At 35.5% G+C, this 72,089-nt stretch overlaps 3 protein-coding genes and 1 long non-coding RNA gene across 4 annotated transcripts; 2 read left to right on the top strand and 2 right to left on the bottom strand.

The window, feature by feature from the left end:
- The first annotated feature begins 3,279 nt into the window (after nucleotides 1-3,279).
- Nucleotides 3,280-3,624, top strand: LOC138881226 (uncharacterized mitochondrial protein AtMg00240-like). The gene has a single exon (XM_070161435.1). It carries the CDS (start codon nucleotides 3,280-3,282, stop codon nucleotides 3,622-3,624), a length of 345 nt encoding a protein of 114 aa, XP_070017536.1.
- Nucleotides 3,625-5,401: 1,777 nt separating this feature from the next.
- Nucleotides 5,402-7,657, bottom strand: LOC104233542 (uncharacterized). The gene is made up of 3 exons (XR_011403993.1): nucleotides 7,590-7,657; nucleotides 7,186-7,459; nucleotides 5,402-5,738 (listed from the first exon to the last, which is right to left on the bottom strand). It is a non-coding gene; the product is annotated as an uncharacterized lncRNA (long non-coding RNA).
- Nucleotides 7,658-49,702: 42,045 nt separating this feature from the next.
- Nucleotides 49,703-52,637, top strand: LOC104233453 (uncharacterized). Its single transcript, XM_009786848.1, has 3 exons — nucleotides 49,703-49,784; nucleotides 51,690-52,298; nucleotides 52,423-52,637. The coding sequence occupies exons 1-3, from the start codon at nucleotides 49,733-49,735 to the stop codon at nucleotides 52,470-52,472; spliced, it is 711 nt and encodes a 236-aa protein (XP_009785150.1). The 5' UTR covers nucleotides 49,703-49,732; the 3' UTR covers nucleotides 52,473-52,637.
- A 1,460-nt stretch (nucleotides 52,638-54,097) lies between these two features.
- On the bottom strand, nucleotides 54,098-57,095 carry LOC138881225 (uncharacterized). The gene is made up of 3 exons (XM_070161434.1): nucleotides 56,810-57,095; nucleotides 56,505-56,652; nucleotides 54,098-54,494 (listed from the first exon to the last, which is right to left on the bottom strand). The coding sequence occupies exons 1-3, from the start codon at nucleotides 57,093-57,095 to the stop codon at nucleotides 54,098-54,100; spliced, it is 831 nt and encodes a 276-aa protein (XP_070017535.1).
- Nucleotides 57,096-72,089: the final 14,994 nt, after the last annotated feature.

Here is a 72,089-nt window from a genome sequence, read left to right as displayed (position 1 = left end):
AGCGGACATAATTGAAGTTTAATAAGGTAAGAAACAAATCAGAGACCATTTACAGGTTGGTCAGAACAAATCAAACCCAGAAATCAGGCTAGTAGCATAATTAAGGAAGGCAGTACTAATTATAAGTCACATATATGAAAGAATAAATAAAAATCTCGGAAAGATATCAATTTCAAAAGAAAAATATAATTTCAAACCTTAATTAAACAAGTAAACCAATTAATCCGTTCATTTAACAGAGCCAAAATAAACGGGCAAGATCAATGAGGTAAATAACTGAATAGCATAAAACCTTAAGCATGCAGAAGCACAGAGATGAAACATCAAGAAAAGACTAGTCGAGCAGTAAAGAAGAAAGGCCATGGTTGAACCTTTAAATGTTTTAAAACATTCGCAGAAACTTAAAAAATAAAACCCTTGTTCTTAGGAAAAAAGTGAAATCGGTAGATAATAGCGGTAAAACGAAAGAACCTTAAGGGAAAATGGTTAAACAAACTCCAAACACTTCAGATATAAAGAGATTTGAACCTATTCGACCAAAAATAATTAGGTTTGTACAAAAAATAAACGAAGGTGTAAAAATCAAGTTTTAGACCGGAGATTTGAAGCCACGAAAACATAAAAGTGATAGTGCTCACAAACAAATGGTGAATACAGATGGATTCATCAGAAGATTGAGGGATTTGAACCAAGTCTGTTCGAATCCCCTTGAGATTCCATCAAACAACAAAGAAGTTGAACAACCAATAGAAGAGAAACCCCATAGATCGAAAGGGTTCAGGTGACGGCAGGCAAGGGTTTGAGAGTAAAGAGAGGGGAGATTGAGAGAGAAGAGAGAAGAGAGAAGGAGGGATTCAAAGGGCATCGGATTTTGTAAAATGAAGTAGGGTTTGGGGGTTTGGTATATTAAAAAAAGGAAAGAATGTCCTGGACCGTTGATCTCTTGAGATCAACGGTCAAGATTAAATCTGGGGTTGCGGCGAGTTAAAATTGGGTTATGGGCATTGGGTTAGTTTAATTGGGCTGGGGTGATAATTTGGGTCAAGGTCCGAAATTAAACAAAATTAAAGAGGTTATTTGTTAAATACTTAATTAATTGATAAAATAATTTGTAAAAATAGTTAATTAAATGATAAAAATAATTTTTATGCATGAAAATAATTTAAAATTATTACTTAATATTATAAAAATACAAAAGGTTATTTTCTTGTGCAATAAGGTAATTATGCACACATGGGGCAGTATTGCAAAGTTATTGCAATTATAACCCTAACATGTGAATGTGGATATTCATGAAATAATTAAAGCTTAGTATAAATATAAAATAATAAAATTAAGTAATAAAATTATCATAAAACCGTTGGTGATGCAATTAGTAATTATTTGGATAATAAAATTAATTAAAATCTTTTAAAAAATACAGAAAAATTATGAAAAAATATTGGTTGATGCTCATGCACTATTTTGAAAGTATATATATATTTTGAAATATATGAGAGAAAAATTGGGTATCAACATGCATCATACATCAAAGATCATGTCTATACACACCACAGCAGAATGGCACAGTAGAAAAAAGGAAAAACATTTATTGGAAATGGCTAGAGCAGTAAGATTTCAAGGACATATACCTCTTAAGTTTTGGGGTAAGTGTATATTGATGTCAGCCTACTTAATTAAAAGGATGTCATCCCCAGTCCTTGCAGGAAAGTCACCTTTTGAGGTTTTTCACAAAAGAAGTCCCTCAATGGATCACATAAGAGTCCTAGGGTGTCTATGTTATGCCATTCCATCAGTTGTAAGAGACAAATTCCAGCCCAGGACAATGCATGTGCCATGATGGGTTATTCAATAGTTCAAAAGGGGTACATGTTATTTGATGTGACTAACAAAACTTTCTTTATTAGCATGAATGTCACCTTTAGAGAAAATGTATTTCCCTTCAAGTCCACAGGCATTGACAGAATTCCCTTTATTTGCTCCTAGTCAATGGCCACTTGATGAAGATGTTAGTCGGCCAATTACTTCTTAGAATGGTGAATCAGCTGCTGCTGAAGGGAATGTTGAACTAGATGCTACTGGAGGTCTAGATAATACCTAGGAAGCTACACACTATGACAATGACAGTAATGGAGAATCAGCACCTCTCTACCAAGAAGATGACATGGTAGACATGCCATACATAGAATCTGCTATTGGAGAAGTAGCTGAACATGTTGATTCTGCAGCAGAGATTGTAAATGGAGACATAAGTCATGAACATAGAGTTGAAGTTGCACATCCTTGCCTAGATCACACTACTCAGATTTAGACAATTCTCTAAGAATGTCTTCTACGGACAATGCTCCACCACTTTGGCTAAAAGATTATGTAGCTACACAAGCCTCTAGTTCATGTGTTTACTCACTAGAAAAATACCTGAGCTATGAAGATTGTCATCCAAATACCAAGCACATATAGCAGCCTACTCAATAAGTGTTGAGCCTACTTCTTTGAATGAGGCGTCACAGGGTCCTAAATGGATTAATGCAATAAAAGCAGAGTTGTCTGCTCTGGAAGAGAACAAGACTTGGATTACTATGCCTCCGCCACCAGGTAAGAAAGCAATAGGATGCAAATGGGTTTACAAAATAAAGTACAAAGCAGATGGAACAGTTGAAAGATACAAGGCAAGGCTGGTAGCTAAAGAGAATAATCAGAAGGAATGTCTTGACAACCAGGAGTCTTTTTCTCCCATTGTCAAGATGGTTACAGTAAGGGTGGTTCTATCTATTGTAGCAGTTCAAGGCTGGCTCATCCACCAGATGGATGTGCACAATGCCTTCCTATATGGAGACATTTATGATGAAGTATACATGCAGATTCCTCAAGGTTTTGCCAGCAAGGGGAGTCAGGCATGGCATGCAAGCTTGTTAAGTCCCTTTAAGGACTAAAACAAGCATCATCAAGGCAGTGGAATGTGAAACTTGTGGAGGCACTAATACAGTCAGGATTTGTACAAAGTCAACTAGATCAGTCTCCGCTAACAAGGAAGATTGGAAAAAAGATAGCAGTAGTTCTTGTCTATGTTGATGATTTATTGATCACATGCAATGATAAAGACTTAGTCTTAGAGACAAAAGGCATTCTGTAGCAAGCATTCAAGATAAAAGATCTATGAGAATTAAAGTTCTTCCTAGGAATAGAGTTTGCAAGATCCAACCAGGGAATTCTTATGAATCAAAGAAAGTATGCTTTGCAGCTTATATCAGAATCAGGTTTAGGGAAAGCTAGACCAACATGAACTCCTCTGAAGTGAAATCTAAAGTTAACTACAAAGAATTTGACAATCATATCGGAGAAAAGGAAGATGAACTCTTGAAAGATGTTGCCTCATATCAGAGATTGATAGGAAAACTATTATACCTCACCATGACAAGGCCAGACATAAGCTTTGTTGTACAAACCTTGAGTCAGTTCTTACAACAGCCTAAGAAGTCTCACATGGAGGCAGCACTGAGAATAGTGAGGTACATTAAGAGAGAACCAGGAATCTATGTCTTATTGTCAAGCAAACTAACAACTCAACTAAATGCCTACTGTGATGCTGATTGGGCATCAAGCCCAAACACCAAAAGACAGTGACAGGGTATTTGGTAAAGTTTGGAGAGTCATTGATATCCTGGAAGTCAAAGAATCAAACAACAGTATGCAAAAGTTCAGCAAAAGCTGAGTATAGAAGCTTGGCTTTTGTAGTATCAAAGGTTGTTTGGCTAATTAGACTATACTTAGAACTTGGTGTCTACTTGACTTTGCTTGTGACACTACTATGTGATAGCAAGGGAGCAATTAAGATTGCTGAGAATCCAGTTTACTACGAGATAACAAAGTATATAGAAATCGAGTGCTACTTCATAAGGGAGAAGGTTTAGGATGAAAGTGTAGCACCAAGACATGTGCAATCAAGAGAGCAACATGCAAGTATTCTAACAAAAGAACATGGCAGACCAAAACACGAGTACTTGGTTTCCAAGCTAGAGATGCTTAACAAATTTGCACTCTCCAGCTTGAGGGAGAGTAATGAGACTAGTGATGTGAGGCAAGGATAGTTGAGTGTAATTACTTAAGTTAGTGGGTGTATATGTAGTATTAGAAGTTAGTAACTACCTACACGTGGGTTAGCTATTATATATATATATATATATATATATGGATCAAGGCGCAGGGAGAATTTGAGGGGTCATGAGAAATCATAAAGATAAATGCATAATTGGTTTTCTTAATTTTTTTTAAACCAAAATTAACATTATAATATTTGAACTAATCGCGATGTTGCAAGTAAGCATGTCATGTGGTACGGGTCGACCCATGTCCCTAATAAAATTTCCGATTGGCATGGGTGGGGGATTGGGCCAAACAAGGCATCGGGCGTGGTAGACCGACCCATGTTGCTGAACTTATTAATGTGTTAAATTAAGGAAATTGTACATGGTATAGCTAAATAATGCACCATATTTATTATAAATTAAAATACTTTAAAAATATTATTATTTATAGTCATTTTTTTATATTTTATAGCAAAGTATATATATATACAACTTATCCCTCAACCCTCTCTCTTTTCCCTATATTTCCTTCTTCTCCCTCATTTCTCTGATCCGGACGTTTAACACTATTTCTCACATTTGTCGAGAATTTTTTCAAGGGAGATGGGTCCAACCATCAAGCATCAGGTATTTGTCCAATTTGTCCTCTTCCCTCAAGCTCTCTTCCTTGTCATGGCACACCATGCATGTTTGATGCTTCTACTCTTTCCCCATATATATATATATATATATAAGGGAAATATATATTCAATTTATAACAATGTTTTCTAGGTGGAATCCATTCTATATATATTTATACTAGTTGTTTTACATGTAGTGTAAAGAGATTCATTTTGTGTAATTAAGTAGAATGTGTTCTTTTAGCGATCAAAACTAGTTTTTGGATGGTGAATACTAGTATTTAGTAACTAGTTTACATCATTTGTATTGATCAGGCCGATAATTATTAAAGAAGGAAGGATTGATGGAGCTGGCATTGCAAGTTGGCTCTGGTGTGTTACTAGATTCTAGGAAGCAGGGAGGAGATATCCTTAGTATTTTAATCACATTATCATGAAAAGGACGTCAAATATTTTTTGCTTTTCTTTAAGGTATGTAATACTAGTATTTGCTAAGCTTCTTCTCACAAATCTCAATTAAGTTCCACGGATACACAACGGGAAAGAAAGACAAATTTTGATACAAATTTTGATCTTGAAGCAACATAATGTTTCTAAACTTTTGTGTTATGGTACTAATTTAGGGGTTGCAAAGAGACAATAATAAATCGATAAAAAAGAATTATTTAGATTCAAAATTCCAAGGCCTATCATATTTATTTTTCATGACGATTGATAAATTAAAGCAAACTCAAAATTGACATTAATGCATCTCTCAGAATGTATATAACAAGGTATTAACTGAATAGCTACATGCATTGTATATTAACCACATCAGAATAATTTCTCGAATCGAGATTCAAATTGTCTATCAATGACGAGACATTTACAAAAAGGAAAGCTAGATTTTCCGATGATCGATCCAGCATGCACAACCCTATACATGGGCATCACCTTCTGTTGCAGATCACTTGCACAAATTAAATTACTTTCTCTACTGACTCTTCATTCAAGGCATGCATCTAAGAGGCAGCAACAACACATAGCAGCCAAACTACACAAATAAATTAATAATTATTAGCACTCTTTTGTTCATGAAAAACATCAAAATACAAGCTAATAAGAGAATGGTATTCGGGAAGGACGGTAAATTAATTAAGAATATTAATTTGTCGTGCTTCAATATTTATATTTTTATTAATGAAATTATACCATTGTACTTTAAAAACTAATTATACGTATGGTCGGCTCAAGAATAAAGCCACTAAAGCTTTTGCTTTAGGCAACCAAGAGTTAAGGGCCTCCTGAAATATTGCTATATTATTATTTATATTTGGTACACACAGGTAGCATAAGATAGAAATTACAGTATATGACAAGTAAATAATTCGCAAAACCAAGATAGCCTTTTTTTGTCAATACACTACCTTGATTTTTGTTGTTGAAGTAACATATAGGAAGATTTGAGTAATTTAATTTGAATTCTAAAATATTAGAAAACGTTTTACCGTTGAAGACATGAAAAATAGAAATAATAACTTAAAATATTAGAAATGAGATTTACATTCCTAATATCATATCAATGCAAGGAAATAATACAAAGAAAAGAAATTTATTAACTGAAAAAGTTACATAATCAAACAAGGAAATATGAAAGTTTTAAAATTAATTGTAATATTTTACAAAGATTGTAGTCTTTTTGTGGTAAATAATTATGCATTAAATAGAAAGGTTAAATAATGAATACAAGAAATCCAACATGCAATACTTCATAAGGATAAAAGAAGCCGATCTACATTTAATTCTGTATTAAATAGAAAGGTTATAATGAATATAATAATTATGAAGGATAGAAAACTCGATAGACATTTTGTGTTGGATTTTCGTACTTTAGATAATAATATAAATAATATCTAATTTTTATGTGAAAGGTTTTGATTTTTAAAAAAACATAGTTGGTTGAGCTTGTTTAAATGAATGAATAAATTAAGTTAAGTTTCTATCTCTCATTAATTAGTAGATATACCTACCATATTAGTTATGATTTTTCCTTCTTTGCGTATATTCTATCTTTTTTCTTTTATGTGTTTATCTTGATTTTATTTTTCAATTTTAACTTGATTTCTCTGAATCAACTGCTCTGTTTCTCACCAAAAAAATACTTGAAAGAATTAATTTTATAGTTTTGCATCTCAAAAATATTAGAAAAGTGAACATTAAATAAAAATATGCATTAGTTTTATTAAAAAGTTGATGATATATATCTTATTAGACTTTGACTTTAAGCTATTGAGTTGCCTCTGATTATACATTTAGAATGTGATAATTATTGAAATTATAGATTAAGAATGTGATATTTCACGTTTATATCTAAGTATCAATGTATCATGTCAATAATGTGTGCTCAACTGAATTCATAGAAACATATTGTTACATACGCCTCTATTTAGGAAAGGGTGGAGAAAAGAGAATGCGGTGTCATGCATGCATGCAATACGTACCATCCGCCCATGACACCAGTAGCTGCTTGGTTTTGTTTTTGTTTTTTAGGATGTCCGTGTCCATGTCCATGTAGGGGTGGGGGTGCACCGTACTGAGGGGGGTGGCAGCTCTGAGGAGGGTAACCTTGTGGGTATCCCATGGGAGGGTAACCTTGGGGTTGGGGAGGGTAATATCCTTGTGTAGGATAACCTGGTGCATACCCCTGGCCTTGAGGAGGATATACTGGAGGTGGTGGAGGATATATTCCATTTGGGTAACCTTGTGGAGGATAACCTAATCAATATCACATGCAGAATCCAAAATGATGGAACCCCAACTTCCATAATTAGATCAAATCCAAAGAAAATTATTGCAAATATGCCCAAGATAATGAATTTGAAAAAAAAAAGATTCAAATTCTTACCTTGAGGGGGAGGGAGAGGGAGACCTACAGGAGGTTGTTGCATATCATTGTTCATGATCTAATTTTTTTGCAAATGCAGATATGAGTGGATATTCACCCAAAAGAAGGGGGGGGGGGGAGGGGGGTAATAATGGGGTTAAAAGTGGGAGAGAAGGGATTTTAAGATTTTTATAAGGTTTGTCAAAGAAAAAAGAAAGATGAAACCAAGGAGTCAAGGACCAAATTAAACTACATTATTGTTGTTTATGGTGTATTTTATACATATTGTGAGAGCACTTGATAAGGAAATTGTGCGTGTAGAAGACGAGTGCAAGTACCTTCAGTCCCAAGTAAAAGGAACCCTTGCTTTGGAAAATACAACTGATCGGTTCTGAGTTTTCCTTGCTCGAAATTATAGGACGAGAATTAATGGTCCTCAGAAGTTTTCACTTAGCAATCATGTAATTTCAATTTATTTCTCCCACTGTTTTATTGGCGTCAAAATCAAATATTATGTCATGTAAATTGGAACAGAAAAACTATATTATATTGTAAAAATCCAACATCATAAATTAGCACTACTCCATTGCGTCATTGTTAGCTCTATACCCGCTTCTCTAACCACATGTTATTTTGCACAGATCATTCTACTCTTTTCTTTCTTTCTACTTTCTTTTTTTCCAAAGGTAAGAACTATTAATGAAAAATTCATCTTCTTTTTTCATTATTTAGCTTTCTATTAGGTTATAATCTTATCAATAACATAATGACAATGACACCTTATTCTAATGCTTAAGAGCAGCGGCGGATCCACGTTTAGTGGTATGGGTGCTTCAGCACCCATTGTCTTTGGGATAGGGTCTGTATATTTTATGAAAAATTAATGGGAAAATCAAATGTAAGAGAGATGAGCACCCACGAAATAAATACTGAACTGTGTGCTTTGGTTTAGAGATTCAATTGTAGGCCTTTATTTTGTTTGTTTCGGGGATCGAAACTGTCACGACCCGGATTTCACACCCTCGAGAATCGTGATGGCGCCTACTGGTGAAAGCTAGGCAAGCCAAATTATCCTAATTACTTAACCTTTTCCAGTTTTAAACTATTATAAGTGATGAGTAGATATCACGCAAATAGCGAAAATAATTAAGCAGAAGACAAAATCTGACAACTTATCTTAATACAAAACTGCGGAAGTCTAAATACAACTCTACCCAGAATTTGGTGTCACAGCTTCACAGACGGTCTAAGAATACTACATACAAAGTCTGAAAGATAAAATGAACACTGTTTCTGAAATGAGTAAAGGAAACAGGATAAAGGAAAAGATAGGAGGTGACGCCAAGGCCCGCGGACGTCTGCAGGACTACCTCGTGTCGCCTGTGTGGGCTGAAGACAGCACCATCACTGCGGTCCAAGCACTCCGGTATCAGTATCTGCACACAGTGCATAGTGTAGTATCAGCACAACCGACCCCATGTGCTGGTAAGTGCCTAGCCTAACCTCGGCGAGGTAGTGACGAGGCTAGGACCAGACTACCAAATAAACTTGTGCAATATAGCATACAAAATAATAGGAAGCAGATAATAATGATGGCAACAATGATCAACCAGTGATATAAATAGCAGACAACAAGAACACCATAAATGTTTCTCAACAAATAATAAATACAAGTGCAATCAATTAATCAAGTCCTTCAAATATAAATCTTTCGCCTATAAATCCTTCAATTAATAATCTCTAAAATAATATGCTTTTCAATAAATATATTTCGAATATGTTTCCTTCAAATAAATATCTTTCAGATAAGCATCTTTCGAATATAATTCTTTCGAGTAAAGGTCACCTTGTGACACCTCATTTCATAATCATAAATAATATAGGTCTCAGCCCAATTTCATATTTTCACGGCACCACGTGCCCATATTTATGTCACAGCCGCACGGACAACTCACGTGCCATTAAATAAAACCATAATATTTTCCCCTTACATATTTTTGTCTCACATTGCACAACGATATTCTCATGTTACTCAGCTCATAGGTTCCATAACCCAATACAATTAAGAGTGTTCAAGGAGCCTCATTCACTTAACATAAAGTAGAGTACAACTCCCAACCCAATTAGGAAATCAACAAGAAAAGATGAAGTTATTTTTAGAAATCATTTGATAAAGAAAATATCATTTTCAATTAAAGTACAATATCGAAGGAATCATTACCTTTAATACGAGAAATTAATAAATCAAAACATAGTAGAAATTCCTTTTTAAGTAAAGGACAACCTCAAACGGTTTAAGGAAACTTTAGTTGAGAAATCAATTGAGTTAAAAATGTAACAATTCTTGAAATTTGAAGTATTGAACATATTAAAAAAAATAAGGCAAGGTATTGTAAACACTATGGATTCTAACACAAAGACAATAGTAAAGGGATCTAAACAGTTAATATACTTTAATTATTAATAACAAGTAAACACAGCAAACAGAAAGTGCACGGCATCACCCTTCGTGCTTTAACACTCTCTCACCAAAACAATACACGGCATCACCCTTCGTGCTTTAACACTCTCTCACCAAAACAATACACGGCATCACCCTTCGTGCTTTACACTCTTCCTCACCCAAGCAACAAACACAAGGCAAATAGGGTAAAGGAATCTATAACATCGAAATAAAATCAAGTAATAACGGAAAATCAGTAAATAAACGTACAGGACAACATAACTCAATTGGAATCAGGAAAAATCAAGGACAAGTATACGGCATCACCCTTCGTGCTTTTACTCTCGTCCTCACCATAAGAATCAATATAAACTGCACGGCATCACCCTTCGTGCTTTACACTCTTCCTCACCATTAAATCAATATAATCGGCACGGAATTGTACATCATGCGACACGACATCACCCTTCGTGCTTTACACTCTTCCTCACAAAATCATACACGGCATCACCCTTCGTGCTTTAACACTCTTCCTCACCCAAACAACAATCACAAGAAATAAGGGCAAGGAAATAAATGAATTCACAATAAAATTCCGCTAAGGGAACAATAGTACAACAATCAAATCCCGGCAAGGGAAACAATAACATCCCGGCAAGGGAATAATAATATCAAACAAACATCCCGGCAAGGGAACAATACTATCAGAACAAACATCCCGGCAAGGGAACAATAATATCAAACAAATATCCCGGCAAGGGAACAATAATATCAAACAAACTTCCCGGCAAGGGAACAACGGTGACAATAACATATGAAGCGCAATAAACCACAACGGAGTCATAACAATTATAATACAAGATTCACGGGCAAGCTTGACACCAACGTATAGATACTCGTCACCATGCATATACGTCGTACTCCACAATTAACATGTAACAAATAAGACACAACTCTTAATCCCTTAAACTAAGGTTAGACCAAACACTTACCTCGCTTTGCAACCAATTCAAAATTCCAACAAGCCTTTGCCTTGCGAATTCGTGCCCAAAATTCTCAAATCTAATCATAAACAATTCGATTCAGTCAATAAAAATTATAGGAATTAATTCCATATGAAATTCTACATTTTCCATTAAAATCCAAAATTGCACTAAAAATTCGCCCGTGGGGCCCACATCTCGGAACCCGACAAAAATTACGGAATATGAAACTTCATCCAACCACGAGTCTAACCATACCAAAATTACTAAATTTCGATAACATTTCGACCCTCAAATCCTCAAATCTATCTGAGAGAGTTTTCAAACTCTTCCAACTAAATTCATAGATTTAATACCAAAACTAGTAATAGATTCGGGTAATCTACCCAAAATTAAGTTAAGAACACTTCCGTTGTTTTCTCTGAAAATCTCCCGAAAATCGCCTCTTCCCGAGCTCTAATTTGAAAAAAATGGAAAATCCCAATTTCAGAACTTAATATTCTGTCCAGAAAAATTCTGGGTACTGTTCATGGGTACTGTACACGATACTGTTCACGGGGTACTGTTCACGGTAGTGTTCACGGGGTACTGTACATGATGTTGTAAGAAAAAAGACAACATCTTGTCACACCTCCTTTTTCCGCCCCCGCGAGGGTACAAGGAGTTTTTTCCAATTAAAGGACAATCGAAACGAGATTTATTTATTTATTTCAGAGTCGCCACTTGGGAGATTTAGGGTGTCCCAAGTCACCAATTTAATCCCGAATCGAGGAAAAGAATGACTCCATATTACAGTCAGCGTACCAGAAATCCGGATAAGGAATTCTGTTAACCCGGGAGAAGGTGTTAGGCATTCCCGAGTTCCGTGGTTCTAGCACGGTCGCTCAACTGTCATATTTGGCTTATTTATCTGATTTTAATACAATTATGAACCGATGTGCCAATTTTAACTCTTTACCACTTTATTATTATTATTATTATTTTAAAAAAAATTGTGAACATCGTTTAAAACATGTCTTTGGATTACGTCACATGAAATGCACCCGCAATCCGGAACACATTTTTATTCAATGTTTTAGGATTTAGATTTGGGTCGCATGAAATGCGCATCCGAGTTTAAAAAGGTAAAATTAATTAAATCGCGCCTAAAGAGTCTAGCGTATCATTATTTTGGGTAGGGCCGTGAAATTTGCTAAAACGGCTCCTCCCTAATTCTAAGCGATTAAATGTACATTTATTGAGGGCCCCGCAATCTATACATTTCATTAAGCGAGGCTCATCTCATTTATTTGGACAAATCTTAAAACGACTACATTTTTCTATAAAAATGAGTCTCTAAAATAAAGAAAGAAAATCCTAATTTATTACTAGCTTTTATTATTTAAGAAGACATGACATGCTAATTGCTTGATTAATACAAATATTGATGAAAAAGGAATTTCACTCTTAATTTCGAAATTATAAATAAAATAAAAATTCAACAACTAATATTCAAAATAAACAAATATAGCTAGATTAAAACTCAGCATTGTTATTTTTTTAAAAAAAATTATTGAGATTAATTATTCACAATCATTTGAAACTAGATTTAACCATAATTACTAAAGCTTATTAGAAAGTTTATTAGACTTAAACGTTCTCTTAATCTTGCTTAAGCTCAAGTCATGCCTTAATGCCTAATTTACGATGTTTAATTTAAATTCGTGTCTTAGCTAAATTTAGCTACTTGTTCATGATCAACCTATAATCTTGAAGCCTTCATAACTAGTGAATTAACCTGTTTTGCCGAACTGATTCATTAAAGACTAACTTATGTTATTTTTTCTTATTCCAATTATTATTTAGTAATACATGAAATAGCTTAAATACAATCAACAAAATGAATAAAGAAAAACGAAATTAAAACTTCAAAATTTCATTCTTCATATGTATTCATGCTTCATATTTCGGATTACAATAACCAGCGTGTCAATTGTGTACCTGATATTGGAAGCAAAAGAAAATGAAGATGAGAATCAGCAACAGTAATAACAATACAGCAACAACAACTGCCCAGCAACAGTAACAACCCAGTAACAGACCGGTGGAGTAGTAATCCCAAAAACAAAAGCTTCAAGCTTTGATGAAACAACAATTAATTCTGATTTCAAACAATGAAAGAAAGCAGAATATTTTTTTAGTTTTTATTTTTGAAAGTTTAAATATTTTTCGGAATTTTCTCCCTCTTAAATGTTCAGCCTTTTTTCTCTCTCTTATTTTTTCTTTCAGATTCGTTTCTCTTATCTGTGTTTTTTTTCTCTCGTATCTGTCTCTGTGTGTTTTTCTCTATCTGTATTCTTGTTCTTTTTTCTTCAAGACTTCATATATATAACACATCTCATAAACCTTTTAATCAATTAAATCAATACTTTTTCTCTACCCAACCCATTATCTTTCCACTCATCCCCATTACATTAAATAAACATATCACACCACCCCATTATATTTTGTCCCCCATGCTTTATTTAAAATAATGCAAGATTCCCCTTTAATTTAAATCTTGTCCCCCTTTATATTAAATAATCATATCACAACCCACCCCATTTCATTTTGTCCCCCATGCTTCAAATAAACAATTTCAAAATGTACAATTCCTAAACTACCCCTTCCGACCTTACTGAAATTACCAAACTACCCCTAAACGTACTACAAATTTACCAAACTACCCATCAGCTATAACACATCAATTAATCAAACTTAACCAAAATATAGACAATATGATCAATTTCTAACAATGTTCAAACAACAATATGAACATGGATGAACATCATAACAACAATATCACATGAACACGATTTTAACAACATTTCAACAACAAATCACATGAACACGAATTGAACAACAAAGAACAACTAAAATTTGATTGAACAATATTTTAGCAACAAACAATCCTATTTTCGGATTCAACAACAACAACAATCAAAGTATGAAGATTTCTAAATTCAATCATATTGAACTTAAAATCAACTCTAACAACATTACAACAAACAATTCTTATATTAAACTTAAAACAAGATTATGAGAACAATTCAAGCAATAATCATAAATGGTAAACAAGAAATCAAACTATATAAAATTCGGATTCAAGATCATCCAAACAAAGTATGAACATGAATGAATCTATTTTAAGACAACAAACATGACGGATTAAACGATTAAAACAATATATTCCTTTAATACAACTAAATTCTTTAAACAAATAACAAGATCGACGAAGAAACAATTATGAACTTAAACTTGAACTTAACAATATTAACAATTTCTAACAATACATAAACACATGAAACAAATTGAAGAAATAGTTGATTAAATTTCAATTTGAATCTAACAAACATCAAACTAACAAATACTTACTTAAACAATAATACAAACATGAAATAAACATGAAAACAACTAATTAAACTTCTATTTTGAAATCTGAAAATTAATTTAACAAACAACATGAACACAATAGAAAATTATTTCAAAGATGAACAACGAACAAAACAAGGATTAAATCATTTAACGATTTTGGATCCGGAAAATATCAAACAAAATATGAACAAAAATAAAACTCAAAAACAACTAACCGGAGATGAATCAACGACGAACTTTGATTGTAAACAAATCTGTCCAAGCCTCGACCAAAGCTCGAACGAAGGACGACGAAGACGAAGAAGAAGTAGAAGCAGCGGCGGAGGAAGGAGGAGCAGCGGCAGCGTCGCGGACAGCCATGGCTGCTCGTCGCAGCTGGACACGGGCAGCAGCTGGTCGTCTACTGCTGCTGCGTTCAGCAGCTTATGGAGAAAATGGAGCAGCAGTTCGGGAAGCCATGGACGACGCAGAGGCAGCAAGAAAAAGCAACAAACATGGCGATGGGTTGACGACGAAGACGCAGCCATGGACGAGCCTTTTGAGCTTGACATGGAGAAGATGGGCTTCTTGGTGGTGTGTGCGCTTGTGTCGAAGGAGATTAAGCTGCTGGAGCTTAGCCATGGCAGCCATGGATGTGTGTTTTAGAGTTTGGAGAAGAAAGAAGAAAAGAAGAAGAAGAATGATAGGGGGGGCGGATGACTTAGGTCATTTTTAGGATTTTTGTTTTTTTTTTTTTGTTTTGTTTTGTGTCTTTGAAATGCAAGATAGGGGTATTGGGTCTTTTGGGTTATGGACTGGGTCGACCCAGTTCGAAATGGACTGGGTCGTAGGGAAGATTGGGCCATTTTTGGGCCTATGGCTTGAAATTGAAGAAGAGGCCCAATTCCGACTTTCTTTATATTTTCGCTCTTTTTTCTTCTTTTATTTCTCTAAAACTAAATTATAAAAATACTTAAACTATTATTAAGAATTAAATTAAGTTATAAAAGCGCAAATTAACTCCCAATAACAATTAACGCACAATTAAGTAATAATTAAGCATAAAATTGTATATTTGGACATTAAATGCTAAAAATGCAAACGATGCCTATTTTTGTAATTTTTTAATTTTTTTGTAAAACAAATTTAATTACGAACAACTATAGAATTAAATCCTACATGCAAAATGCGACATATTTTTGTATTTTTTATTAATTTATCAAATAAACACGCACAGACAAATACAAATAATTATTCAAAATATCACAAAATATCACAAAATTGCACACCAAAGAAAAATCATTTTATTTTTGAATTTTTTGGGAGTAATTCTCATATAGGGCAAAAATCACGTGCTTACAGCTGCCCCTCTTTGCCCGAAGACACGAAGGGTTTTCGTGCAAAGATAAAGCGAGCGATTTTTTGCCCATTCGAGTACTCCGTTGAAGCATTTTTTGAAAAAGATTTGACCGAACCTTTGCTTCAAAGGTTTCCTACATATCCTGGGCTAAATAGGAATCAGGTCAATGTAGTTCGGAAAACTTTGGTAGCTGGGACTACCGTTGGACTGCACTGTTACTGTTGTTGCATGCTATTACTACTGCTTACCGATCTCCTTGTTACACCGTGCTTAAAAGAAAACAAGAAGCTAGGCTAGACTAAAATTTGTTCTTGTTGCCTTGCTTTCTTGTCGGCTTGTGTTTCCTCCGGTGCTTTTCTTCCGATGCTTTTCTTCCTTTTGACACATGGACTTGAGTTTATGCTGGGACCTCTTGTTGCAACCTTCTGCTTCCCGGTGCTGGGGATTTTATTGTTTACTGCTGGGGATTCCTGTTGTAACCTTCCGCCTTCTGGTGGGGTTACTGATTCCAAACTCTGTAATACAAGACTAAAAAGTTGCTTCAATGCAAAATTATGAAATGTATGCCCGCATTATACTGGTGGGCGACCTAGAACTTAAAAGTATTCCCGCATTCTACTGGTGGGCGACCTAGAACTGAAATGTATTCCCGCATTTTACTGGTGGGCGACCTAGAACTGAAATGTATTCCCGCATTTTACTGGTGGGCGACCTAGAACTGAAATGTATTCCCGCATTTTACTGGTGGGCGACCTAGAACTTAAAGTATTCCCGCATTCTACTGGTGGGCGACCTAGAACTGAAATGTATTCCCGCATTATACTGGTGGGTGACCTAGAACTTAAAAGTATTCCCGCATTCTACTGGTGGGCGACCTAGAACTGAAATGTATTCCCGCATTTTACTGGTGGGCGACCTAGAACTGAAATGTATTCCCGCATTTTACTGGTGGGCGACCTAGAACAGAAAGTATTCCCGCATTTTACTGGTGGGCGACCTAGAACTGAAATGTATTCCCGCATTTTACTGGTGGGCGACCTAGAACAGAAAGTATTCCCGCATTATACTGGTGGGCGACCTAGAACTTAAAAGTATTCCCGCATTCTACTGGTGGGCGACCTAGAACTGAAATGTATTCCCGCATTCTACTGGTGGGCGACCTAGAACTGAAATGTATTCCCATATTTTACTGGTGGGCGACCTAGAACTGAAATGTATTCCCGCATTTTACTGGTGGGCGACCTAGAACAGAAAGTATTCCCGCATTTTACTGGTGGGCGACCTAGAACTGAAATGTATTCCCGCATTATACTGGTGGGCGACCTAGAACTTAAAAGTATTCCCGCATTCTACTGGTGGGCGACCTAGAACTGAAATGTATTCCCGCATTTTACTGGTGGGCGACCTAGAACTGAAATGTATTCCCGCATTTTACTGGTGGGCGACCTAGAACAGAAAGTATTCCCGCATTTTACTGGTGGGCGACCTAGAACTGAAATGTATTCCCGCATTTTACTGGTGGGCGACCTAGAACAGAAAGTATTCCCGCATTATACTGGTGGGCAACCTAGAACTTAAAAGTATTCCCGCATTCTACTGGTGGGCGACCTAGAACTGAAATGTATTCCCGCATTTTACTGGTGGGCGACCTAGAACTGAAATGTATTCCCGCATTTTACTGGTGGGCGACCTAGAACAGAAAGTATTCCCGCATTATACTGGTGGGCGACCTAGAACTTAAAAGTATTCCCGCATTCTACTGGTGGGCGACCTAGAACTGAAATGTATTCCCGCATTTTACTGGTGGGCGACCTAGAACTGAAATGTATTCCCGCATTTTACTGGTGGGCGACCTAGAACTTAAAGTATTCCCGCATTCTACTGGTGGGCGACCTAGAACTGAAATGTATTCCCGCATTATACTGGTGGGTGACCTAGAACTGAAATGTATTCCCGCATTATACTGGTGGGTGACCTAGAACTTAAAAGTATTCCCGCATTCTACTGGTGGGCGACCTAGAACTGAAAGTAAAAGGACAGAAATGTATGCCTCTATTATATGGGCGGGCTCCCAACTTCAATGCTAACTTAGGAGGAAATGCGTCTCCTATGGGTAAACTAAACTTAGGAGGAAATGCGTCTCCTATGGGTAAAAGTAAATTTAGGAGGAAATACGTCTCCTATGGGTAAACTAAACTTAGGAGGAAATGCGTCTCCTATGGGTAAACTAAATTTAGGAGGAAATGCGTCTCCTATGGGTAAAACTAAACTTAGGAGGAAATGCGTCTCCTGTGGGTAAAACTAAACTTAGGAGGAAATGCGTCTCCTATGGGTAAAACTAAACTTAGGAGGAAATGCGTCTCCTATGGGTGAAACTAACTTAGGAAGTGCGTCTCCTATTGGCAGAACTAGACTTAGGAAGTGCGTCTCCTATTGGCAAAGGCGTGGAATGTATTCCCTTGTTATACAGGTGGGCGCCTAAAATATGCAATGGACAGACAAGAAAAGTATTCCTTTCGTTATTCAGGTAGGCGTCTGGCTTCAACAACAACTTTGAAAATAAAATCCTATTCGAGGGCGGATGAACCCAAAATATCCTATTCGAGGGCGGATGAACCCAAAATATCCTGTTCGAGGGCGGATGAACCCAAACTATCCTATTCGAGGGCGGATGAACCCAAAATATCCTATTCGAGGGCGGATGAACCCAAAATATCCTATTCGAGGGCGGATGAACCCAAAATATCCTATTCGAGGGCGGATGAACCCAAAATATCCTGTTCGAGGGCGGATGAACCCAAAATATCCTATTCGAGGGCGGATGAACCCAAAATATCCTATTCGAGGGCGGATGAACCCAAAATATCCTATTCGAGGGCGGATGAACCCACAATATCCTGTTCGAGGGCGGATGAACCCACAATATCCTATTCGAGGGCGGATGAACCCAAAATATCCTATTCGAGGGCGGATGAACCCAAAATATCCTATTCGAGGGCGGATGAACCCAAAATATCCTGTTCGAGGGCGGATGAACCCAAAATATCCTGTTCGAGGGCGGATGAACCCAAAATATCCTGTTCGAGGGCGGATGAACCCAAAATATCCTATTTGAGGGCGGATGAACCCAAAATATCCTTAAGACTTGAAAATGTCTTACCTCGAATACTTGCTGGGGATAACACTGTTGGGGAATTATTTACTTACCTGTTGGGGGGTAAAATGTTATCAGCTGGGGATAACGCTGTCGAGGATAACACCGTTGGGGGATTCTGATTCTTTCAGAACTAGTGCTTCACTGAGCTCAAGTTTCATCCCTTTGCTGGGGAACAACTTCCTCCATAGAACTTATTATGTTGGGGGCAACACTGGTTCTAAGACCACTTCCCTTGAGACTGGCGTTATCTTTATTCTTTCCCGCATGGGTACCTGACTTCCAGAAAATTTTCTAAGCGGAAGGAAAATTTTCTGCCCCAGTTTGATAATATCCCTTGCGGCATGCATTTCTGGCATCAATGCCATTTCCTTTACCTGTTTCAAATCAAACAAAATTTGTTAGTTTAAAACATGGTGGTTGGTTGTGATACCCCTACTGGGATGGCTTTTCCCTTTCTCCTTCCTTGCTCTGCGTTCCACAGCTTGTTGGGGATGATATTATGTGCTGGGGATAATCCCTTCCTGCTGGGGATATCCGTCTTCTTTTGTGACATAACTCGGAAGCTGACATTTCCCCGACCTTTTAGTCCTAGTATGAATTTCCCAAATCATGCTCATTGCTCTCCTTGATTTGCCCACTGGCTTTGGCCTTGAGGTTTATAACTTTGGTTTTGGCAAGGATATCCCTTTTGACACTCGTCAATCCTTTTGTCAATTCCCTTTTGCTGGGGATATTTTCTTGACACTGGCCTCGCGCTTGTTCCTCGCTGACTACACCATTTGGATGCACTAGTCAGATCTCATTTTGTATAATTGGGAAGCTGATGACATATTTTGAAGTCATTTCATACTTGTTCTGACCGGACAGACTCTATTGGGGAAAATTTTTTATGAAAGGAGAAAGATAAAAGATACAAAACAAAAGACAAAGGAAATGATGACTCTTTTACAAAAGAAACTATAAATAAAAACCTATCAAACGCAGATACCGACTCTAATGGCCATGACATGCGTATGTGGCCTATCCTCTACCGTCAATCATCTTTCAAGATCTTCAATTGGCGATTCCCCATTGGATTCTTAATCTTATTCGACTTGTAGTGCCCAAAGGGTTTTCACTATCAAGTCTCTCTCATTTTTTGTTCTTCTCTCAGCTTTCATCGCCTTATGGTGCCTGTGAAGGTTTTCACCGATATGACTCTCTCATTTGTATCACTTTCCAGCTGGGGATTTGGAGTGTTGCCGGTATGACTCTCTCTGCTGGAGATTAGAGTCCTTTCTGCTGTGGAACAGAATGTTATGTTCGCCGGTAAGACTCTCATTTGTCTGACTTGGCATCTTTTGAAGACTGGTCAGAAGGTCTTTCTTTGGACCGTAATGTGGGTTTTGGATAGGGCTAGAAAAAAAAGGGTATTAAAGGCTCAAAAATGCATTAATTCTGGGTTATTAGTTACAACTTTCGGAACTAGATTTATTTACCACAAACGCAACTTTTGCCCCAGTTTCTTGCTTGGGGATATTTTACTTGATTGATTTATATTTTTTCAAAACTATGACCGAGCCGTGAAGCGCCTACGTATCCTCTTTGAGGAATCAGGTCAAACGTAGTTCCCAATTCCTCTTTATTCATTTGACTTTTTTTTTTTTGTTACCATTTTTCTTTTCTTTTCTTTTTCGTTTTGTTGTTTTTTTTTTTCATGTTTTCATGCCATGCTCGCGTTTTCTAGTCGTTTTTACTGATTCCGAACGAGGGGTATGAAAGAAAAATAAGTAAGGCTCAAAAAGGGGTAACGAAGGATAAAGTGTTTAGGTAGCAGAACAAAATGCCTTCGTCATTCCAGTCTTCAAAACATGCCAAATGCAAACAACACAACAAACAATAGATTTATAGTCTCTTCCGACGGTGCTGGGCTTGACAATTATGTTAAACATATGTTTGTTCATTTGTCACTTCTAAAGCACCGTTGGGCGACACTCTCATTCTCTTTTATTATGAACGACCCTCATGCCAATTTAGGCGAATCTTTATTTAACGGTTTTCTTTGTGTTTGCCCCAGTTCCACATGACTCGGGCTCCAAATAATCTCAAACCGTTCTTATTTCCTTTAAATGCTTTGATCACCTTCTCAGGGTTTTATGATTAACTTTTAAGACTAGGCCCAAACTGGGTGCGCATGTCATGTCCCTAGAATCGGCATTGAACAAAAATGATAAAAGGACTAAACAAAAAGATGACTGGAAATAATAAAAGACCGGATTTTGTATTAGACTACCGGTGAAATGGTTTAAATAACAAAACAAACAAAACAATCCAGAACAAAATCCTAAAACAAACTGGACAAGACAACATCCGACTTATAACCCTAATAATCCGAACAACAGAAATGACAACAAAATGAGCCACCACAAGCTTCTCTCTTACTGACCAAGGAACGAAACGTCCTCCCACTTTATCAAAATTGGCATTTTAGCCACTGAGCTTTGCATCAATACTGCCGAGACCATTACCAGCTTCAATCTCATCAACCTCCGTCGGCAAGTTCTCGAGGGGGTTCGAGTGCTCCATGTCACTGTTATTAATCACAACCCGCCCTTCTCGGATCATTTTCTCTACTTCCCTTCTCCAACTATGACAGCTCTCAATGTTGTGCCCTATGACATTGGAGTGGTAGGCGCATCGCGCTGCCGGATCAAAGCTCCTTGCAAGTGGATTTGGAGTACATGCGGGGAGTGGTTCAATCGAGCCAGCATGCCTTAGCCTTTCAAACAGACTGGCATAAGATACCCCGATAGGGGTGAGAGCCTTTTCTCGTTTCAGCAACCTCTTCATTCTTGCATGTTGACAGGGCCGGAAACCTGATCCAGATGGCTTTTGGTAGGCTTGTATGGGTGGGTAAGCATTTCGTGGAGTCGGGTACCTGGGAAGTGAGGTATGGCTTTTGAGGTCACGGGGAAAGAAGTGGTGTTGGGGAGCGGAGAAACATTGAAGAGTGATGGAGCTACTCGGATAGCTGGGAAAGCTGCCATAAATGGGTTGGGATGGAGAGTATGGAGAATCTTCCATTATGGTGTTGGGTGCTTGGGAAATGACCGAGTTCAAGAGGCTTGGCGGTGGAGGGGGTGGTGCTTTTCCCGTTATCCATGCCTGATACATGTCTGCCACATGCTGTCTCAGCATTTTCACTTCTTCTACCAACCTGTTGTTCTGTTCGACCAATTGTTGTCGGTCATCAGTACCGATCCACTCGGTTCTGCGGTTCTGAGCCATTGTCCTTTGATTTTGCTTTGCAGGGAGGAGTTACCACAACCAACCACTTTCTATATATGGACACATCAAAGGGAAGCCATCACGTTAGTGTTAGGGCATTGGACAGACAATCATGTATCAGAGATACAATGTACCTAAGCAGTTAGACAATTGTGCCCCCCTGAAAATCTTCCACACTCTCTTTTATTTATTTATTATTATATTTTTTTATATTTTTTTATTTTGGTGGTGGTCGAATCTTATGGAGATTGCCTACGTATCATGACCCCGCATGAATCAGACCGAGCGTAGTTCGGACCCAATAAAAGATAAACAATGCTAAACATTTTTTTTTCAATTTTCATGTTAAAACAAACTGAGTTTCAAAGGTTTGAAGATGACCTACAAGCTGGAAAATCAAACAACCCACATATTCTAATTAAAAGATTTACAAACGGCCAATTTCTTTCCCCGTTTGACAAATGCAACCAAACGGTTATTTTTGCAAATGTGGCCCCTCCAACTTTCACATGAATTTGAGGCCGGGGAGGATTATTTTATGACACTTTACACACTTGTCCATTCTTTTACGAAAATAACCTTTCGACAACTGACAGATACTCTAAGGTTATTTCGGCAAGAACGGTTCAAGACGCGGCCGAAGTTGGCTCGGGTTATTTTGACTAAAAAAAATCCAAACGGTATTCACCTGACCGCTGACTCTTTTTTTTTCTTTTCAAATTATACTAAAAACCTGATGTTGCAAACACGGCCCTTCAGCGCCTCGGGGACGAAGATTTATAGGGCTGTGTGGGTCAACTAGACCAAAATCCTAAACAGGACCCCAAAAAAGTGGCTGTTTATGCAAAGTCAGCCTTCCGGCGTCCCTCTCGGGAACATTCGGCTATTTTTGACAAAACAGCATCACCCGACTTATTTATGACTCTTTTTATCATTTTTCGAATTAGAAAAGTCAATATTGCAAACACGGCCTTTCAACGCCTCGGGGACGAAGATTTTTAAGGCTGTGTGGGTCAACTGGTCAAAATCTTAAAAATGACCCAAAGGTGGCTGTTTATGCAAAGTCAGCCTCCCGGCGTCCCTTTCGGGAACATTCGGCTATGTCTTCATAAAACAGCGTCACCCGACTTCTCTATGACAAAATTAAAATTTTGACATGTTTTTTTTTTTTTTGGCTATTTTAGCAAAAGGGAAGGTTGGACACCACTAGACTTATTTATGACAAAATAAAAAATTTTGACACGTTTTTTATTTATTTTTTTGGTTTTTGACTATTTTAGCAAAAAAGGGGGTTGGACCCGATGAGGGTTGCCTACGTATCTCACATCCGGTGAGAATCAAACCCGCGTAGTTCGGGCCTCGCGAATAAGTAAATGAACTAATATATTATTTTTTTTTAATTGGAACTGTGAAAGAACTGCTTCAAAAGAAGAAAGGAAGTATATATATATATTTTTTTTTGATTGATTTCTTTTTGAAAGAAAGACTTGTAAAAATTCCTTTTCTTTTGATTTGAACTTTTAGAATTTCAAAAGTAAAAGGAAGTTTTTTTTTTTTTGAATTTCCATTTGTTTTTTTTTCTTATTCTAAAGAAAAAAAAATATTTTTGGAATTTTACTTTTGATAAAAGAAATGTTTCTAAAAAATATTTTTTGAATTTTGAATTTTCTTTTCAATTTTGAAAGAAGTATCAAAATATTTTCGGATTTTTTATTTTTATTTTTTTTAAAAAAACATTTTTATTATTTTTGTTTTATCAACAATGGAAAATAAAGATATTTATATTATTTTTTGCAAGACATATCTTTTTTGGAATTTTACTTTGAATTTTCTTGGCAAGACAAATACTCTTTGCAACAAATAAAGATATATATATCTTTTGGAAATAAAAAAACTTTTCAGATTTATATATATATTTGCGACAAATAATGAAAGACTTTTTTTTATTTTTTTTTATTTTTTGCATTTTCATAAGCAAATAAATAATAAAAAAAACCCATTTTGAAAATAAGACTCTTTTCATTTTCATTTTCATGGCAAGACAAACTATATATTTTTTCTATTTTTTTTTTTGAAAAACACAACAGAACAACGACTCTTTTTTTTCTTTTCTTAGCTTTTAATAAAACAAACTAATAAGACATTTTTTTTCATTTTCTCAAAATTTCGGCAGAGTTTTGACAGTATTTGGGCATTTGTTTTCTTTTCAAAATAAACAATCAATTCCCTAACCGCTATTTCTTTTTTTTCAATTTCAAAATATTATTCCTGATATTCACAAGTCAGTCAACACACAAGTCCGAATCAAATTAATGCGCAAGTAGTAACAAGTAAGATGCATCAGGATGGTCATTTTCATTTTTGGTGCACCTGTCCTAGACAGACCCAACCCCTGTGTTGAGCCTCCAAAGTCAGATGCACGTGATGCAAACAAACGTTCCTACTAGGGATCCGGCATGTGGCTTTGTTATACTAGGTTCAGAACCTGGGTGTTTGTTCTAGACCTGGCTTACCCGAGCGGACAGCTCGAGCCGAGGGGGGTAGCGTACCGGGAATACAGAAGCTTCACCGGCTTAGCAACTTGTCCGAACCTCGTTCTAAATTGGGATTTGACACTATACAGAAAAGAAGTCGTACGAAGTACACCCTTCTTCATGATTTAGAAGACTCAGAGAGGAGATGGGTTTCGGCACAGTTTATACACAGTTCACGTAATATCAAAGCGGTAAAAGCAGCATTTAGCACATTAGGCTCAAACATGTAAAAATCAGATAAAACCAAATATAACAATTTATATGAGCTCGAATTTCTAACCCTGAACCACTGGTTCTGGGCTAATCCCCAGCAGAGTCGCCAGAGCTGTCACACCTCCTTTTTCCGCCCCCGCGAGGGTACAAGGAGTTTTTTCCAATTAAAGGACAATCGAAACGGGATTTATTTATTTATTTCAGAGTCGCCACTTGGGAGATTTAGGGTGTCCCAAGTCACCAATTTAATCCCGAATCGAGGAAAAGAATGACTCCATATTACAGTCAGCGTACCAGAAATCCGGATAAGGAATTCTGTTAACCCGGGAGAAGGTGTTAGGCATTCCCGAGTTCCGTGGTTCTAGCACGGTCGCTCAACTGTCATATTTGGCTTATTTATCTGATTTTAATACAATTATGAACCGATGTGCCAATTTTAACTCTTTACCACTTTATTATTATTATTATTATTTTAAAAAAAATTGTGAACATCGTTTAAAACATGTCTTTGGATTACGTCACATGAAATGCACCCGCAATCCGGAACACATTTTTATTCAATGTTTTAGGATTTAGATTTGGGTCGCATGAAATGCGCATCCGAGTTTAAAAAGGTAAAATTAATTAAATCGCGCCTAAAGAGTCTAGCGTATCATTATTTTGGGTAGGGCCGTGAAATTTGCTAAAACGGCTCCTCCCTAATTCTAAGCGATTAAATGTACATTTATTGAGGGCCCCGCAATCTATACATTTCATTAAGCGAGGCTCATCTCATTTATTTGGACAAATCTTAAAACGACTACATTTTTCTATAAAAATGAGTCTCTAAAATAAAGAAAGAAAATCCTAATTTATTACTAGCTTTTATTATTTAAGAAGACATGACATGCTAATTGCTTGATTAATACAAATATTGATGAAAAAGGAATTTCACTCTTAATTTCGAAATTATAAATAAAATAAAAATTCAACAACTAATATTCAAAATAAACAAATATAGCTAGATTAAAACTCAGCATTGTTATTTTTTTAAAAAAAATTATTGAGATTAATTATTCACAATCATTTGAAACTAGATTTAACCATAATTACTAAAGCTTATTAGAAAGTTTATTAGACTTAAACGTTCTCTTAATCTTGCTTAAGCTCAAGTCATGCCTTAATGCCTAATTTACGATGTTTAATTTAAATTCGTGTCTTAGCTAAATTTAGCTACTTGTTCATGATCAACCTATAATCTTGAAGCCTTCATAACTAGTGAATTAACCTGTTTTGCCGAACTGATTCATTAAAGACTAACTTATGTTATTTTTTCTTATTCCAATTATTATTTAGTAATACATGAAATAGCTTAAATACAATCAACAAAATGAATAAAGAAAAACGAAATTAAAACTTCAAAATTTCATTCTTCATATGTATTCATGCTTCATATTTCGGATTACAATAACCAGCGTGTCAATTGTGTACCTGATATTGGAAGCAAAAGAAAATGAAGATGAGAATCAGCAACAGTAATAACAATACAGCAACAACAACTGCCCAGCAACAGTAACAACCCAGTAACAGACCGGTGGAGTAGTAATCCCAAAAACAAAAGCTTCAAGCTTTGATGAAACAACAATTAATTCTGATTTCAAACAATGAAAGAAAGCAGAATATTTTTTTAGTTTTTATTTTTGAAAGTTTAAATATTTTTCGGAATTTTCTCCCTCTTAAATGTTCAGCCTTTTTTCTCTCTCTTATTTTTTCTTTCAGATTCGTTTCTCTTATCTGTGTTTTTTTTTCTCGTATCTGTCTCTGTGTGTTTTTCTCTATCTGTATTCTTGTTCTTTTTTCTTCAAGACTTCATATATATAACACATCTCATAAACCTTTTAATCAATTAAATCAATACTTTTTCTCTACCCAACCCATTATCTTTCCACTCATCCCCATTACATTAAATAAACATATCACACCACCCCATTATATTTTGTCCCCCATGCTTTATTTAAAATAATGCAAGATTCCCCTTTAATTTAAATCTTGTCCCCCCTTTATATTAAATAATCATATCACAACCCACCCCATTTCATTTTGTCCCCCATGCTTCAAATAAACAATTTCAAAATGTACAATTCCTAAACTACCCCTTCCGACCTTACTGAAATTACCAAACTACCCCTAAACGTACTACAAATTTACCAAACTACCCATCAGCTATAACACATCAATTAATCAAACTTAACCAAAATATAGACAATATGATCAATTTCTAACAATGTTCAAACAACAATATGAACATGGATGAACATCATAACAACAATATCACATGAACACGATTTTAACAACATTTCAACAACAAATCACATGAACACGAATTGAACAACAAAGAACAACTAAAATTTGATTGAACAATATTTTAGCAACAAACAATCCTATTTTCGGATTCAACAACAACAACAATCAAAGTATGAAGATTTCTAAATTCAATCATATTGAACTTAAAATCAACTCTAACAACATTACAACAAACAATTCTTATATTAAACTTAAAACAAGATTATGAGAACAATTCAAGCAATAATCATAAATGGTAAACAAGAAATCAAACTATATAAAATTCGGATTCAAGATCATCCAAACAAAGTATGAACATGAATGAATCTATTTTAAGACAACAAACATGACGGATTAAACGATTAAAACAATATATTCCTTTAATACAACTAAATTCTTTAAACAAATAACAAGATCGACGAAGAAACAATTATGAACTTAAACTTGAACTTAACAATATTAACAATTTCTAACAATACATAAACACATGAAACAAATTGAAGAAATAGTTGATTAAATTTCAATTTGAATCTAACAAACATCAAACTAACAAATACTTACTTAAACAATAATACAAACATGAAATAAACATGAAAACAACTAATTAAACTTCTATTTTGAAATCTGAAAATTAATTTAACAAACAACATGAACACAATAGAAAATTATTTCAAAGATGAACAACGAACAAAACAAGGATTAAATCATTTAACGATTTTGGATCCGGAAAATATCAAACAAAATATGAACAAAAATAAAACTCAAAAACAACTAACCGGAGATGAATCAACGACGAACTTTGATTGTAAACAAATCTGTCCAAGCCTCGACCAAAGCTCGAACGAAGGACGACGAAGACGAAGAAGAAGTAGAAGCAGCGGCGGAGGAAGGAGGAGCAGCGGCAGCGTCGCGGACAGCCATGGCTGCTCGTCGCAGCTGGACACGGGCAGCAGCTGGTCGTCTACTGCTGCTGCGTTCAGCAGCTTATGGAGAAAATGGAGCAGCAGTTCGGGAAGCCATGGACGACGCAGAGGCAGCAAGAAAAAGCAACAAACATGGCGATGGGTTGACGACGAAGACGCAGCCATGGACGAGCCTTTTGAGCTTGACATGGAGAAGATGGGCTTCTTGGTGGTGTGTGCGCTTGTGTCGAAGGAGATTAAGCTGCTGGAGCTTAGCCATGGCAGCCATGGATGTGTGTTTTAGAGTTTGGAGAAGAAAGAAGAAAAGAAGAAGAAGAATGATAGGGGGGGCGGATGACTTAGGTCATTTTTAGGATTTTTGTTTTTTTTTTTTTTGTTTTGTTTTGTGTCTTTGAAATGCAAGATAGGGGTATTGGGTCTTTTGGGTTATGGACTGGGTCGACCCAGTTCGAAATGGACTGGGTCGTAGGGAAGATTGGGCCATTTTTGGGCCTATGGCTTGAAATTGAAGAAGAGGCCCAATTCCGACTTTCTTTATATTTTCGCTCTTTTTTCTTCTTTTATTTCTCTAAAACTAAATTATAAAAATACTTAAACTATTATTAAGAATTAAATTAAGTTATAAAAGCGCAAATTAACTCCCAATAACAATTAACGCACAATTAAGTAATAATTAAGCATAAAATTGTATATTTGGACATTAAATGCTAAAAATGCAAACGATGCCTATTTTTGTAATTTTTTAATTTTTTTGTAAAACAAATTTAATTACGAACAACTATAGAATTAAATCCTACATGCAAAATGCGACATATTTTTGTATTTTTTATTAATTTATCAAATAAACACGCACAGACAAATACAAATAATTATTCAAAATATCACAAAATATCACAAAATTGCACACCAAAGAAAAATCATTTTATTTTTGAATTTTTTGGGAGTAATTCTCATATAGGGCAAAAATCACGTGCTTACAGCTGCCCCTCTTTGCCCGAAGACACGAAGGGTTTTCGTGCAAAGATAAAGCGAGCGATTTTTGCCCATCCGAGTACTCCGTGTGAAGCATTTTTTGAAAAAGATTTGACCGAACCTTTGCTTCAAAGGTTTCCTACATATCCTGGGCTAAACAGGAATCAGGTCAATGTAGTTCGAGAAATTTTGGTAGCTGGGACTACCGTTGGACTGCAATGTTACTGTTGTTGCATGTTATTACTACTGCTTACCGATCTCCTTGTTACACCGTGCTTAAAAAAAACAAGAAGCTAGGCTAGAGTACAATTTGTTTTTGTTGCCTTGCTTCCTTGTCTGCTTGCATTTCTTTCGGTGCTTTACTTCTTTTGACACATGTACTTGAGTTTGTACTGTGACCTCTTGTTGCACAAAATGTTGACCGAAGTCAACTCAATTGAGTTTTAAAGCCCTAATTCACAATTTAATCCATTTTTCACATAAAAACCTTCCGGAAAATTATACGGACTACGCACGCAAGTTGAGAAATTATTGATACCGCTTTTCAAGGTCTTAAAAATACCGAGATGATTATTTAATTTAAAGATGACATTTTGGGTCATCACAAAAACTGGTGTGAGGCGTGAGTGCTTTTTTTGTATGTTTTGTGATAGGGAAGTCTTTTCTATTTTCCGGTTGCCCTTATTTGAGCTATTTTTCCATATTTTGTTACCTTTTTGCTTTCTTATTTCCCCCCTTCAAATTCGCTTTTCTTCCTTTCTTTCTACTACATCACTTAAAAATATTTCAAGTATGAAGATTGATGAAGTACTTTTATTGTCCAAAAATAGTACTCCTTTTAGTTTTTGTTGTAATGTTTGCAATAATATATTTTTGAGCAAAGATCACTTTTAGCTCGTGACCCCATAGCAGCAAAGTGTATAAATTTGTATACTTCTTGTATATAACATATAAAAATATGTGTGTGCGCGTATATATATATGGCTATTATTTTGAAATCCGTTATACAAAGTTATTTTCCCTATATTTTTGCATTGAATTGTCTCATTTTAAGTTTCAAATAGTGATATACTTATACTATGCGTCAACTTAACTTTAGGACCATAAAACCTATTGCTTTGAAATCCTAGATCGGCCACGGCTTAAAAGGACATCCAAATAACGCTAAAGTCATAAGTTTCACCTCTATCGGAATGTACGGATAATGGTATTATCACACCTCTTCTGAAAATGTGGACAACATTATATTTTTTCATTATTGTATAATTATTTTGTAATAATCTAATTTCCACGAATAAAAAAAATGTATATCTTTGAGTAATCTTATTCTTAACCCGACGATCATAAAATGTTAAATTTTATTGCAACCTTGCCTAATTTCGTTACCGAATTGACCAACCTTAAGCTTATAGATTTTGCTTTAAGGTCGAGTACTTCTCTTGATTAGAGATTTCAATGTGTATATTTTGCTTCCTGGATCCTCATGATTTCCAAGTAGTCCTATATCTGATTAAAAGATAAGGGGAACCCGATGCACAAGACATTTCGTGTTCACGCACGGTCCGGAGAAGGGCTGCACCTAAGGGAATACCCATAAGGTTACCAAGATTAACCTTGTCCCCCAGTGAATATCACGACCCAAACTTCCAACCAAAGAGATCGTGATGGCGTAACACCACTTGTTAGGCAAGCCAACAAATAACAAAATAAAGGCAATGCAAAATGTAAAATAACGTGATATCATAAATGGAAGATAAAAATTCTAAAAAGATATATCAAGTCTAAAACCAACAACCACCTAATACCTCCCAGAAACTGGATTCACTGATTACATAAGCGTCTACCGAAAAGTGTGGAATAAATAATACATTGTTCAAAGCAAATAAATAGTAACAGGACTATGAGATATGTGACTTTAACTGTCACGACCCGGAATTCCCACCGTCGGAAACGTGATGATGCCTAACATTTCACTTGCTAGGCAAGCCAACGATAGAGATCATTAAGCCATATTCTTAAGTTTTTCGGTGATAAACATCAAATAAGCCATAACAAAGTAAAAAGAAAAGCCATAGGAACAAAATATTCTGAATTCCTATGTCAAAATTAAAGAAGTTATATATCTAGTTTGGTTCATTAAATAAAACTTCAGAACTATACTAAAGATTTTCTACTAGTAACTTATTTATAGAAAAATCTTATTCCCACAAGGAAAATGATTTTGTTTTACTTGGCTAGTTTGGATTGATCAGAAAAAATCGTACATATAAAAGCAGTCCTGCAATAACTGACGAGAAGGTTAAAAAAAGGAAAGAAAAAGGCTGTTGCCACTTGCCAGTATGTTTAATTTTTCCTATATAACGGATATAAAGTAGATAATATCAAATTATCAATTTATAGAGTAACATTTTATGGTCGTTTTACTACATTTTAATTAGTTGTAGAACTCTTTTGACGTGGCTGAGATTTATATTCGACTGAGTGTTCACAAAAGTATATAAAATTAAAGATATATAGGGATTAGTGGTTCAGGCTAGGATGAATTGTTGGATTTGAAGATGTGTTTTGTTGGACTGATTACACATTGACTCTGATTTTTATTTGTAGCTAGTGAGTACAAATATGAGAAGTAAGCAGTTGTCTGATATTAAAAGTAGATTTGAAACTGGATTTGAACAAATAAGGCTGGAAAGGAATGAGAAAACAATACACAGTGAAAGATGGATATAAATGGAGAAGAGGAGAAGCACCTAAATGGCCATATGCTAGATGGATGTGGAACAGACTGAATGTGCCAAAACACTGCTTCATAGGGTGACTGATTATGAGACACAAATTGCTTGCAAGAGATCGACAACACATGATAGGTGTAAGCCGGGAAAAGACCTGCCTTCTATGTGGAATGCATGATGAAACAATTCAGCACTTATACTTTGATTGCCAATTCTCAAGAAGAACTGTGGAGGAATTATGCAGATGGCTGGGATTAAAGATCAACCATTTAGATCAACACAACATATGGAGAAGGATAGGAAGAAGCATCAAAGGAAGAATATGTAGAGGATTTGTGACTGCCATCATAGCAGCAGTCATGTATGGCATATGGAAAGCAAGAAATGAAGCTTTATGGAACCAAAAAGTGCCAATACTAGGGAAGATGTGGCAGAGTATCAAAGAGGATAGCAAGCACGGAATTCAACTGATTGGTGACAATCGGAAAAATAGGAAAGAAAAGGAATGGATAAATTTTTTGTATAGATAGTATACTATAGAGCAAACCTACCTAGTAGGGGTGCATAGAAATAAGCTAAAATAGAATATAGTTGGTTACAAATTGTAAATATTCTTGTCAGGTAGAGATTAATAAAAAAAAAAATTCACCCAAAAAAAAAAAAAAAAAGTAAGCAGTATCTTGTTGCACATTCTGCCCTGAAAGATATGTTAGGTTGACTCAATAATTAGCTTATTTTGGATGTTGACTAAAGATTCAGAGGGTTTCTCTTCTAGGCAGAAATGGGGTTTCTTTTTTCATTTTACCAAATCCACTTATCCAACCTTTCACCTCCTGCAGTGAAGGGAATTTGGCTGACGTTTACCATGTATATATATTAATATAAAATAAAAAGAGTACATGAAGGAAGGGAAGAAGTTTTATTTTGTGTCTCATACAACTGACACTAGTTGTATGAGACTCATTTTTGTCTCACAAATTTGTGGACTCCAATCTTACACTTCTGGATCCACAGAAATCTGGGTCCACAAAACTGTGAGACAAAAAAGTCCTAAGATAATGTTGGACATACCCCAACACCTTAGATATTCTAGACTACTACTACCATTTGTAATTCTAACTAGGGCTGTACAAATTGAACCGAAAAATTGCACCAAATCAAAAAGTCAAACCAAATCGATTTAAAACTCCGATTTGATTTGGTTTGGTATTGAGTAAAAAATCCGAACCAACCCGGCATATAAATATATAATTTTTCTATATATTTTTAAGATTTTATATAAAAAAAATTTAAAAAATTTCTAGAAATATTTGGGATTCTCTTGCGGTATATAAATGTTAATAGAATATAAAGTGCTCCATATTTATTGACCTAAAATAATGGGTTGTATGATCACTTTCTTATCAAGTGTTACTGAAATGCGTCTATCTCTTTGTTCTTCCATATTCATATCATATGTTAAAATCTATTAAATTCTTATATTTTTTTCGAATGTGAAGTGGTTATTAATATTTAGGTATCATATTGATTTTTATGTTTAATTACTAAATTCGGTTAACCTGAAAGTGTATGTCGACGAAAAATTATTTTCGGACGATTAAAAAAATAATTATTATGTGTTACTGACAGAATTCTCTCATAAGAATATTTTAATCGATAATATGTTTGTCAATTTTTTTATATTTTTACTAAATAGATATATACTTATCAAATATTTAACAAATTAAGATTGAAATAATATGTAAGTAACAAAAAGCCCGAAAACCCGACAAAACCGAACCAATCCAAACCGATATGATTGGTTTGGTTTGATTTTGATGAAAACCGAACCAACCAGATCCATGTACACCCCTAATTCTAACCTATGCAAAAACGAGAGTGAGAACATTAAGTTCTGTGACACTCTCCAAAACACATCTAAAAAATAAAGTTAACGTACAAAATAGAAGCTAAGGCGCATCATACAATGCAAGTTAATCTACAATTTGATTGACACATTTTTTTAAAACCTTTAACGCCTTTTAATTTTTTGTTCTAACACACACTTGCCAGTTGCCACATGGTAGTATAAATTAAAGGGCCCTCAAACAAATTTCTTTATATTTTGGTGTTAGTAATTGGTCATCCTTAAATTAAAGTCAAGGGGTGTAAAGAAAATTTCTTTGCAAGTTCGGTAATAAATAGTATTATATATGCCAATATGAAAGCACTCTTCTTCCAGTAGTATGGATAAAATATGCTTTTGTCTTGCCTCCAGACTGTAGCAGACGTAAAAATGGATTTCTGAACCTGCAGCTTTGTTTTGCAGTTGCTTCAGTTGCTTGTCTTTAAGTTTTAATTAATGTATATATGCTTTTGAAAAGAAAAAATAAACTAAATGAATGTACCACAGTTCTGCATTTTATTAATATTTTTTATTTTTCTAATCATAAGAAATTAAATATCAATGGATAAGTAATAGTACTACTTATTTACCTATAATTTCTTATTGAGGTAATTACAACCAGGCTCCCACCGTCTCGAATTATTGAAGCATTTGGATTTACTCATTTTCATGTTCAAAACTTTCAACTTTTGCCTTTAATATGCCTAATTGGCACAAGTTAAGAATAATAAGGATAAATAACTTTTACTGATCAGCCTAAAAAAATTACATCTAAGCATTGATAATATGCCTTTGATGTATAAAATTTATTAAGTAACTGATATATATTATTTAAATGTATAAATCTAAAAACTATACTACAATTGATTGGTGCATACGCAGTTTTCTTTTCCAAACATTGAACTTATAATGTACATGTTTAATTACTGAATTGCAAATTAAAGTTACTTTATTTATTTGTTTGCCGAAAAAAATACATACAAAACCATTGAATTACATGTTTCAAGTGCGGAGAGGAGATCCGGTCATGTTACATTTATGTTAAAAAATCTATTATAAGCTTTCTTCGTTTTAAATCATTTATAATTAAGTTATTATTAGGAGAACTAAATTCGAACACTTTCACGGTTGACTACAGTGCTAATGATTTAGTGGGCGTTTGGACACAAGAATCGTAAAATTCCAAAAAAAGTGAAAAAAAATTTCAAGTGAAAATGATATTTGAAAAATAGAGCTGTGTTTGAACATGGATATATTTTTGGGTTGTTTTTGATGTTTTGTGAGTGATTTGAGTGGAAATTTTGAAAAACAGCTTTTGGAGTTTTTCAAATTTTCGAAAAATTCCAAAATTCATCTTCAAATGAAAATTGAAAATTTTATGATCAAACACTAATTTCGAAAAAAAGTGAAAATCTTTCGAAAAAAGTTAAAAAATTTCTTATGTCCAAACGGGCTCTTAAGTGGTAAAAAGGAATTTTTACCTCGCATAGCAAAAGTTAACACCTTATTTATTTTAAATAAATACCATTTAAAAAAATATATTCTATAGATACCTTTTAAGGTTTATAGCAAAATATTTAATTTTGGTTACCTCTTAGCCCTAAGCCACTAAATACGCTAATCAGTTACACTATTTTCTTTCTTTCTCTACTTTGATACATCTCATTCTCTTCCCCATCCCATTAAAATTTTCGATCTCCTCCTTCTTCCACCGGATTTGTGCAAAATCCACTTCAGAGATGCTGATTTCGAATTGTTTAGTTACTATGATATTTTTCTGAAGTTGCTATTACTACGATTTAAGGGTTTTGGGAGTATAAATTGCCGCATACAATTCGATGTGCATGAAGAAGAGAAAGAAGATGATCGTGAAATGGAAAACAAACAAGAAAGAGATCAACGAAGAAATTGATAGGGAAATTGGTTTATTACATCCAAGAAACAGAAAACTCATGATGTTTTCGGGGTTCCTCCTCTTAGAGAATTCAGAGATTTTAGCTTTCAAGTGAATGTCAAAGAGAGGAGATTTCCTGATTTCCTGATTTCCTGTCCTCAGTTCAAGATTATCCTTTTTCAGTAGAAAGTAAATACCGTATACCAAGTCCAAGATCCCATCTTTTTCCTGAGTACTCATTCAAATTGAGGAAGATCAATGTATGCTGCTCGACATTTAATTGATTTTTTTGTTAATATATTTCAATGTATTTTATTGTATTCATTGTCTTTTTTTTTCATTGTGATTCAATGTATCTCGTTGTATTCCATATATTTCATTGTATTCATTGCCTTTTTTCCCAATGTATTTCAATGTATCCCGATGTATTGTATGTATTTCATTGTATTCACTGTCTCGCTATGTGCCATGAATGTATTCAATATTTTTTTTAATTAATATAATTTATGTATTCAGATATATTATATAATTTCTCTGAAGATTGCTATATTTTTGGGGTATTTTTCGGTTGAGAATCTTTTTTATAACTAAAAATACAAAATTTGTGTGTTATAATTGAGTTTTTTTAATATATTAGGAGTTTATTATGTTAATTGATTCACTTTCCGTTTTAAAAATAGTGTAATCCCCTATTTCACGCCGTTAATACAGTCGTATAGTCGAATACAATAATCTGTCCGGCTGTAATCCCATGTTTTACTCCATGAATACAATCGAATACAACAATTGATTAGCTGGACTTCCCTGATTCACGCCTATTTTTGCTACTGTATTCATGAATACAATAACTTAAATACATCGTATAACCACAAAAAAAGTATCAATAATCCGTAATATAGCAAATGGTATCTATAGATGGCTAATTACTATTAAAAGATAGTGTTTTATGAAAATTTCTCTAATTAGATACCATGCTCAACAAACACAAGATCAGAGTTATACTGAAGGGACTAAGGATTGCTGAAAATCACGTCTTTCCATTAGAGATTTACTAGACTCAAAGGAGGTAATTAATTTTATTTCCAATGGCCATATTACTTATAATGCTTGCTGTTATAAATGAATGCGGGTAACATGGATTCCCCTACGTTCCAGACATATATATAGTAACAAGGAGCAAAATAAGGTTGCGGATCTAATAGGAAAAGAATGAGCATGTTAGTACTTATTATATAATTTTTGCCAACAAATGATTTAAGTGTTAGTTTAATTTTCAAAGTGAACTGAAAATATCAAATAAGCTAAGAAACTCAACTTTTGAAATTACATTTACAAAATTCAAACAGAAGTACAAACTTGAGGGTTTTATACGTACCACTTATACGAATAAACCAGGCATTAATTGGGTCAGTTCTTTTACTTGCAAAGTGAATCAATTTCTTCTGAATTTTTCTTTTATGGACTTATTTAGACTATGAAGGTAACCCTTAAATGACCCAATGTCTATATCTGTATATAGTCAAATTTATTAGATAACTCTGGTTCTTTTAATTAATCAAGTTTGAAGTGTATCTGAATTTAAACCAGCAATGATATTGAAAAATCAGATTAATGTAACTTTAAATGACCCAATGTCTATAGCTGTTTTTAGTTTATTAGATAACTCTGGTTCTTTTAACGAAGTTTCAAGTTTATCTGAATTTAAACCAACAATATAATGATATTGAAAATCAGATTACTTCATGTCCACTCATGTAAAAAACAATAGTTTAACGCATTATTTTTGTGAGATTATGAGTTTGATTTACGCTTAAACTCTATGTTCTTTTTTCTATTACTTGTAAGAAAAAAAGAAAGGGATTCAGTTCCTTTTCATTATAGTTTGAAAAGATAACAATTATAGTAAAAGTTTTCTCAAGAAATACAGGTAGGGGTCGTTTGGTAGGGTGCATAAGAATAATGTTGAATAGAGTGTATTAGTAATGCTGGTATTAGTTATGCTTGCATTAGCTATGCTGGTATTAATTATACTGATATATTTCTTATCCATTGTTTGGTTTGATGTATTAAAACATTGCACAATTTCTAAAAGAATTACTTGTTTATAAAAATGCCTTCAAAACAAGTCCATCACTCTAACTTTTTAAAAGAGACATACTTTGAGAAATGTTTTTATTTGAAAAAGTTTTAAAAAAATTATTTGATTTATCTACATATATTGTAATATAGAACTAAATATTTATTTATAAAAAAAGGAATATGCTAAGTATTTATTTATTTACTAGAGCTATAATTTTATTTCTCACTACTTGGATTATTTTAAAGTTGCATTTAATATAATAACTAGCATATTTTAATCAAGCATAAATTTTGAAGGATAATTTTGTCTTTAACTAAGCTAATGTATGCATTAAAACTCATTGCATTGCTAATACCATGGTTTTCTATGCATTAGTTATGCATAGGATAATACCAAATAGGATGTATAAGTAATACTTGCATAACTAATGCATAGGTTCAAAATATCTATCAAATATGATATTATCAATACACAAAACTAATGCATGCATTATTTTATTTAATGTATCCTACCAAAATGGTTTATGCAGTATAACGGTCTAAATGATATAAATAGACTACAAACAAGAACAAATGAAAAGTAATTGAAAAAAAAAAAGAAAGAAAGAAACACCTGCCAAATAAGACAAGACTGGAATTTGCAGTAGCTATATTTCAGAAGAGCTGCCAATTTCGTACGACGTAAGTTGACGCTCTCCCACTAAAATGTACCTTCAACATATTTTAGCAGCCTTTTTGCAGTTCCTCTTTGGAATTCTGTGTCCAAACTTATACATTTTTTTTCTGTTTCAAACAAAAAAATTCGTTTTTATATTTAAAAATAAGATAACTTTTCAATTCTTAATTTATTATAAATGAGATTATATTATTTATATCCATATAAATATTTTTGACTTGTTTTGAACAATAAATTTCAAAATTTTTATTCTTTCTTAAATTTCATATACAGTCAAACAATATCACGTAAAATAAGAAAATGTGGGCTCGTTTGGTTGTTGAGATAAGGATAATAATCCTGGGATAAAATGCATAATTTTTTTTATAATAGTTAATCTTTTTTTGTCATTCAAATATAATTATTTGATAATGATAGCTTTATATTATTTTATATAACAGAACTAAATAATCGGAAAACTTAAATTAGAAAAATTGACCCAAAAGAAAAATCGAACGAAACCAAAATTGTTTCGGTTTTATTGGATGGTATCTTTTTGAAACCGAAAAAAAAGAAAAGAAAATTGAATTAGAGAAAATAAACTTAATGCAGACGTACCCCTAATTAGTTTTGCGAGCTTCCCATTCGCCTTTTTCTTTTTAATCCCTTAACTATAAAAATTCGTGAGTTTGCCGTGGGTGTACGAAAAACGAGTGCATTATGATTTCTTGTCTCAAAATTCATTTTTTTCAAAGTAGTACTGGATTTACCTCTAAGAATAAACAGTAGTACTATATGCCAATATGAAAACAATAGTTTTCCTTAAAAGAATAAACATCATAAAATATGTTTTTGTCTTGCCTCCAGACAGCAGCAGACGTAAAAATGGATTTCTGAACGTACAGCTTTTTTTTGCAGTTGGTTTCAGTTGCTTTTCTTTAAGTTTTAATGTATATGATTTTGAAAAGAAAAAAATATACTAAATGAATGTACAAATAAACCACAGTTCTGCATTTTATTTTTGATTTCTCTAGTTATAAGAGATTAAATATCACTGGATACGTAATATTTACCTACAATTTATTATTGAGGTAACTACTACGATCCAGGCTCCTACCGTCTCGAACTTTTGGAGCTTTTGTATTTACTTTTCTCATTTTCATGTTCAAAAGTTTCAACTTTTGCATTTAATAAGCCTAATTGGCACAAGTTGAGAATAATAAAAGGATGAATAAGTTTTATTGATCAGCCTACAAAAATTACATCTAAGCCTTGATTATATGTCCTTGATGTATAAAATTTATTAATTATTTGACATATTATTTAAATGTATACATCTAAAGTCTGTACTAAAATTTTATTTATTAGTGCATACGCAGTTTTCTTTTCCAAATATTGAGCTTATACTGTATATCAGTACATGTATATAGTTTGATTATAGGGGTATCGTTTAATTATTGAATTACCAATTAAAGTTACTTTATTTATTTGTTTGACAAAACAAATACATGCAATCCATAGAATTACATGTTTCAAGTCGTAACTGAGATATACATGAAGAGAGGAGATCCGGTCATGTTACATTAAGTTAAAAATCTTCTATTATAAGCTTTCTTCGTTTTTGATCACTTATAATCAAGTTATTAGGAGAACTAATTTCGAATACTTTCTATGTGTATACGGTCGAAATTAGACAAGCCCGATTTTCTAGGCTCGAGGGATCGCCTTAGGTCTGAGTTCAAGTAAGCTCGAGTTCGAGGTCGACGGACTAGACTCGAGCTCAAGGACGGAATGCAATGCCCGAAGATAGGAGTGCGAGGAATACCAAAGTTACGTATATGCTCGACCCCGAAATTGTACCGTTATGGATTTATAACAGACTGAGCTAGATTCCTGCCACGTCCCCAAGATCATGACGCAAATCCCGGAATATGATTGTACGATTCCGCATTAGGCGGTTAGACAGCTATGCCAATAATATTTCTTACTGTAAATAGAAATGTACCTTATTTAGGGTTCCCCTATTATATAAAGGGGACCCCAATCATTTGTAACATCATCTAATCATTGGCAAAAGAATATACTATCCTACTTTTCTCTCTTACTGCTCATCAGAAGTGTCCCTTACATTTATTGTTCTTACTTTATTGCTTTTAGTTCATCTCGAGGTCACTAAGCTCGAGGTCACCACTGTTGAGAAACATTGGTTTGATTCACTTATTTCTTTCATTTCTACTTCATATTTCTTGAATATTAATTGGTATTGAATTTAATCACATATCTTTAAAACCACAAACCAAATTTAATTGTTACTCATATTTTTGAGGTAAACACCACGATTGACTACAGTACTTATGATTTAATTGGTGATTAGATACTTGATTATATGAAAGGCATACCATGCTCAAGATCAGATCATATATAGTCATATCACAACTTCTTTCCAGGAGAGATTTACTAGACTCAAAAGAGGTAATTAATTTTATTGCCAACGGCCATATTACTTATAATGCTCTTTAGGGGTGTATATCAGTCGGGTTGGTTCGAATTTTTCAATTATCAAAATAAATCAATGGTGTTAGGTTTTTAAATTTGTATACCAAACCAAACCAACAAGCTCGGGTTTCTCAATTTCGATTTTTCTCGTTTTTTGTTTGCTTTTTCGAGTTTTTTCCGTTAAATTACTCTTCGTAGCACAAAATATATAACTTGTACTATAAATATTTCTTTAGTCCTAGTAGGATACAACTACAATATATTTTTCAAGAAAAATAATATAGCATTTTATAAAATGTTTAATAACAAAGATAATAAAATAAAATAAAATAAATATTACATAATAAGCTTTAATAAAAATGAACATAATCTAAAAGTAGTAAGCTACGCTAAAATAAGTATGTTTCACATGACTAAAAATTAAAGAAAAAATAAACTAAGTTATGTATTTTCATTACAAACCAATGCAAAACTAAAAAATAGATATCAAACACATTGTCATTCTTATGTTAAATTGAATTTCTTTTGTTAGAATTAGTATTGATTTGAATTTTATTCGGAAAAGGTCCTAAAATACCCCTATCATATGCTAATGGTTTATAAAAACTCCCACCCATCTATCTGTTTGAAAATATATAGGACGTTAATTCTATTCTTAAAAGTGCCTCGCGACTAACGGCAGCATGTGGGCCTAGTGCTGTATTCTGGGCCGGGCCCGGACCTTCGTGGGCCAAACGGGCCGGGCTTCGTGGGCCTGGGCTCTGGCGGTCCCGGGCCTGGCGGTCCCGGGCTTCGTGGGCTCAATGGGTGGAACCGGCCCGTGACGGGCCTAAGCCCACATGGTCCTGTGCTTAACGGGCCGGGCTCGTGGGCCTAGGGTTTTTTTTTTTAAGGCAATTTCTTGTAGTATCATGGCTATATTAAAAATATATATGTAGTATATATGTAGATCTAATTATTAAAGTGCTTGACGAAAAAGAAAATAACAAAACAATAGTAAAACACTAAATTGTCATGCATAATATATTGTCTTGTAGTATATATATTGTATCTTATGTATTATATATTCGCATAATATATTTTCTTGTAGTATATATATTGTATCTTATGTATATATATTCGCATAATATATTGTCTTGTAGTATATATATTGTATCTTATGTATATATATTCTCTTATATATTTTCTTGTAGTATATATATTGTATCTTATGTATATATATTCGCATAATATATTGTCTTGTAGTATATATATTGTATCTTATGTATATATATTCGCATAATATATTTTCTTGTAGTATATATATTGTATCTTATGTATATATATTCTCTTATATATTTTCTTGTAGTATATATATTGTATCTTATGTATATATATTCGCATAATATATTGTCTTGTAGTATATATATTGTATCTTATGTATATATATTCTCTAATATATTTTCTTGTAGTATATATATTGTATCTTATGTATATATATTGTAGCATAATATATTTTCTTGTAGTATATTATATTGTATCTTATGTATATATATTCTCTTATATATTTTCTTATAGTATATATATTGTATCTTATGTATATATATTCGCATAATATATTTTCTTGTAGTATATATATTGTATCTTATGTATATATATTCTCTTATATATTTTCTTGTAGTATATATATTGTATCTTATGTATATATATTCGCATAATATATTGTCTTGTAGTATATATATTGTATCTTATGTATATATATTCGCATAATATATTTTCTTGTAGTATATATATTGTATCTTATGTATATATATTCGCATAATATATTTTCTTGTAGTATATATATTGTATCTTATGTATATATTGTAGCTTATAAATAATTCTAAGTAAAGACAAAGAAATATTGCGAAAAGATATTCAAGGGTAGAAGCAATAAATTTTATTACCAAAAATGGCATATCTTTCTTAGTCATCCTTCCCCCAATGGAATGAGCACAACAAGGTACTAATACCACCATTAGAAGGAAAAAAAACTAAGGAAGATGTGCCAAAATACAAGTTACATATTAGTCTATGTATTATCTCTAACAAATCTCATAAATCCTTCAAGGTTCGGAGGAGGTTGCGTTGGTGGTGGTGGAAAAGAAGCTTGTTCATCACCACTTCCGGGCGAAGCCGAATCCTCCGCAAGTTCCGCTATCATTTCTTCATAAGCTTCATCTATCGCCGGTTGTGCTTCTGCAATTCCAAAGTTTCTTCTTTCCGAGCGGATCCAATCTCTAAACAATACTGATTTTTCCAAGCTATCCCTCATAGACGCTCTATGATCACCTATTTGCAGTCTTGCTTGACTGAAAGCGCTCTCTGATGCAACAGTTGAAGCTTGAATTGATAAAATATCCCGAGCCATCCTTGCAAGAACAGGAAAATATTTTTCCCTTGCCTTCCACCATTCCAAAAGATCAAAAGAGCCGTCTGGATTCTCCTTTTCAAGTCCCTGAGACAAATAAACTTGAAGCTCATTTAGATGTGAAGTTTCATCATAATTATCACCTTGAGAACCCCTGAACTCCGTCCAAGATTTAAGAGCTTTTAAGCCCGCAACTCTTTTAGACGATTGTGAGCTAGACGAAGTAGGGGTTGGAATAGTTGGCCTAGCATGCTCTAAGGCAAGTTGATAAGCATTATAAACTGTTTGAGCATTAATTTTAATTGAAGCTTTTGCATCTGCAAGTGTAGCAATTTCCTCATTTGAAAGATCTAAAGCCTTATAAATATTTGAATACCAAAAATGAGGACCTCCCAATTTCATTGTAGGATTTAGCATTGCAGCAAGACCATAAATAGGAGGGATAGGAAAAAAATATTTTTTAAACTTTTGTTTCATTTCATTTATAGCAAGTTCATAAATGTCCCCACCCTCACCAAATTCAACAAACAAATCAGATAGTGCTGCAATATAAACTAAACAGTTTGAAATATTTTTAAAATTCGCATACCATCACCGACAATTAAATGATAAATATGACAAATACATCTAACATGGAAAATATTAGTAAATGCAGGATTTAGTGTTGTTGTAAGCATGCCTATAGCACTAGTGTTACTAGAAGCATTATCCATAGAAATTGCCATTATTTTATCGCTAAAGCAAAAATATCTACAAATATCTGCAACAGTGTTAGCTATAAACTTACCTGTGTGACGCGAATTAATTATTCTATATGCAATTATGCGTTTTTGCATTATCCATTCCTCATCTATCCAATGACTTGTAACAGTTAGATAATCACAATCATTACCACTTCTACCAATATCAGTAGTAATAGAAATCCGATTAGGTATATGAGTAAATAAATACCGCAAATATTGTTCATATTCATGTTTGAATTTATAAATATCACTCTTAACTGTTGCGCGAGGCCAACCTTTATAAGTAGGATTAAAAACTCTTCTAATATAATGAACCCAATTAGGATTAGAAGCAAAAGTATAAGGTAAGCACATAACAGTAATCATCTTTGCTAATTCTTCACGATCTCTATTTGGATCGTAATATAAAATACCTCCGGTGACAGTGTTAATTCCTGGTTGAACTAGATTTGAACCTGTACTAGGGTTAACCGCAGAATCTACACTTGTCCCCTCTAGTTGCGCTTTCATTTGAAAAAATCTAGCCTTATCTCTAGGGTGTGTTTTTATGTGCCTAGTCAAACTACCCGTGCCGCTACGGTCTCCAGTATATTTATGCACCATTAATTTCCCACAAGTTTTACACTTAGCCTTATTTTGTTCTCTTACTTGAGTAAAAAAATTCCAAACTAATGATGTTTCTAGGCGTTTAGCAGGTTCTCTATTAAAAGTAGGAGTTTCTACAGGTGGGTCGACCGGTGCATCAGTTGGGTTATTAAGAGGACTAGTAGGTGTATCATCTAAATCCGGTGCTTGGGTTTCATCATCATCCTCATTTTCCTCAATATTTTCTAAGATGGTTTCATTAGGATAAAGAGCATTCATAATTTCATCATCTAATCTTTCACTTGGTGCAACATTATGGTAAAATTCACTATCGGTAAATTGAAAACAAGGGTGATCACTATCAAGAATTAAAGAAAGAGGAGGACGTTTAGGTTGACGACTACTTTCAACTTGCTTATCTTTTCTAGGTCGGGGAGCCGGGGGAAGGGTAGTTGGTTGGCCACTACTTTCACCGGTTTTATCTTTTCCTTTACCAAATATTTTTTTCAAAGAAAATGCCATATTAATTATAATTATGCAATCTAAACCACACAAAAATATATTCTTAAAACGTAAGAGTTGAAACGAGTTTACCGGATTGCCGAACAACTTCTTGAAAATTAAAAATCGTTGAACACTTGAAAACTTCAATTCAACAACTTCACAATTTTTCACGAAATTTAAACAATAGATTAAGAAATTATAGTAGAGAGATTGAGAGATATTGATGAATTGGTGAATAAAAATGAAAGAATGAGGGGGTATTTATAGTTGAGAAATGGGGAAAAGTGTAATTATATAAAGTTTGGAGTTAAAATAAAGTTTGGGGGCCAAATGGCCATTTTCTAAACTACCAAACGGTCAAAAAAAGCCCCAAACGGCTACTTTTTAAATATGGCCGTTGGGCTGTTTTTAAAAAAAAAAAAAATTTAAAATTATAGCCGCTAGGCCCGCTGGACCTGGACCAGGCCCGCCAGCCGGTCCCGGGCTCGTGGGCTTAACAAACAAGACCAGCCCGCCACGGGCTTAAAGAGACCACCAGGCCCGTGAGGCCCGTTAAGACCACGGGCCCGGTCCGGTTCGGTTCGGGACCGGCCCATAGTGCAGCATTATGTGGGCCTCTCATTAAATGATGTGACAACCTTTTATTTGGCCACATGGCTCTGCAAGGTTGAAATTATATTTGGGTAAATTTCGACGCATTTAATATGGCAAAACTTGTCCCAAAATTCATGTCCAAACACATTTTAAATTTCACATCAAACTTCACCCAAGTTAGTATTTTAAAAAAAAAATTTGGAATTTATGTCCAAACAGGTCTTGAGTGTTAATTTAATTTGCAAAGTGAACTGAAAATATCAAATGAGCTAGGAAACTCAAATTTTGAAATACATTTACAAAATTCAAATAGAAGTACAAACTTGAGGGTTTTATAAGAGTGATAATACGACTTACACGAATAAACGAGGCATTAATTGGGTCAGTTCTTTTACATGCAAATGAATCAATTTCGTCTAAATTTTTCTTTTATGGACTTATTTAGACTATGAAGGTAACTTTAAATGACCCAATGTTTAATGATGTATATAGTCTAATTTATTAGATGACTCTGGTCCTTTTAATGATGCATGTTTGAAGTTGATCTGAATTTAAACCAGCAATGATATTGAAAAATCAGATTAGTTCAATGCATTATTTTGTGTAATAAATAGTTTAATGCATTATTTTGTGTAATAGGAGTTTGATTTGCGCTTAAACTCCTAGTTACCAAAAAAATTCTTTTTTTATTACTTGTAAGAAAAGAAGAAAGGGATTCAGTTCCTTTTCTTTTAAGTTTGAAGAGATAGCAATTATAGTAAAGGTTTTCTCAAGAAATACAGGTGCAGTAATGCTTTATACACTGTAAATGTCTAAATGATGATTATAAATAGACTGCAAACAAGAAAAGGTTAAAAGTAATTAAAAGAAAATAAGAAACAACTGCCAAATAAGACAAGGACAGCAGATTTGGAGTAGCTGTATTTCCTGTCCTTCAGACCAGCTGCGTCCAATCCTGTACGGAGTCTGTTAACGCTCTCCCACTAACGTATTTCAGCATTAATTCCGCCTTCAACGTCCAATTACTTAGCAGTATTCTGTGTCCAAACTTATGCATTTTTTTTATCTGTTTCAAAAAAAAAAAAACTGTTTTTATATTTAAAATAAGTTAAGTTTATATTTTTATTTCATTTAATGAGATTATTTATAGTTATACTAATATTTATGACTTGTTTAAATAATAAATTTTAAGAGTCTTTTCATTTTTTCTTAAATTGCATATCCAGTCAAACAACATCACGTAAAATAAGAGAGTATTAGTTTTAGGGTTTATCTTCTTGAGCCGAAGATCTTTCAGAAATAATCTTCCTACTTCTTTGGGGTAGGGGTAAGGTCTGCGTACACACTACCCTCCCCAGACCCCATTAGTGAGATTTTACTGGGTCGTTGTTGTTGTTGTATTAGTTTTAGGGTGTGCATTATGTGAATTAAAACAAAAAACCAAACGAACCACTTTTTTTATTTGGTTAATTTTTGATTTTGTGGTTTGGTTAGTATGTTCTGTATGTATATGTACTGATGTACGCATATTAATTTATGTAAAATACATTTAATTTTTTTTTGATTATGGTATGTAGTACTACTATCTAATCAACAATGTCTAATTTTTTCAATCTTGTGAATCGAATTTACAAGAAAATATTGAAGAGATTTGTGATATTAATTCTCATTCTTTATAATAGTTATTCTTTTTTCAGCACTCACATATAACTGTTTGGTATAATGATAGATTCATATTATTTTATATGACACAACCAAGATAATTGAAAAACTAAATTGGAAAAAATCGACCCAAAAGAAAAATCAAATGAAACCAAATTTATTTTGGTTTGATTGCATGGCATCTTTTCGAAACCGAAAATCACAAAATCAAAATCGAATAAGACAAAATAAAATCGAGTTTGCCGCAGTGTACGAAAAACGAGTTTTTATGGATAGAATTAGATATAATTTTAAAACCTGCTATTTCTTGTCTCAAAATCCATTTTGTCAAAGTAGTACTGGATTTGCCACTAAAATAAATATATAATGCATTCACACCCCATATATAATTTTAAAACCTGCTATTTTGTCATGTTACATAATCTTTTTTTTTCCTTATATGGATCGACACATCATAAAAGTTTTTGGTCTTGCCCCCTGACAGCATACATGAAATATATCTGTGAACAATGCAGCATTGTTATGCAGTGGTTCAGTGACATGTTCTTCAAATTCTAATATAATTTTGAAAATAAAATAAAATAAAATAAACGACTGTACAAACTAAAACTTGTTTGTACTTTAATTGGAAGAAATCAAATGCCAATGGATAAGTGGAGTAGTCTTTAGCGATTGTTTAGCGAGTAGGAAACTATATTTAAATCTTTATAAATATGATCTTGATGTTTAAAATTTATAAATTGATTCATACATCATTTAAACGTATAAACTCGAAAACTACAATTTATACGTTAAAAGGGTGATCCGCACAAACCCAACCCAATTTTGATGCAATTTTGTGAACCAAATAGGGCCGGCATAACTAGCATATTTGTAATTTTATTAGTGATGTACTTTCCTTTTTAGTCTTTTCTAAAATAAATGATATATTTCTAAATTTGGAAATAATTCAACTTTAAACTCTTCATTTTACCCATTTTATCATTAACGAGAAGTTTTTATAACCACACAAATGTCATAGCCCCACAAAACTTTTACCCCTTAAGCTTCAAGACCACAAGTTTCAAAAAATTTCATCTCTTGAAATCCATGCCAAGTCAAACTACCTCATCTAATTTGAAACAGAGAGAGTAGTAAATTACTACTCCCTCCGTTCACTTTTACTTAGCACGTTTTAACTTTTCACACTCCTTAAGAAATAATAAATAAAGTGCATAATTTATCATCATATCCATATTAATATACCATGATATCCATAAGTTCAGCACTGAGCCGGGGGAATTGGACGTGGATGTGAGGCTTGAATCACAGGTCATCCCAAGTAGAGGCAGCTTCAAGTACCTTGGGTCGGTTATCCAGGGGGAGGGGAGATCGATGAGGATGTTACACATCGTATTGGCCATGATAAGAGAGTGCCACCGTTACTCAAAGGTAAATTTATAAATCGGTTGTTAGACCGGCCATGATGTATGGGGTTGAGTGTTGGCATGTAAAAAACTCATATATCCAGAAGATGAAAGTAGCAGAAATGAGGATGCTGAGGTGGATATGCGGGCACACTAGGATGGATAAGATTAGGAATGATAATATTCGGGATAAGGTACATATGGCTCCCATTGATGACAAGATGCGGGAAACGAAACTCAGATGATTCGAGCATGTTCAGAGGAGAAGCCCAGATGCGCCAGTAAGGAGATGTGAGCAACTGGTTGTGGAGGGCACGAGAAGAAGTAGAGGGCGACCTAAGAAGTATTGGGGAAAGGTGATCAGGCAGGATATGACGAGGCTTCAGATTTTCGAGAACATGACACTGGATAGGGAGATGTGGAGGTCTAGTATTAGGTTTATAGGTTAGGAGGTAGTTTGAGTCTTTCCTTCTTTGTACCATTGCGAGACCAGTCTGGTAGGGTTTTTGTCTAAGATAGTTAGTGGCAATGTTGTGTCTTACTATTTCACTTTTTAGCACATGAACTATTTACTAGCTATCGCTTTTGCTTTGCCTCTTTCTTCTAAATTTTATGTTGTTCCTATTTTTCATATGATTTCTTTGCTGATACTAATATTGTCACTTTTAGTATACATGCCAAGTAAAAATGAACGAAGAGTATATAATTAGTAGTTAGGTTATGTAAAAATATAGAGCCTATAACTGGGGACTTATGTGAACTTTCCATAATTCTAATATAGTTTAATAGTAGATATTACTTGTAACTAACTTTATTTGCAAGCTTTAGGGTTCAGCGGCGTGTCCATTTTCCCACTAATGTACAACCAGCGCATTTTAGCGTCCCCGTGAAGTATATAACTGCTAGCTAGTCCTTCACCTTTTTGTTGACCTCTTAGAGCAAAGAGTAGTATTCAGATTCCTTGGCCATTTATTTTTCAGAGGAAACACAAAAAATGTTGGGTCGTCCACTTCTTCCGATTCAAGGTCTTCCGCTTCCGAATCAAGGTGTTTCTTGCCTTTTCTTTGTATGCTGCATTTCATGATAAAAAAAAGTTGTTCTACACATAATACAATGTTTTTCTCATGTTTCTCTAAATCTTAGTTTAAACTCAGCATTTGCTCTCATGATACTTGTGTTTGTTTCTATATATATATATATATACCTTCTCTCATGCTCTTATTTCTTCTTCAAAGCATTTTTTTGAGTCTGCTTGCTTCAAGGTGTTAAAGGGGTTTTCTAAATGTTTTAATGGAGAAGTTTTAGTTTTCATTCTCCCTGTGCTGCTGCATTAAAGTTTTTCTTTTGCTGTATTTAAATATATTTTCTTTCACTTGTTTAGGTCCTGCAATGCAATACGGAGGGTTTGTTTAATTTATAAATTGAAAACTCACATTCCTTATGGTTGGGTGACTTTTCTAGGTCATGTTTAAGCTGTTCGATTTACTGAGCGCCATGCTCCCATATTTTAGTCTATAGATATATCTTTGTGTTGATAGGTCTTTTTGTAACATATTTCAACTGCTGCATTCATCTGATGTATCTTTGAATGTCTTGATATTTTGTTAAAATGGGTATGGTCATTTCCAGATTTATATGCATGTATTTGGGTGTAAAAGTATAAAATAAATCTCATTCTGTAAAATAAAAAAGTAAAAAACCAAGAGTTTCAATTAGAGAGGAGGAAATGTACAGCAGGTAGGCAAAAAAAGAAAAAGTATTACAGTGCTACCTATGTTTTGATTGAAAGTAAGAGATGAGTTCTGGTGAAAGTTGGTTCATAGGAACACTAAAAAGAGGAGAAAAATGTCTGTAGCAGGATTAAATGAAGTATCAAAAACTTTCAAACCTATAATGCGTCTTTGAGTCTGAACTCTGAATGCATGTCTTTTTCAGTATGTGAGTTGAACCAATATATTCAATTCCATCGAGAGATAATAAACTGAAATTTATGGATGATTTCTGTAAGTCAGTGCTTACTGTACGTATTGCCGTGAATGGAACATGTTTTCCAATATTTGAATTTGTTGTATCACCAGTGTGTGGCTTTTTGAAAAATTAAAATAGTACTTTCTAGTAGGATAAACCTATGAGTAAAAAGTTACATTTCATGGTATTAGGCATAAATATTTCATACTTATATCTTTTGAATTACATTAGAATTAATAATGTTTTTGGCTACCATGCAATAATGTTTCAGAATTATATTGTATCAAGCAGAGTAATTGAGTATGATTGCCTTTCTTTGTTATGTATTTATGCCCTGAGTTTGTGAGTGAAACTTGTATTGCCTTTGATAATTAATCACCTCCTTACATGAGCTGAGCTTGTTAATTGCCATCCATACACGTGGCAATGACTATATATTGGGCCCCTGCCTAACTATCAGATTTATGTAATTTGACATTAAGTAATTGAAACTAGGTACAAGTAAATGAAAAGCTAAATCCTACTACTAAGGAAGACATGTGTTAAGTGCTACTTATGTGCTTCAGTGGACACTTGTCCAAGACTTGAGCTCATGTAATCCCAAACTTTATATCATCTCTAACATTGTGTGCATGATCATCTTGAAATCTGACTATTTTCATTGTCGTTTCACTGTGCCAACATCAAGCTAAGTTGAGCTGAATATCTTATACTTGTTGCACTTGTACCACATCATCACACTTGAGGCCATTAATCATGTATTTCTCTTTTGAAAATGGAACCATGCAGTATTTTGAATATGGGATACATGTCTCCTTTCTTATTTATGGTTTGGCAGGATTAATTTATTATTTGTTAATCTCTCTTTTTTGGTAGTAGATGGTTTAAATTCTAATCCTTGTTTTGCTTATGAATTTTGTCTCATGATCTCATCTTCCTATGTTTTTATTCAATTCTCATTGATGCTGTTTAATTATGTGTAGTTGATGCTCCACCTCCACGTCCTCCTCTTAGGGCCCTGGCAGAAAATGTTACAGCTTTGATTCCTTTGGAAGAAGAAAGGACTAAACTTCAGTCGGATATAATGGAGCTAGAGAAACGAGCTAAAGACATTTTCAATGCATTCACTAATCAGATCAGCTTTGTTCTATTGTTCACTGGAGGGGGGCTAATCTTAAACCCGAGGCTTCCTTGTACAGCTATTGCTACATTCACCATACTGACACTTATTTCTTTCATTGTGGCGTTCCTTATGGCCTATACGGTATTAAGGATCAAATTTAAGCGAAAGCATCCTGCTATGGATATTCTGGATGGAAGGAAGGAGGAGCTCGCAGTTAGAGCAAATGCCATTTGGACATCAGAGGATGCTCGGCAAACCGCACATAATCTGGGTCGTCTTAATGAGAGCACTGACCTCTTACACCCTCAAGAGTTGGCGGATTTGGTGAAAATGCGGGCAAAAGTGATAGTGGATTCTGCCGGTATAACTGAGTTGAAAAAGTATAACTGCCAATTGATATGGGCTATCTTAACATGTTTGGTGGTTCACGGGTCTGTGATCTATTTCACTGCCTACTACTCATATGGCTGTAAGTGAAGTTTTTATATACTTTGATGAATACTTTGAAGATCAGTGTAGATGTTTGTGAGATATTAAAGTTCCTTTTGAACTTGAATTGCATATGCTAACAATTTTCTCCTATTCCTTCACAGATGCTAAGGAAGGGTGTAAAGATCCTATGGTTGCTGTTCAGGCTATATAAAATGTGGATGGAAGGAGGCTAACGTTTGAACTTGAACAAGTGGCTTAGGCGACTGTGTAGCTAGTTTTAAGGCCCAGTTATTAAACTCTACTACTTATTACTTTCAAGACTGCACTTTATTTGAATGTTTATTAAGCTATCCGTTTGGCATATTTTATATGTCAGTCAACATACCTTGGATAGAATTTGTTTTGCTTAATCTGACGATCGAGATACTTTTGATATATCATTCTAATATGAGAATGCATTTTAAGTCTTCACTCTTTTGTATAATCCTTGTCTGTCTCCCACTCCCTTCAACCCCCTATGTCTCTTGCTCTGACTGACGACTTTCAGATTCTAATATTGCAAAGTTCAATACTTTTGATAGTTGTTTTATTTTCTTTTATTAGGTTCTATAGACATAAAAATTACATTACTTTTGTCTTTAAGGAGGCTAAAATGGAGTGAGGTAAAGGGATGTAGATAAATTCTAATCTTCTAGAATCGTTTCTTACTAGGGATAATTTTTAGACCTTCCGTGTAACTATTGCTCCATCACACTAGCTCTCTATTTTTAATTTTGTTATCTATTTATAATTAATGTTATTTAGATTAATTGAGTATTATCAATTGTAGTGGTATAGTTATTTATGTCATGTTGTTGATTAGTTAGTTGTTAGACTTAGGAAGTTATTAGTTGAGTTAGTTACAGGGGTATTTTTGTAATTAGCATTTTTACTCTTTTCTTCTCACGTGTATAAAACTTATCTCTAATGAATAGAAGGTGAATATCTTTTTCCCCAATTTCATTTTGTCTAGAAGCTTCTCTCATGAGAGCTCAAGTTCAAACTCTTTCAATGGAGGTCAATTCATCTGTTTGATCTCAATCTCGACAAATGTAAATAAAATAATTTTACTAATTTATTCTTATTAATATACTGTGTTTTTTAGTTGAATCTATAAATATCTTTCTAAAAATTCCTTTAGTAAACAAAATCCAAATTAATTGGCTTAAAAATAATCAAAAATAACAGAATGATATATAGATTGATATATAGAACTTCTTCTAATCGGGATATAACAAAACTTGTAAACGAGTTCACGTATTTGACACGGGTGCGTTGCTTTTCTTTTGTTTTTTTTTTCATTTAAAAAGTACTTATTTACATTCTTGTTCCCTTTCCTTTTTATGGGTTTTCTGTAATTATGTCAATTTGTTTTCTTTCGGCTTTTTTCAGTTTGCATGTCTAAACTTAATTTGCTTCTTTATGGTTTTTTGATATTAATTTTTATTGGTAATAAACAGTGAAATTAATATTACCGTAACAAACAAAATGGTACTTAGAATATAAAGAGCCTCTAGAGTTCTTGACTACTTTCTAGGACGAGTGTCTCAAACTAGTAGATCTCTAGACAGACAACAAAAAACTAGTTACATAATTTCTGACTCAAAACCTGATATCTACGACTACATTGCTCTATTTGAATAATTCAACATGCCTTTTTTTCTATATATAATTTCTCATAGATTGGGAGTGTTGTATTACTTCAAAAATATTACAACACAAGGGTAAAGATTACCCTTTCAAAAATGGTAGCAAGGTGATAATAAAATCAGATTCACCTGCCACAAACAAAAAATCCTAGCTTACAAAAAAATTGGCCTTGTCATACTTAATTCTAATGCTTGGAATTTGGCTTTTGTCTAACTGAAATGGGCCTTTGGCTGCTTTTGGAAGCTGCTGCCCAGAAAAGAAGAAAGCTCCACTTTGAGCTTTTGACGCCATTTTTGCCAAGCTGTCCGCTAGTTGGTTAGCTTCTCTATAACAATGGACAATGTCTATATTAGACGTGCGCCTCAATTGTGCTATTTTTTCCGTGATCGTAGCCATTTTGTAGTTGCTCTCTGTCTTCCCCCTTAGCAAATCAGCGAGCATTAGGGAGTCCAACTCTAGAGTAAAATCTGTATAGCCATTCTCAATACACCAAGTAATGCTAAAATGTGCTGCATATGCCTCCACTATATTATGGTTCCTGCATCTATAAGGGACCGAGAACGCCATAATAATTTCACCATTGTCTTTTCTTAAAACACCTCCCAATCCAGCACTCCCATCTATCTTGTTGAAGCTTCCATCCGTGTTAAGCTTGGGTCTTCCCGATGATGGTTTTTGCTATTGCACTACTATGAGACTTCATTTGGGGTGTAAGATTAGAACTGTGTCGCATAGCCTGTTCCAAGGCATTTGAAGGTCACACTTTGGAAATGCTTGGTAGAGAGCAGCTTTCATATTCCAACTGATTTGTTGCTGCAATTTATAAAAGTTGAATTTTTTCTGTTCACCATATATGCAAGCACAATATTCTTTTCACATTACCCAACATATAATAATAGGGGTAATATTTAATACCCGTTTATGTACAATATTTACAGAACTAGTATTCCACCAATTATTTAAAATATTTCTAATAGGGTGGGGGTGATAGCTAATGCCAAGTTGAGAGCCAAACAGTTTCCAAGCATAACTGGCTGCATGTCCTTCTACAAAAATATGGTGCATATTTTCATAGTTATGGTTCTTACAACAGTTACACCTAGAAACAATTTGTCTCCTAAACCTAGAAATAACTTCATCGAAGAGGAGTTTTCCATTCCAGAGCCTCCAAACCAGAAACGACATGTTAAAAGGAATACTAGGATTCCATTACTTACCCAAGAAGTGTTGTTTAGGTCCAGAGTTTCTTACCAGATGCCAAGCTATCTTGTTGGAATATTTTCCATTCTCCGTAAGATCCCAAGAGACTTTATCTTCTTTGTCTTGGCTTCCAATATTAATGCTAAGGATATGATTGATCAGATGTTTAGGAAGAACAACATTCAGCTTATTAACATTCCACCTGCCTTCAATGATGAATTCATTGACCAAAATTTTATGACTCTTTCTAGTGTTATTAACTAGACCCGCAAGGTGACCTTTTAAGGTCCAATTATCCCATCAGAAGCTACTAGAACCAGAATTAATATGCCAAATCATGTATTTTCCAGCCGTGTTTCTTATCTTAAGGACTTGTCTCCAGGCATGAGAGTTACCAACAGCCATTGTTTCGAGACCAAGTGAGATCTTATACAATATTTACTCCTAACATATGTTGCTCAAAGTGATGATGTGGACCTAATCCTCCACCATCTCTTTATAGCCAACATATCATTGATATCTTCCAGCCTACGCACACAAATGCCACCCTCATCATTAGGCCAAAAAGAGTTGTTCTAGGAGCTCCAATGATACCTCTTGTGTTCACTTAAAGTACCCCAAAAGAAATTAGCAAAATATTTTTAATTAATTTAAAAGTGGTTTTGGGGGGGGGGGAGGGAGGCATAAAAGATAACTTGTAAATAGGCAGCGATTGAAGGACACTTTTAATCAACACAGACTTATCACCATAAGACAAGAGGTTTCCCTTCCAATCATTGAGCCTTTTGACAATTTTACTAATTAAAGTGTCAAAATATTCAACCTTTTTCCTACCCCACGTAAAGTGGCAGCCAAGGTAAGTGAGAAGAAAGTTTTTATCCATAAAGCCAGAACACTTCCTAATTCTATTAATCCTGTTAGCAACAGTCTTAGGTGCAGTGATGAAAAAACTCTTGCTCTATTAAATAGTTGACCAGAGCTTTCCTCATAGTTACTAATTTGCTTCAAAACAAGTTTAATAAATATAGAGTTGCCGCTACAGAAAATAACAATATCATCTGCATAAGCTAAGTTATTGACTTTAGGGACCTTATCATGCATAAAGAAAGGAGTAAAGTCAGAGTGATTGTACAAGTTATTAAAGGATCTGGAAAGAACTTCATCAGCTATAATAAACAAGGAGGGGGAGAGGGGATCACCTTGTTTAAGGCCTTGAGATCAGGAGAAAAAACCATGCCTACACCTATTAATAATGATTGAATACCACACAATTGAAATCAAGTTATGAACCATGTTTGTCCAATGATTTGAGAACCCAAATTTTCTTAACACAGAGAGTACAAAGGGCCAAGACATTCTATCATAGGCTTTAGCCATATCTAGCTTAATGACAACATTCCCACCCTTGTTCTTATCGGAAATTTTGTGAATAATTTCTTGAGCTACTAACACTTTTTCATAGATTAGCCTATCCTTCACAAAGCTACTTTGATTAGGAGAAACTAATTTATGCAATAAAAGGTTAATCCTTAAAGAGAGAATTTTTGAAATGATTTTGTTAGAGAAGTTAAACTAATTATCCTAAATCTGAAAAACTAGAAGGAGAGTCAATTTTGGGAATCAAAACTAAGCAAGTATGAGAGAAAAATTTAGTCATACCTTTTCCTTTGAAGACCTCTATCACAAAAGCAACAACATCTTTTATGATAATTTTCCAGCAGCTACGATAGAATTCTCTATTGTATCCATCTGGACCAGCAGTGCTATAAGCACTAAGGCTCATAACAGCATTTTTGATTTCCTCTTCATCAAGCATCTGGTTGAGATTAGCGTTATCCTGCTCCGTGATGCATTCTAAAATAGAAGGATTGAAATTTGGCTTAGGAAGATTGAATTGTGCCTTGAAGTGTCTAAATGCTGCTTTAGGAATTCTCTCATCCCTCATAATCCAATTACCCTTGTTATTTTTGATTCTGTTGACCTGTTGGTTCCTTCTATTTTTCCTGAGCTTGCAGTGAAAATACCTGATATTCCTGTCACCATATTCAAACCATTTTATTCTAGACTTCGGTTTAAGAAGGATTATTGAATGCTAAGCCATCTAATATATTCCTCATGTGCACTATTAACTTCTTCTATGCTCAATTCAGTATTATCCTCAATGTCTTTATCCTCTAGAAATTGTAGTTTATTTTCCAGTTGTTAATAGCATCATGAACATCCCTGATGTCTTCCCTGGACCATTGAGTTAACCTTTTACTGAGAGTCTTCAATTTAGTTTACAAGATCCACAAAGGATTACCCTTAACATTGACACTCCAACTATCCTCGACAATATTGAAAAAATCAGGCAGATTGGTCCAACAGTTGAGGAATCTGAAGTATCTTATACAATTGTGATTAGAAGATAAATTCTTCATGAGAAGAGGTCTATGATCAGATCCGGTTCTTGCCATATGCCTAATAGAGCATCTCTAGAATAGAATGTCCCACATGTCATTCACAAATACTCTATCCAATCTCTTCCAAATCCTCTTCCTTGGTCTCATGTTGTTGCACCAAGTGATTTTTGCCCCAGAGTAACCAATACTGTAACACCTCAATTGTCCATACAATTCTGAAAATCGGTGCTTTTATACATTTTATGAGGTTTACCCCCTAATTTTTCATTTGGATCAAGAATCATATTAAAATAACCCCTGATACATCAAGGATCATTCATGATAGCACTATCTTGTTGCAAAGAGGACCAAAGATGTCTTCTTTCTATAGAGTTGCACTTGGTATAAATCGCCGTAATGAGAATATCTTGATTGCAAATGGCCTTCTCCAACTTGATAGTAACATCTTGATCACTTTCTAAGAAGATCTGATTGTTGTTGAAAGAGTTCCAAAAACACCAAATTTGACTGTTACCATTTAAGTGGCAGTATTGAAATCCTAAAAATCTCCTGTAGCCGTCTACCTTCTCTTTCGAGATAAAAAGTTCAAATATAGCCACGAACTGAGTGTTGTTGATGTCAATAAGTTTTTTAAGCCTGTGAATGGCTTTTCTGGATCTCACTCCCCTTATATTCCAGAAGATTGCACTAATCATAAGAATAATTTGGGGTGTTATCCTCTTTTTGTTTCCTCTTTTGTGAAGGATAGTTTCTGTTTCTTTGACTTTTGCTACTTTTTCGTGTTTCACTTCTCCCTCTTCTACTAGAATTTAGATTATCATCTCTCTGACATTTCGAGACCTCATCTATGTCTTCATTCTCAGTATCACTGCCCCTTTTGTAGTTCATATCGATTCTGTTGTTACTGCCTTCATTAACCTCTTGCTCCTATTCTTTGCCATCCAAGTCGACAACTAAGTTTATACCTGGTAAATTTCTTATTTCTGATGGAACAGTAGATGTGTTTGAGTCATAGTGATCATGTTTGTTATTCTTTTTTGCCTTGCCTTCTTCCTTCCTAATAGTCTCCTTATCTTGTGAAGATTGTTTACCCTCCTCTATTTGTATGTTAGTAGCCTTCTTCCTTTCTTGCCCTTCTATTGTACCAATTGCAGTGGAAGTATTCTGCTTCCCCTCATCCTGTACATCTAGAGCTTTTGGATTTTCATGAATCTGCATACTATCCCTAATTTCTGCTAAAGATTGATCATTTTGTTTGCTTGTCAATATAGAGACAATATTCTTCTTGCTATTGTTCTGGGCATGTTTGAACTTGACTTTTCTTTTCTTCTTTGGCATCTTTTTGGCTTTCTTATTTTAGTTTTCTTCTTCATATTTTTTTCCTCTTTGTTTTTAATGATCTTATTATCGTCCATCTTCCTGTTGCTTTTTTCCAATGTCGACACTGTGTGAGTCTACTTGAATTGTCTCCTCTCTGCCTTCACTGTTGTTTCCCTTCATTTTGTTCATAGATTGTGCATCCTCCAAATTTTTGGTAATCTTGTCACCTTCACTGTCCTCCTTCTCTTGAGCAGCCTTTTCCTTTTCTAAAGCCCTACAATTGACTATGTAGTGACCCAATTTCCGATAATATTTACAATACTTAGGTACATCTTCATATTCTAATTTTTGGGTATAACCTTTTAGTGGTGATTCGTCAAATTCCTGTCCCACAAATACACTCTATTGTAATGGCTTAAGCAAATCGACCTCCACTCTAATTTTTGCCATACTTGGCCTAGTTCTTCCCATTGTAGCACCATCTAGGACAAGTGGAGTACCAACAGAGCTCAAAAGCTGCTTAATATAATGCCAATCGTGCATATGAAATGGTAAGGTGGGCAGGAGAACCCAGGCTGGAGCGACTTGTAAGTCCTCCTCTAGCTTGAAGTCCGACGACCACTTTTGTAGCCATATTTGCATTTCATCTATTTCAAATTACCTTTCGGAGCCATACTGTTTTTCAGTCGTCTTCATTAAAGAGATCAATGAAGACATTATGATTATCAGTAGACCCCTATTCTTACCGTCCCTTTTAAGGGAATAATTTCCCTAAATCTTGATCTAATTCGATCAATTTAGGGGCGTGGTCTAAGAATCTACCCACAATAGTATACTTACAAGAATATGGCATTATGCCATAGTAGTCCTTAGCTTTGAAAATCACTACCGGCATGCCGTTGTGAGTCGTGTGTCTTGCAATAACTTTTTCTTTTTCTTGACGGTTTGAGCTTGGGTTGGGGATCTGAGAAGATGAAGACAGGGCGCTGATGGTGTTAGCATAGGAAAGCTTTTTTTTTTTTTTTGTTTTCTGACTTCTTTGGGAGCTATTTCGCCCGATGGGGGCGATAGAACCGCTGTACGCGCCGGAGGGATGCCTCCCGACGGTTCCATCTTGTGGAGCGTGACCGATACATGTTAGAACAACGGAACTAAAGAGCCGTTGTAGAGAGAAACTTTTTAGAGAGAGGATATTTAGAGAGAGATTAGAACTTTTGCCAATCTATTCAACATGCCTAATCTTTCTCTAAAGTGGGGTGGACCGTGTTAGGCTCGTTTCTCAGATTAACTTTTCTCCGTAAGATTTCGTGCTTTATTTTATGATGGTTTATATTTTTATTGTGGGCAAAATACATTACCACCCTCCTAAACTTGACACGAATTATTAGTTACAGCCTTAAACTATTCGTGGTCTTAATTACCCCCTTCAACTTGGCTTTCTGAGCCATTACCACAGGATGCTGATGTGGCAAAAAAGTGTGGGTGCACTCGCCTGCTACATGGATTTTTCTGTATATGTGGCATTTTTTTTGAAAAAATAAAATATATTTTTACCTTTATAAGTATGTTACTTTTTTAGATAATTTTTTTGAATACAATTTATAATAAACTTGGATAGAACTACATTATTTATGCTAAATTTTTTTATTTGGCTAAAAATAATAAAGTTTTAGTTAATCTTATATTAAATTTGACCTGAAAATAAAGATTTATACAATTGTAATAAATATTCAAGGCATCTAAAAAGTTATAAAAATACATAGTTTGAAATTAATTATTCTGGCTACGATTTTTATATAGCTCTATATTATGGTGCTCTAAAAATATACTTTTTACAAATTTTACCTGGAAAAGAAAAAAATAAATAAATAATCATTGCATCAAATGAAGAAATAAAATGAGTGTACAGTTGCAAGAAATAACTTATTATTTCTAACATACTTATTGCTTTAAAAATGTATCCATAGAGTAATTTATTCATGGAAGAACACTTAATGTAAATAAAGTTCGTCTTGATTTCCAAAGCAAATAAAAAATTCATATATCGAAATTGTAACAAGACATTAAAAGACTTCTATTAACTAGAATTTCTTCTTTTATTGAGTTTGGTACTATGTTAAGACATTTATCATTTCAAAAATTCATAAATTTGATTACTTTTCTAATTCAAACACATTTTTTTAAATATTATTTGCATGATTTCTATTCATGAATTTGGATTACACGCGCCCGTAGATTAGTCTATATTTATACTATATTAAAAGCACGAAGGGCCTTAGCGAAATGTTTCGCTCTTTTTACCCTTTTAGAATAAAGTTCACACTAGACAAAATAGTTATTTAATTATTTTTTGAATATTTATAGACTTTAAAATACACTACAAATCTTAATTATTAAATCTTTCCTTATAAAAACAGTTTTCTTGTTTGAAATTTGCACCACATAAAATTTTAGAAAATTTACCTTAAAACATTCGTTCCTTGTTTGAGATTTGAGGCTTTGAGCCGATGAGGCTTTGGGGTCTAATGTAAGAGTTGCAAATTCACATGCAATTGGTTACTATAAATTACCTGTTTCCATATTAATTATCAATAATAAACGGAATTTAGAAAAAAGAAAAGGATTTGCTCTTTCCTCAAATAGAGATGAAAAAAGAAATTAATTTTTTACAACATAACAACGTTTATCAATATGAAAAAGTACTATTTTATACAAATACATAGTTCCCTACTAGACATGTTTGTAATATTTAATACTTAAATAATATTTAAGAATTTATATTAGATAAAATTATAATTTAATTACGGAAAAGGTCTTAAAATTACCCTTGAACTATGAAAAATGAAGCAATTTTACCCTCCGTTAATAGTTGGGGTCAGATATGCCCCTACCGTTACCAAATGTGCTCAAATATACCTTTATTGACTAACGGACAACTATTAAGAAAGTAATTAATCTTTCATCGAATCAGTATTTGTCACATGTCCAAGCTTAAAATTAAACCAACCCCAAACATTATAAACCCTCTCTTTTCCTCCTCATCTTCTCACACCACCACTCCTCTGCCAGCAACCATCGCCGAAAATTTCCCCGGTGACCTCCCCATCTTTATCCTTTCCCTCCTAAACCCACAATTAAACTTTCATTAAAAATCAATAAACAAATAATGAGGTTTAAAGATCATGAAATTCACATGAACATGAAGTTGCAGATTTAAGAAACAAAAGAATTCCACATTACAAGATGCAACATATGTGAGATAGGATATGAATATGAATATGCGAGTGACTCCAAAGCTAAAAGGATCCAAGTATATTTCTTCAGAGATTTCAATGACGATTTATTTGATATGTAATTTATGTGGGGACTTGTGATAATGGAGAAAGCTTTAACCGTGGGGGAAACTAACACGGGCAGAAGCAGCATAAGAAAAGCAATTGGCGTCTTGGATAGATAAGAAAGTCATTAGCTTTGTAGTAATTGAGAGCAAGAATGCTAATAACACTATTTCAATATTCTTTGTAAGTAGATACACGAATTAGCTTGAGTCATGCTGGGCACTGTTGTAACGACCCGACCGGTCGTTTTAAGAATTAATGTTCCAATCCCCTATTAACTGCTTTCCCCGTGTTTGTTTCCGCCATTTTGATTTGCGGGGATGTTTGATTTTGAGTTTCAGAGTGTTTTGAGACACTTAGTCCCTAAAAGAGAGCTTAAGCTTTAGAATTTGGACCGTAGTCGGAGCAGTGTGAAGAAGGTCTCGGAATGGAATTCCGTCGGTTCCTTTAGCTAAGTTGGGTGATTTCGGGTTTAGGGGCGTATTCATATTGTATTTTGGAGATCCGTAGCTTATTTGGGCTTGAAATGCCGAAAGTTGAATTTTTGAAGTTTCCGGTTCGATAGTGAGATTTTGATATCGGGGTTGGAATGGAATTCCGGAAGTTGGAGTATTTCCGTAGTGTTGAATGTGACGTGCTTGCAAAATTTCAGGTCATTCAGACGAGGTTTGATAGACTTTTTGATCGAAAGCGTAATTTGAGAGTTTTTGGAGTTCTTAGGCTTGAATCCGATGTTAAATTTGTATTTTGATGTTGTTTTGAGCGTTCCGACGATTGAGATAAGTTTGAATGATGTTTTAGGATTGGTTGGCATGTTTGGTTGAGGTCTCGGGGGCCTCGGGTCTGTTTCGGATGCTCAACGGGTCATTTTTGGCCTTAGAGAATTTGCAGAAAAATTGCAGCAGGTCAGTTCTGGTTTCCTTCTTCATGTTCGCGAGTGAGGTCTCGTGTTCGCGAAGAGTAGTTGGGGCTGGTGGAGGTTTAATGCTTCGCGTTCGCGAAGGTGTTCCCGCGTTCGCGAAGCTGGGAGGTCTTATACCTACGCGTTCGCGTAGGAGATGGAAGTTGGTCACCGCGTTCGCGACAGGGGCATCACGTTCGCGATCAAGGAAAGCTGGACCAAGTGGAGTTGTGCTTCGCGAACGCGAAGGTCCTTCCGCATTCGCGAAGAAGGATTTATCTGGGCAGAATATAAAATTTCAAAGTCGGGGGTTTAGCCATTTTTGTGAAAACTAGAGCTTGGGAGCTCGGATTTGAGCGAGGTTTTGAGGGATTTTCAGAGATATCGATTGGGTAATGATTCTTAACTCCTTTTTGCTTATAACCCATTAATTTAAACATGAATTCATCATCTAATTTCGGATTTGGGGTGAAAAATTGGGAAAATATTTGGAGAAAGTTCTTAGACCTAAATTTCGAGTTTTGATTGGGAATTTGACATTGGATTTGGATAATTTTGGTATGGTTAGACTCATGAAAGTATGAGGATTATGAAAATATAAATTTTATCCGATTCCGAGATATGGGCTCGAGGGCATTTTGGTTATTTTACCTAATTTCATGTAATAGCTTAGAATTTATTTGTAGAATCAGCTACTGAAGTTATATTTACATTATGCAATTGAATTGAATAGAATTGGGTCATTTGGAGTCGAGTAACCATGGCAAGAACGTGGTTTCAGGTTGATTTGAGCTGGTTCGAGGTAAGTGGCTTGCCTAACCTTGTGTGGGGGAACTCCCTTAGGATTTGGTATTGTTGATATTTTAAATGCCTTGTACGTGAGGTGACGAGTGCGTACTTGTGCCTAATCTCGTGTTGCTTCCGTGTGTTTACTTTGGGACTACGGAATAGTATCCTAGGAGATCCCCCTTCCTGTTTACTTTGGGACTACTGATTTGTATTCCGGGAGATCCCCTGCACATATATTGACTTGGACTGTAGTGCGGGATACCGAGAGATCCCCAGCACGTAAATTGAGGATACTAAGAGATCATTAGGATACCGAGAGATCCCTATCATATATATTGAGGATATTAACAGATCCTCGGGATACCGAGAGATCCTCAACATACATATTGAGGATACTAAGAGATCCTCGAGATACTGAGAGATCCCCGGTTGTTACCTCTGTGATGAGCGGTATTCCTTTGGTGATTATTTTGTCTCTGTTATAGTTGTTATTATTCTTATTATCATGTGTTACTTGTTACTGTTAGCATTTAATTAAATTGTCGTATCTTATACTGTTTTACCTCGTTTTTCATCTAAACTCAGTAGGGCCCTGACTTTCCTCGTCACTACCCGACCGAGGTTAGGCTTGACACTTACTGAGTACCGTTGTGGTGTACTCATGCCCTTTCTGCGGATGTTTTTCATGTGCAGATCCAGGTACTTCCACTCAGTCTTATCACACTTGAGGCGAGGCGCTATTGTAGAGACTTCGAGGTATATCTGCCGTGTCCACAGACCGAAAAGTCCCTTTCTATTCTCAGTATTAGTATAGCCCTTATATATTTTCCTTGTTGATAGACATTTTTGAAAATTAGAGCTTTTTATGTAATCTTTTAGCTTGTGATTCATGGGGTTCCGGATTTTGGGGGTGTTAGGTTGAGATTCTTGTACTGCTATATGCCTGGCGACATCTTAAACACTGTTTCATTTTGTTATGTCGGTTTTTAATTATTTTTCTTTCCACAATTGTTTCTTTTTCGCATTTGATAGGCTTACCTAGTCGTAGAGACTAGGTGCCATCACGATAGTTCACGAAGGGTGAACTGAGGTCGCGACAAATTGGTATCAGAGCTCTAAGTTCATAGGAGTCATGAATCATAAGCCGGTTTATTGGAGTCTCGCGGATCGGTACAGAGACATTTGTGCTTATCCACGAGAGGCTATGTAATTGTTAGGAAAATTCTACTTCATTTGATTTCCTTGTCGTGCAAGATTTTTGATATCACAATTCTAAACTTCTGTCTTCTATGCTCTCACAGATGGTGAGGACACATGCTACCAGAGATGATCAAGCACCCGCGCCCCCTACTATAGTCATCAGAGGCCAGGGCCGGGGTAGAGGCCGAGGACACGCACGCATTGCAGCCAGAGCACCCACGCGAGTTGCCGCCGAGGAGCCACCAATAGTTCCAGCCAGAGCCCAGGCACCTAATACGCCTACTGCTACTACTACTCCAGCACTTCAGGAGACTCTTGCGTAGTTCATGAGCATGTTCACCACTCTAGCTCAGGCAGGGTTGCTTCCCCTTGCTGCAGCTATATCTCAGGATGGGAGAGGAGCACAGACTCCCGCTGTTCGCACTCCCGAGCAGCGAGTGCATATTGATCAAGTTCCAGAGATTATTCCTGTACAGCCCATAATTCCAGATCAACCCGAGGATAGGGCAGTGACTTCCGAGGATGAGCAGCAGAGGCTTGAGATGTTCAAGAAGTAGAAGCCTCCTGTATTCAGTGGTCTAGTATCGGATGATGCTCTGGGATTTCTAGATGAGTGCCACCATATTCTCCGTACCATGGGTATATCAGGATCGAGTGGGGTTTCCTTCAGTACTTTCTAGCTTCGAGGAGCCGCCTATGAGTGATGGTGTACTTATGAGTTAGACAATCTGGATGAGGCAACTTTCCTAACCTGGACTCAGTTTTAAGATATCTTCCTGAGAGAGTTTGTTACTTAGAGCCTCAGGGACACATGGCACGCAGAGTTTGAGCATTTGCACCAGGATGCTATGACTGTCTTAGAGTATGTTGTCCGTTACACTAGCTTGGCTAGACATGCACCAGCCTTGGTTTCTACGGTTCGCGAGAGGGTTCGCCGGTTTATTGAGGGGCTTATTCCCATCATCAGGTCTAGCATGGCTCGTGAGTTGGAGATGGATATTTCTTATCAGCAGGTGGTGAGCATTGCTAGGAGAGTGGAGGGTATGTGTGCTAGGGAAAAAGAGGAGAGAGAGATCAAGAGGTTTTGAGAGTCGGGCCATTATTTTGGTGTTCGTGCCCCAACTACAGGTCGTCATAGTAGGGGTTATATGAGTCTCCCCATTCATTTAGCTCTTCCAGCAGCCAGTGGTATTCCAGCTGCTCCTAGGCCTCAGGAGCCTTATTATGCACCTCCAGTATCTAGTACACCTCCTGCGTGGGGTGCTTTTAGAGGTCAGTCCATCAGACCTGGCCCGAGCCAGTCACAGCCGCCACATCCTTCTAGAGATTGTTTTGAGTGTGGTGACACATTCCATGTGGTGAGGGATTGACCTATACTTGGGAGGAGTGCACCTCCATAGACTTCTCAGCCACAGCGTGCCTCGTAGAGTTCTCAGGCTATGGTTACAGCTCCAGTTGCTACCACCTGCTCAGCCAACTAGAGGTGGAGGTCAGGGAGGTAGAGGTCACCCTAGAGGGGGAGGCTAGGCCAGATATTATGCCCTTCCTGCCCGTACCGAGGCTGTCTCTTTCGATTCTGTCATCACAGGTATTGTCTTGGTTTGTCATAGGGATGCATCAGTTTTATTCAATCCAGGCTCCACCTATTCTTATGTGTCTTCTTATTTTGCCCCGTATTTGTGTGTACCTCAGGATTCTTTGAGTTCCCCTATTTATGTTTCTACTCCTATGGGAGATTCTCTTATTGTGGACCACGTTTATCGGTCGTGTGTGGTTGCTCTTAGTAGTTTTCAGACTAGAGCCGATTTGTTATTGCTCAACATGGTAGATTTTGATGTTATCTTGTTCATGGACTGGTTGTCACCCAATTATGCTATTCTTGATTGTCACACCAAAACCATGACACTGGCTATGCCAGGTATACCATGACTAGAGTAGAGGGGTACCTTAGATCATACTTCCAGTAGAGTTATTTCATTCCTTAAGGCTTAGCGTATGGTTAAGAAGGGGTGTGACACGTATCTAGCTTACGTGAGAGATTTCAGTATTGATACCCCTACAGTTGATTCAGTCCCAGTAGTACGAGATTTTTATAATGTGTTTCCACATAATCTTCTATGCATGCCGCCCGATAGAGCGATTGATTTTGTCATTGATTTGTTGCCGGGCACTCTGCCCATTTCGATTCCTCCGTATCGTATGGCTCCTCCTAAGTTGAAGGATTTGAAGGATCAATTATAGGAATTGCTTGATAAGGGTTTTATTCGGCCCAATGTATCACTTTGGGGTGATCCTGTCTTGTTTGTAAAGAAGAAGGATGGTTCTATGCGTATGTGCATTGATTATCGCCAGTTGAACAAAGTTACAGTGAAGAACCGTTATCCTTTGCCCCGTATTGATGATTTATTTGACAAGCTATAGGGTGCATGAGTGTTTTCTAAGATTGATTTGCATTCAGGTTACCATCAGTTGAAGATTCGGGGACCAGATATCCCGAAGACTGCTTTCAGAACTCGGTATAGTCATTACGAGTTCCTTGTTATGTTATTTGGGCTGACCAATGCCCCAACAACCTTTATGCATTTGATGCACAGTGTATTTTGGCCATATCTTGACTCGTTCATCATTGTCTATATTGATGATATTCTAGTATATTCCCGGAGTTGGGATGATCATGAGCAACACCTGAGGACCGTGCTTCAGACTTTGAGAGAGAAGAAGTTATATGCTAAGTTCTCGAAATGTGAGTTTTGGTTGGATTCCACGGCATTCTTGGGTCACTTGGTTTCTAGTGAGGGGATAAAGGTGGATCCAAAGAAAGTGGAAGCAGTGCAGAGTTGGCCCAGACCATCCTCAACTACAGAGATCCGTAGTTTTTTTTGGCTTGGCGGGTTATTACCGTTGATTTGTTGAGGGGTTTTCATCCATTGCAGCACCTATGACCAGGCTGACCCAGAAGGGTGCTCCATTCCAGTGGACGGAAGAGTGTGAGGCGAGCTTTCATAAGCTCAAGACAGATTTGACTACAACCCCAGTTTTGATATTACCTATAGGTTCAGGGTCTTATATTGTCTATTGTGATGCCTCGAGGATTGGCCTTGGAGCGGTTTTGATGCAGGATGGTAGAATGATTGCCTACTCATCCAGACAGTTGAAGGTACATGAGAAGAATTATCTTGTCCATAATCTCAAGTTAGCTGCTATTGTTCACGCCTTGATTATCTGGCGTCATTATTTGTACGGTGTACCTTGTGAGATTTATACTGATCACCGGATTTTGCAGCATCTGTTCAAGAAGAAGGATCTTAATTTGCGCCAGAGGAGATGGCTAGAGCTGCGGACTATGATATCACTATTTTGTATAACCCGGGCAAGGCCAATGTGGTGGCCGATGCTTTGAGTTGCTGGGCAGAGAGTTTGGGGATTTTGGATTATTTACCAGCAACAGAGAGGCCTATGGCGATAGATGTTCAGGCCTTAGCCAGTCAGTTTATGAGGTTGGATATTTCGGAGCCTAGTCGGGTCCTTGCTTGTGTGGTTTCTCAGTCTTCCTTGTTTGATCGTATCCGGGAGCGTCAATTTGATGACCCTCATTTGCTTGTCCTCAAGGACAAGATTCAGCACGGTGATGCCAGAAATGTGACTATTGGTGATGGTGGGGTATTTAGGATGCAGGTTCGGATTTGTATACCCAATGTTGATGGGCTTCAGGAGTTGATTTTAGAGGAGGCCCATAGTTCGCGGTATTCCATTCATCCGAGTGCCGCAAAGATGTACCAGGATTTGAGACAACACTATTGGTGGAGGCGGATGAAGAAAGATATGGTTGGGTTTGTAGCTCGGTGCCTCAATTGTCAGTAGGTAAAGTATGAGCACTAGAGATCGGGTGGGTTGCTTCAGCAGATAGAGATTCCGGAGTGGAAGTGGGAGTGGATCACCATGGACTTTGTAGTTGAGCTCCCACGGACTTTGAGAAAGTTTGATGCCATTTGGGTGATTGTGGATCAGCTGACCAAGTACGCGCACTTCATTCCTGTATGTACTGCTTATTCTTCGAAGCATTTGGAGGAGATTTATATCTGGGAGATTGTTCGTCTACACGGTATTCCAGTTTCCATCATTTCAGATAGAGTTACCCAGTTCACATCACGGTTCTGAAGGGCCGTACAACATGAAATTGGTACTCTGGTGGAGTTGAGTACATCATTTCACCCTCAGACGGACGGACAGTCCGAGCGCACTATTCAGATTCTTGAGGATATGCTCCGTGCATGTGCGATTGAGTTTGGAGGGTCTTGGGATTAGTTCTTGCCATTGGCAGAGTGTGCCTACAACAACAGCTATTAGTCCAGCATTTAGATGGCACCATATGAGGCTTTATATGGTAGGCGGTGTAGATCCCCGGTGGGTTGGTTTGAGCCGGGTGAGGCTAGATTATTGGGCACAGACTTGCTTCAAGATGCTTTGGAGATGGATAAGGTGATTCAGGATAAACTCCGTACAGCTCAGTCTAAACATAAGAGTTACGCAGACCGAAAGGTTCGTGATGTTTCCTATATGGTTGGAGAGCGGGTTCTGCTTCGGGTTTCGCCTATAAAGGGCGTTATGAGATTTGGGAAGAAAGAGAAGTTGAGTCCGAGGTTTATTGGTCCTTTTGAGATATTGAGGCGTGTTGGGGAGGTTGCTTATGAGCTTGCCTTATCTCCCATCTTGGCAGGAGTTCACCGATATTTCACGGTGATCCGTCGCACGTGTTTGATTTCAGTTCAGTCCATTTGGACAAGGATCTATCTTATATTGAGGAGCCAGTGGCGATATTGGACAGGTAGGTTCGGAAGCTGAGGTCAAACAACATTGCATCAGTAAAGGATCAATGGCGGGGTCAGCCGGTCGAGGAGGCGACCTGGGAGACCGAGTAGGATATGCGCAGCCGTTACCCTCATCTTTTCACTACTTTAGGTGTGTATCTATGCTCGTTCGAGGATGAACTGATGTTTAAGTGTAGGAGGATGTAATGACCCGGCTGGTCATTTTAAGAATTAACGCTCCAATCCCTTATTAACTGCTTTTCCCGTGTTTGTTTCCGCTATTTTGATTCTCCGTGATTTTTGGTTTTGAGTTTCGGAGTGTTTTTGGACACTTAGTCCCTAAAAGAGAGCATAAGCTTTAGAATTTGGACCATAGTCAGAGCAGTGTGAAGACGGCCTTGGAATGGAATTCCATCGGTTTCGTTAGCTCTGTTGGCTGATTTCGGGCATAGGGGCGTATTCGGATTGTATTTTGGAGGTCCGTAGCTTATTTATGCTTGAAATGCCGAAAGTTGAATTTTTGAAGTTTCCGGGTCGATAGTGAGATTTTGATATCGGGGTCGGAATGGGATTCCGAAAGTTGGAGTAGCTCCGTAGTGTTGAATGTGACGTGCTTGCAAAATTTCAGGTCATTCGGACGAGGTTTGATATACTTTTTGATCGAAAGCGTAATTTGAGAGTTTTTGGAGTTCTTAGGCTTGAATCCGATGTTAAATTGGTATTTTGATATTGTTTTGAGCGTTCCGAAGATTGGGACAAGTTTGAAGGATGTTTGAGTATTGATTGGCATGTTTGGTTGAGGTCCCGGGGGCCTCGGGTATGTTTCAGATGCTCAAAGGGTCATTTTTGGACCAAGAGAATTTGCAGAAAAATTGTAGCAGGCCAGTTCTGGTTTCCTTCTTCGCGTTCGCGAGTGGGGTCTCGCGTTCGCGAAGAGTAGCTGGGGCTAGTGGAGGTTTAATGCTTCGCGTTCGCGAAGGTGTTCCCGCGTTTCGAAGCTGGGAGGTCTTATACCTAGGCGTTCGCGAAGATGGTCCCGCGTTCGCGTAGGAGATGGAAGTTGGTCACCGCGTTCGCGACAAGGGCATCATGTTCGCGATGAAGGAAAGCTGGACCAAGCGGAGTTGTGCTTCGCGAATGCGAGGGTCCTCTCGCGTTCGCGAAGAAGGATTTATCTGGGCAGAATATAAAATTTCAAGGTCGAGGGTTTAGCCATTTTTGTGAAAACTAGAGCTTGGGAACTCGGATTTGAGCGAGGTTATGAGGGATTTTCAGAGATGTCGATTGGGTAATGATTCTTAACTCCTTTTTGCTTATAACCCATTAATCTAAACATGAATTCATTATCTAATTTCAGATTTGGGGTGAGAAATTGGGGAAATATTTGGAGAAAGTTCTTAGACCTAAATTTCTAGTTTTGATTGGGAATTTGACATTGGATTTGGATAATTTTGGCATGGTTAGACTCGTGAGAGTATGAGGATTATGAAAATATAAATTTTACTTGATTCCGAGACGTGGGACCGGGGGCATTTTGGTTATTTGGCCTAATTTTGCGTATTGGCTTAGAAATTATTTGTGGAATCAGTTACTTGAAGTTATATTTACATTATGCAATTGAGTTGAATAGATTTGGGCCATTTGGAGTCGAGTACTCGTGGAAAGAACGTGGTTTCGGGTTGATTTTGAGCCGGTTCGAGGTAAGTGGCTTGCCTAACCTTGTGTGGGGAACTCCACTTAGGATATGGTATTGTTGATATTTGAAATGCCTTGTACGTGAGGTGACGAGTGCGTACTTGTGCTAATTGTTGAAAAATACTGTTTTCATTAAATAACTTTAATTGTATTTCCTTTTCCTGCTTATACTACTTGCAATTTAAGCATGTTGTTAGCCTAGGGAAGCATGTCTAATTGATTTAATTGCTTTATTTGCTCAAACTGCCTTATTTGGATTATATGCAACATGCTAGGTTAGAAATACCTGTTTTACTTTGGTACAAATTTGAATTGAATTGAGTATTCTTTGTATTGCTGCTGTGTGTTTACTTTGGGACTACGGGACGGTATCCCGGGAGATCCCCCTGCCTGTTTACTTTGGGACTACGGATTTGTATTTCGGGAGATCCCCGGTATATATATTGACTTGGACTGTAGTGCGGGATACCGAGAGATCCCCAACAC

This window comes from Nicotiana sylvestris, chromosome 11 (genome assembly GCF_000393655.2).
Source record: "Nicotiana sylvestris chromosome 11, ASM39365v2, whole genome shotgun sequence".
NCBI classification, from domain to species: Eukaryota; Viridiplantae; Streptophyta; class Magnoliopsida; order Solanales; family Solanaceae; genus Nicotiana; species Nicotiana sylvestris.
The sequence above is the reverse complement of the archived record's forward strand: the minus strand, read 5'-3'. Positions and strand labels throughout refer to the sequence as shown.

What these genes read in the sequence shown, in the direction of transcription:
- LOC138881226 (XM_070161435.1), top strand. Translation starts at nt 3,280, where the DNA reads ATGAACTCCTCTGAAGTGAAATCTAAAGTTAACTACAAAGAATTTGAC.
- LOC104233453 (XM_009786848.1), top strand. Translation starts at nt 49,733, where the DNA reads ATGTTGGGTCGTCCACTTCTTCCGATTCAAGGTCTTCCGCTTCCGAAT. An exon ending in TCTTCCGCTTCCGAATCAAG is followed by an intron (nt 49,785 to 51,689) that starts GTGTTTCTTGCC and finishes AATTATGTGTAG; the next exon opens with TTGATGCTCCACCTCCACGT. An exon ending in TGCCTACTACTCATATGGCT is followed by an intron (nt 52,299 to 52,422) that starts GTAAGTGAAGTT and finishes ATTCCTTCACAG; the next exon opens with ATGCTAAGGAAGGGTGTAAA.
- LOC138881225 (XM_070161434.1), bottom strand. Translation starts at nt 57,095, where the DNA reads ATGAGGGATGAGAGAATTCCTAAAGCAGCATTTAGACACTTCAAGGCA. An exon ending in AGAGGTCTTCAAAGGAAAAG is followed by an intron (nt 56,653 to 56,809) that starts GTATGACTAAAT and finishes TGCATAAATTAG; the next exon opens with TTTCTCCTAATCAAAGTAGC. An exon ending in GCTAAAGCCTATGATAGAAT is followed by an intron (nt 54,495 to 56,504) that starts GTCTTGGCCCTT and finishes GGTCCCTTATAG; the next exon opens with ATGCAGGAACCATAATATAG.